Source organism: Mauremys reevesii, unplaced genomic scaffold (assembly GCF_016161935.1).
Source record: "Mauremys reevesii isolate NIE-2019 unplaced genomic scaffold, ASM1616193v1 Contig35, whole genome shotgun sequence".
NCBI classification, from domain to species: domain Eukaryota; kingdom Metazoa; phylum Chordata; order Testudines; family Geoemydidae; genus Mauremys; species Mauremys reevesii.
In genome coordinates, this window is record NW_024100846.1 from 113,228 (window position 1) to 171,267 (window position 58,040).

At 51.0% G+C, this 58,040-nt stretch overlaps 5 non-coding genes across 5 annotated transcripts; 2 read left to right on the forward strand and 3 right to left on the reverse strand.

Moving 5' to 3' along the window:
• Positions 1-457: 457 nt before the first annotated feature.
• On the reverse strand, positions 458-529 carry TRNAE-CUC. Its single transcript has one exon. It is a non-coding gene; the product is annotated as a tRNA-Glu (tRNA).
• A 32,093-nt stretch (positions 530-32,622) lies between these two features.
• Positions 32,623-32,695, reverse strand: TRNAK-CUU. The gene has a single exon. It is a non-coding gene; the product is annotated as a tRNA-Lys (tRNA).
• Positions 32,696-36,083: 3,388 nt separating this feature from the next.
• TRNAR-UCU lies at positions 36,084-36,156 on the forward strand. The gene has a single exon. It is a non-coding gene; the product is annotated as a tRNA-Arg (tRNA).
• A 6,249-nt stretch (positions 36,157-42,405) lies between these two features.
• Positions 42,406-42,622, forward strand: LOC120393860. The gene has a single exon (XR_005592147.1). It is a non-coding gene; the product is annotated as a small nucleolar RNA U3 (small nucleolar RNA).
• Positions 42,623-49,669: 7,047 nt separating this feature from the next.
• TRNAS-GCU lies at positions 49,670-49,751 on the reverse strand. Its single transcript has one exon. It is a non-coding gene; the product is annotated as a tRNA-Ser (tRNA).
• Positions 49,752-58,040: the final 8,289 nt, after the last annotated feature.

Here is a 58,040-nt window from a genome sequence, read left to right on the forward strand (position 1 = left end):
GAGATGCACTCAGCCCTCTCCCCTGCATTGGGTGGGGGTGCTGCCACCCCCTGCTGGAAGGTAATGGGAGGGGAGGGGCGCTGTGAGTCGCTCAACACCTGACCCTGGTGTCAGAAGCTCCAGGTGTTTCTAGGATCTGCTATTGCCACCTGCCTGTGAAGTCCAGCTTTCCCCAGCACATTCACTGCAGTGCAATTGGGTCACTGTTTCCATGGCTGAACAGCAAAGAATCACTCCCAGTTTCCCTTCTATCTGCAGCAGGATTAGCCTGTGTTGGTGGATCTAGTTGTAGATTGTTATTCATTCCCCACCTTGACAATTCACACAGTCCCTTTCCCATGCAGATTCCCAGCGCCTCAGTGATCCTGGTAGCAGGGGTTGGGTCCTGGAAAATAACATGGATTTGTTTACATTGCAAGTGAAGAATAATTGAAGTTTTTCTGGTTTAAAGTCACTTTTCCCTGACTGGGAATTGAACCCAGGCCTTGGTAGTGAGAGTGCCAAATCCTAACCACTAGACCACAAGGGAGATTTTCTTCTCACTTTTACTACACTTTCTTAGGCTACTTTCTAGCCACTTTCTGAAACTGTTCCACTGTCCACTCCCTGAGGGGCTAAGAGCAGAGAACCCCTGTGCTCAGGGTCACAACCTCAGCCCAACCCAAGTCACTGAAAGAAACTCAAATCATGCTTCCTCCAGCAGGATCACAGAGCCACACAAAAAAACCCCATGAGGAGCAATCCTCCTCTGCCTTCATTTACCCCATCGCAACCCTCTCAGCAGCCCGCTCTTGCGGGAAGGACACTGATTTGATAGGAGCTCTGGCATAGAGACCAAGGGAGGGGTGTTGCTCCCCCTGGGTGTGAGCTGATCACATTCTGACTCCGTGTAACGGCGCTCTGAGCTTTGCCATCTTGTGAGTTCTGAGTGCTGAGCCCCCCGGACCCTTCTGCTGGGAGCATGGTGATTGCACAACAGCTGCAAGCCCTTTTCCCGTCTCCTTGTCCTCCTCGGCTTCCCCAGACCTTCCCCACAAATGGTTCTATCAGGCGCTGGAGGGATCTAAGGACCTGCAGGTTTCTCGAACCCACCTCTTAAGGCAAACAGTGATTCCCTTCTCTGACACTCCTGGGCCTGGGCTTCTTTTGAGTTTTTCCCTAGGGGGCCTGACTCCCTGTGAAAATGTGAGTGTGGCATATGGGGAACTCAGACTCTCCCCCACTAGATGAGTCCAACAGCACCTCCCCTTGGTGGGAGATTCCTAAATTCCACCCTCCCACCCTGGTTACTCTGACCAGCTGATGGCGGCAGCATGCTAAATCAACCCCAGCTCTCTGGGCTAGAAAGCAGCATCTAACCAGCCTTGTGACAGCTCCGGTTTGCTCGCTGGAGACATAATGAACCAGGAAAGAAGGCAAATGTCAGACAGGGAACCTCAGCTCACAAATAAACACCCTCAGGCTCCTTCTACACTGCGACTGGGCAGTTGACTGACTTTAAATCTAGCTAGCTCAGTTGGTAGAGTGTGATGCTCTTAATCCCACCATCATCAATCCAAGCCCCATGGTGGGTGGTAGCAACAGCCCTTAGGTGTCACTCTTCTGCTAATAGTCACAGTCCAAAATGAAACAAAATCTCCATGCTCTTCGGCAGGTCATGTTTCCTCCTCTCTCTGAGCTTCAGTAAAACATGAAGAGAGACCAAACTGACATTTGCATCCTCTGTTAAGAGAGGATTTTCTCCTCTTCCATTCTACCCCAGGCAAGAAGAGGGGATAATAACTATTTAACAGATGATTGCAGAGAGAAAAGTTTGGTCTTTATAAATAGGACGATGATCAATTGGTCTCCATGTCCACTGACGGTAGGACAAGAAGTAATGGGCTTAATCTGCAGCCAGGGAGATTCACGTTAGATGTTGGGAACAGTTTTCTAACTCTGAGTGTAGTTAATCTCTGGAATAGGCTCCCAAGGGTGTCTGTAGAGTCTCTGTCCTCGGAGGTTTTTAAGTACAGGTTGAACAAACCTCTGTCAAGGATACTCTCCATATACTTGGTCCCACAGACAACCTGCTCTGGCTCTGGTTCCCTCCTGCTCCCTGCCTGGGCCGGCTGCTGTGGGCACTTGACCCCACATGGCCCTGACGCATCGTCTCTGCTAGGCCCTGCCTCAGCAGAGGGGGCTGGATTTCATGACCTCTCCAGGGCCCTTGCAGCCGTACAGCTCTGTAATTCGATGCCATCGCAATATAATATAAACAACAACAAAAGTGGAAACACCCCAATCTAACATCTAACAATTCAGTGTGAACTGACATTCCACAGCACAAAGTGACAACACGTAGGAGTGCAAAGCCCGACAGTTCAGCACCATGCAAATGAACTCCCCATGGGGCAAAATGACACACTGCAAAAGATCTCAGCTCAAACCAACGCAACACAAGGCGGTGCAAAAACCATACAACATGAAACAATGCGTCAGAGTGCAAAGTGACACTGTGCAAAACAGCTCAGAGCGGGACAATGACACAGCACAAACCCACACAACAGAATCATATAGAAAGGTAGGGAAGAGAGGGACCCCGAGAGTCAGGGCCAAGTCTCCCTAGGCCACCCTGACAGGTGTTTGAAGAACAGGGAAACAAAGGGCACCAGGAACGTATGTTTTTTGGATGAGCCAAGAAAAGGGAGCAGCATTGTCCCCCTCTGGTAGCCCTTGTTCAGTTCCAGGTCAGAAAGCAAAACTCTTCTGCAAGAATATCCAAAAAATATTGTGTTTCACTTTACTTCATAAGTACAGTTGTGTGGCTGTCAGAGTCTACCCTCACTTGAAACTGGGGGGTTTCAAGGTGAGGACCCGCATGTCTTCCCCCACCCCAAAATCTTAGGGTAGGTCTCCCTTTTGCTGCCACCACCTCGGTCAATTACATGGGCCGGGACACCCCTGTTTTCCCCCTGTCTCCCTCAGAAGACACTCCCTGGGGAACACAGATCAACTCACAGAGGAGGAACCTCCCCCCTCCCCTCTCTGCCCGGAGATAAGCTGTCTCACCACCGAGAGAGAATGTCTTAGCCCCTCCCCCTATATCCACAGTAGAAGGGATTTAATCAAATCTTTAGAGAAAGAATTTATTAAAAGAAAAACAAGAAAATACAGAATCTCTATGAGTCCAAGCTGGACACTCATAGGGTATAACCTTGCTAAGTTCTGGAGAGAATCCTCTCTCTTCTCAGTACAACCAGTACAGGCAGAATTAAGAATAATCAATAACAAACACACAGAATTGCAAACATAGGATTATTAGATAATGACACAAAGTATCTTTCTAATACTCACTATCTTGACTAGAAGAAATTAGTTCAGAAAGGTAGAAACTTGTAGACTTGATTAAAACATCTGGACTCTTGTAACTCCAAACGGCTAAAGACAATACACACACAAACAGAGGGAAAAAGTTCCCTCCTAGGAATTTCAAATTCTCTTCCCTGATTGGTCCTCAGGTCAGGTGCCCATCAGGTACTATGTTTTAACCCTTTACTAACTATTCATGACAGTGGCAATTAAATGATGACCCTAAAGTTTCATAAAAGTGTGGGAAATATGGACATATCTGAGAAAATGGCTTGGAATGAAGGAAGACAAAAAATTGATCGGTCGAGAGAACAGGCCCTGTTTCCCCCTGGTTTGGAGCTTCTCTCACAACTACTGGAATAGCAAAGCTAAGCAAATGGGGTTCTATTATTGCAAGGGAGATTGAAGTGAGGCCATTTTCTCCCGATAGAATTAAATGGTAATGTCAGGAGTGGGATGTGAAACCACATCTCTATGCAGAGACCAGAACACCCAAGGGATTGGGAAAAAAAGAGTCTTATAACTAGCACTTTAGACCAGTCCACCATCCTGATACTACAAAGAATGTGCCTTATCAACCCTAGTTTTCATTAATAGTTGATGAACTCTTTAGGGCGGTCGAGACGGCACATCTCTTTCAACTCCTAGAGACCTTCTACAGCACAGCTGATTTTTAGACACACTCACCCAGACCTAAAGTTACACGTTTCCTGGAGCTCCATGAGTTCTGTGGTGTTGGAATCTCCCTGCTCGCATTTTAAGTGAACAAAAGATGGGTGCTGGCATTCTGAGAAAGTAATGGTGAACCTCAAAATCCTGCCCTGTGGGCCAGACAGTTAAGCAACCAGCACCCACAACCTCTACCATGATAGCATCCTGTCTGGGAACAACTCACTTACCAACAGCTGGGGTGTGAAATCCTCATTTCTTTGTTGTTCTATCACTGTAGTCCCCACTTTCCTATTGCTTGTCTGTATAATCTCTGTCTGGTGCTGTGATTCTTTCTGTCTGTTGTATAATTAATTTGTTGAGTGTAAACCAATTAAGGTGGTAGGGTATAATTGGTTAGATAATCATTTTATAATATGTTAGGATTGGTAAGTTACATTTCAGTAAAATGATTGGTTAAGGCATAGCTAAGCAGAACTCCAGTTTTACTATATAGTCTGCAGTCAATCAGGAAGTAAGGGGGGGAATGGGGGTAGAGGAATTAGAATTATGTTTTGCTAAGGGGGGGAATAGGAACAGCGAAGGGGAACAGGGACACAGGCAAGGCTCTGTGGTGTCAGATCTTGGAAGGGGGACACTGAGGAAGGAAATTGGAATCATTGCTTGCTGGAAGTTTACCCCAATAAACACTGAATTGTTTGCACCTTTGAGCTTCGTGCATTGCTGCTCTCTGGTCACGCGAGAAGGACCAGGAAATGGGAGGGTGATGGGATAAACCCTCTAACAAGTACGTCTTTCAGGGTGTGAAAAACCCCAGAACCAGTATAATTAAGCTGACCTAAGCCATGGTTAGATAGTGCTAAATGAAAGGAAAGATTGTTCTGTGAATGTAGCTATTACAGGAATGGAAAACCCCTCCCCTCACTGTAGCAACTGTCTTCTCCACAGTGCTATAGCAGCATTTTAAGTGTAGACAGCCTCAGAGCAAAACCAGATTTGGCTCTGTGGATGCTCAGGCACTAAGACAACAGTAATTACAATATACTAATACATCTGTAGCTGGCAGGATTTGAACCTGTGTGGAGAGACCCCAGTCAATTTCTAGTCCATTGCATTAACCGGGGGTAGTTGATTATTTTATCAAGAGCCAAATTTCTTGGTCAATCTCTAGACACCAGAGAAAATAATAATAAGTATATAGAAAGATTTTGCAGTCACTATGGGCATAACCATGACGATTGTTCTGTGTTTCACTCTATATATTTGGCACCACTGCCTTTCCCTTTAGTCTTGTAGTTTACCAAGGGTAAAACTAAATATCTCTTCAGATACCAGGGAGTGTTTATGTTCATTCCTGCTAGCTACACAGGGCTTTGATGTATCTGCTTTCAGTCCTCCAGCTCTGCCGGGACAAGTAACATTTCAGGCTGTCACTGAACTGAAGAGGGGAGATCATTTTTGACAGGTTACGCCTCCTCTTAAAAGTGTTTGTCTGGCTGGCAGCCCTGGTTCCCAAGTCTCTCCTGAGGGAAGAAAGTTTCTGTGCAAAATAGTAAAAGTTTTAACAGAGAGGAGGGAAAGGCGAAGGCCACATGATGGGGCCAGTATGTACCACAACATGGTTCTTTTATGTGGGATGGCTCTGAACACTGACTGATCTCCACTCCCTTGTGATTGAAGAGATGTTTAGTTTTGCACTTGGGAACCTATAAGGCTGAAGCAATTTTATGGATGGTGACACTACGACTGAAGGGTTATTTAATGTTGTAAAAATTGTTAAAAACACTTAGCTTCAACTGGAACTGCCTGTTATTAAAGGCTGGTTTCCCCACGTCAGTTCCATAAGCTCTGCTAGAAACACCCTGGCTTCTCTCCTGCCTCGGTGGGAACTGGAGGGAATCGTCCCCTGCTGCCCTTGGCTCCAGGCTGGTTTTTCTGGGGAGGGGACATGGAATTGATTTGTTTGCTGTTGAGAAGGGAGCCAGGCCAGTTCTCAGGGAACGAGAACTCCCAGCATCTTCCCAGCCCAGCCCAGGCTGCTGCCCTGTCCCAGCCTCTGTTCCCCTGGGGGCCCTGCGTGTGTGACTCTAGAGCAGGCCGGGAGCAGCAGCTGAGGCAGAGGACAGCCTGGGCCGGGCAGATGCTAGGAGCAGAGCACCAGAGGCCTCTACTGGCTCCCTCCCCAGCAGCAAACAATCAGTCCCCACCCGCACCCCGGGACAGCAGCCTGGCGCCAAGGGCAGTGCCCAGTGGGGGTTTCTCTTTTTCCTCTTCCTGGGGTGAGCAGGGACCTGGGGGTGTTTCTAGCAGGGCAGTTGCAACTGAATTGGGGAACCAGCTTTTAATAACAGGCAGCTCAAGTTCAGACTAATTTTGTTACAATTTTCTTTATAATGGAAAATAATTCAAAAGTAAACGGGCAGGAATGATTGGAACTTTTTTCTCCCGGGCATAGAAAGAAACGGCTTTTTGGCTTTTCATGATACGGGAGTCAGGTTCGTTCACTGTCCAGAAGCAACGTGCTCAGAAGCCTATTGTGTTTCATTTCTTAGGTTCTGCTGCCATCGTGTGACCATTTGCTTCCCCTCCTTTCTGTCCAAAGCACAGAGCCCAGTTCCTCCAGGGAGAGAAGGACGTCTTTCTTCTTTCCTTCCTCAACAGCCTCCTTCCCTGGGGAGCCCTTTGTTGGGGTCCGGGTGGGGAACAGCCGTTTCTGAGGATTAATTTCACACCATATTTGGTGTTGATATATAGATTTTACAGCCAGATTAGATCATTAGATACCTCTGCTCTGACCTGATTCAGAACAGAATCCAGGGAATTTTATCCAGTGACTCCTACACCCAGCCCAAGATCTTCTGGCTGAACAAGGAGGGTTCATTCAGAAAGTCATCGTGTTTGGATGTAAAGGTGGGAAATGATGGGGAAATTGGCCCCTCTTTCAAGTTTAAATGTTGTAACTTCTACATCTAGACCGGGGTGGCCAACCTGAGCCTGAGAAGGAGCCAAAATTTCCCAATGTAACTACCAAACGTGCACCTCTGTATGCAACTGCTGAGTCAGTTGTGAACCTTCCCATCATTATCATTATCCCTTCGAAATGATGATGGTGATGGACACTTGGCTCGATATCCCAGTGTGCCCTGGACGTCTACAGGTTGCATTAGCCAATCCAACCATTTGGCACTTGCAGATGGGCACCTCTGTATTGTGCCTGAGTCTTGTACAGCTATGAGAGGCTGGTAGATGCTGATATTTTCCCCTCTTTTTAACCAGCACTAATACTAGGCCAGGCCAGGGCTGGGAAGAGAGAGAGAGCAGCAGGTTTCCCCAATTGTTTCCTGCTTGATTTTTCTTGACTAGCTTCACCTCTGCACCAACTTGCACTTTCCTATGTGAGCCTGACTAGCTCAGTTGGCAGAGCATCAGACTTTTAATCTGAGGGTCCAGGGTTCAAGTCCCTGGCCAGGTGATAAACTTCTCACTATGATTCTAAAAATCTGACTTTCTGGAGTCTTCTTTGGTGTTACTCTTTCTCTTCAGGATTTTGCCTTTCCTAAGAAGGGCCTTTGTGTGGGGGGGATTGAAGGAACAACTCCTTGACATCCCCTCTGTCCTTGCAGCCTGGAGGAATAAAGGCCTCTGGGCATAGAGCATGTTCCTCCCCTGCACACACACACACACAAACACACACACACAGAATATCCCTAAGGAATTAGAATCACCCTCTGCCTTCCCCTGTCCTGCTGGATCCCCAAATGAAGATGTTCTTCAGCCCAAACCCATGTCCCCTCTTTTCCCAGTGCCCCTCAGCCCCAACCCTCAGTCCCTCCTACGCTCACTGCTCCTCACTCCCAACCCGAGCCTGCTCCTCTTCACCCTTCTCCTCTGTCCCAACCCACAGCCCCCTCCTATTCCCAGTGCCCCTCAATCCCAACCCACAGCCCCCTCCTATTCCCAGTGCCCCTCAATCCCCACTCACAGCCCCCTCCTATTCCCAGTGCCCCTCAATCCCAACACACAGGCCCCCCCTCCTCATGCTGCTCCTCAATCCCAACCCACGGCTCCCTCCTTCCCTCCAGCAGCAGGTGCTTCAGACCCCCTCAGGAAGATTTTCTTGCAAGGTTTCATGTATGAGTCTGCATGTGGATTTCACAGTATGTTGGAAATAGGTTGGGTTGTTTGCCGAAATGATCACTGGTGGCTGGTGTTGGATTCCCAGTCTCCATGTTATAGGGGCAGGAGAAACAAAGGGTTGTTATCCTTGATGTGTGAATCAAGGACTCAACCCTGGGTGTAAACTAAATGAGCTGCCCACAGATTCTGGAAGCCACAATGAGCATGTGGTGCGAGTGCTCAGCCCTTTGCGTGTCCCAGAGGAGGGGTCACCTGCAAGGGGCTTGGACCACTGACCTATCAGCTCTTAACTCCCAAACTTTCAGTAACTCTATTATCAGTGCCTGTGAGTGTAATTTAAACCATAAGAAAAACCACACTGGGCTAGACCAAAGGTCCATCTAGCTCTGTATTTTATCTTCTGACAGTAGCTAATACCAGGTGCTCTAAAAGCATCTCAACAAGGCACCACTGGGAGTTGAACCCAGGATCTCCTGTTTACAAAACAGGTACTTTAACCAGCGTGCCTGCCTGTGATTAAGGTACAGTGTCTGCTCACACCTGACTCCCTGCATCCCCACCTGGGCCCCACAAAGCAGAGGAGCAGGTGAGGTTTTCCTTGCAAGCTCTGTGTGTGTGTGAATCTTTGGCCAGGTCTGCACTACAAAGTTATTTCAGCAGAATTATTTTGCTCAGGTGTGTGAAAAACACACAACGCTCCCTCTGTCAGCAGCTCGGGGCTGGTGCACACACTGCAATGCCACGTCTGGTGACAAAACTGCCCTGTTTTGGTGACAAAACAAAACCACTTCGATGAGAGGCCTAGAGCTTTGTGCAGCAAACTTAAAGTGACAGAGTGTCAGTGTAGACGCTGCTGCTCATTATATCACCATAACTGGCCTCCTCCAGTATCCCACAATGCCCTCTGTGAACTCGCTTGCCCTGCATTCCTGCTACAGAGCCATGGGGCCCTCCCCTTACGTAGCTCCAGGAAGTTCTGACAGCTGAGCCTGCTGCTCTGCTCTGGCAGCCAGGAGCAAATCACTGCCGTGGATGCTGCTCTCTCCCGCCCTGTGAACACAGAGCAGGGTGGCGGGAACTTCCTTACATGGGGGAGCACCGGCATCCGAACTGTGACACCCCCAGGACACCCCTTCCCTAGAGGAGGCTCTTATCCTCCAAACAGGGACGTCTGTTTTCCAGTAACATCACTAAAAGGGAAGGAGAAAACTCGAAAGAGATTCCTCCTGTCGCTCACGTGCCTGAACCCGAATACTCTCTCAGTCCTCAAAGAGAGACCTGGAGAAGGAGACTTGCTGAAGCAAAGCCACAGGGGTCTCTGAGGTTTCCCTGGCCCCTCGCCCCTGTCCTGCCTGGCTGATGTCAGCATCTCTCTGTGAGGTCACCACCTCCCCACCACCTTTGACCAATAGTCTGAGGTCCTGCAAAAGGCCTTTGTGATGTCACTGCCTGTCAGGGACTCACAGATCGTGCCCACTCTTGGCCCCGTGCGGTCCGTGGGGGGTGCCCCTTTCAGTGCGACAGCCCTTCCCGGGGGTCCACTCTCTCTCGGGGTCAGGCCCCTCCACCTCCTGGAGCCGCACCTCTCTGAGCCTTAGCACGTCTGTCTCTCGCTGTGGGCCCCTCAGGGAGTCCACGCGCTCTGGACCCCCTGGGCCTCCTCACCCGCAAAGGGGTTGCTGCCCCCTGTTCTCTAGACCGGAGTGACTCTCAGCCAGCATAAAACAGGAGGGTTTATTGAGAGTTGAACACAGCGCAAGAAACTCTCAGGGCCTCAGGCCTGGCCTCCCTCAGCCCAGCACATCCCAGTCCCCCTGCAGCCAGGTGGGCTCTGCCTGCTTCCCCTCGCCAGCCCAGAGCCCCCCTGCTCCCCAGCTGGGCCTCTGATATCCCCGGCCCCAAGCCCCACCTCTGTCCATTGTCTTTTCTCCAGGTAAACAGGGTTGCCTGGGCCTCCTCCTCTCCGTCCCCCTCTGGCTGGAACAGGTTGGTCACGGGGTCCTCTCCCCGCAGCCCATTGTCCTCTCACTGGCCAGAACTGGCTGTGACTCCTGAGCTGGGTCTCCGGGTCACCAGGTCACCAGTCGCTGGGGTCTCCATCCTCCAGGCCATCAGCCAGGGTCCCAAGTCCCTCTCCGGTCCTCTGTAACAACAAACTCCCTCTCCCCTCACCTTGTTAAACCAGTAACACCTGGGGACACTGAGTCCCGCTCCCTGTGCATGCAAACCACTGGAAAACACAGCAAACCCTAAGAAAATCCCCCACTTCATCACAGAGCCCAGCACCTCTCCTCCTCTGGGCACCTAGAGCAGAGGCGGCTGGTGCTGATGGCTCCAAGGGAAGGCTTAAAAGCAACAGAGCAACTGAGGTCAGGGCCAGAGGAGGGCAGGACCATGCCTATGTGTGGCCAGCAGACAGGCACAAAAACACTCAGCCAGGCTGCTCCCTGCCATGCCAAACACTCGCTGAAGGCCACCCGCAGACCAGCATGCAGGGCGGCTGCTGATGCTCTGTGGCCATTATCAAAGACGGTAGGAAAGCAGGGCCAGCCCCCCTGGTGGGGCCTCTTACCGTTCCCACTCTCCATGCTCACTTTGGCAGTGGGGCAGGAGATTTTACCCCAAGAGGCTTTTCCCCAGCTGGTGAGAAGCAGAGAAACACCCAGGCTCCGAAGACGCTATGTAGCAACCCCCGTCCAGCACAGGGACAGGCGCACACTTGGAAGAGGGAAACTGCTCCACACGCTAGCCTGGGCAGCCGCCCATTTTCTTTGGCAAGTCAGGAATGGCAAAGGCGAGACTGGAAGCACCTGGGGCTCATGCCCCAGCCTTTGTGACACCCAACCCCCAACTCCTTCCCGGGGCTCTAGCTGAAGCCAGAGCATTGGCCTGAGCGGCCAAGAAGAGGTTCCAGCCCTGAAGGGAGCAGGACGTTCAGCGCAAAAGTAAAACTGCACAAGCACAACCACGAAGGGACTTGAACCCTCAATCGCCTGATCCGAAGTCAGACGCCTTATCCATTAGGACACGTGGTCACACAGAAAAAGGCCTTCCAGGCACTTCTTTGGAAAAGGCCGACACTGACGCAGCCGACAAAGTGGGGATTCACCCACGAAAGCTCATGCTCCAGTACGTCTGTTAGTCTGAGAGGTGCCACACAACTCTTTGCTGCTTTTGCAGACACTGTGTTTCTCGGGTCAGCTACTGAGAGGGGCCGAGACTCTCTGGGCACAAGAAGTCGAGTTCCCAGTGAGACGTGAGACTTAATTCTCTGGAGCCAGGTGCAGGGTTTTGGCAGGGAGGCTCAGGCATGGGGGATTGGGGTGCAGCGGACGGACCGGCTGTCTAGGTGGGGAGATTTAGTCTCACTGAGGAGGAGGAGGGGGAATCCTGCTGACAGGCAGTGGCCAGGGCCGGTGCAACCACTAGGCAAACTAGTCGGCCACCCAGGGTGCCCAGTGGTTGGGGGCACCATAAAGCGCACTCAGGGGGGGGCGGGGGAATGGAGGTGAGCTGGGGCAGGGGCTGGGAGGTGCGGGGAGGGCTGCCCGCAGCAAGTAACGGGGTGGGGTGTGTGTGCAGGTGAACCGCTCCCTGTCCCAGCTCACCTCTGCTCCGTCTTCTCCCCGAGCGCGCCATCCCCCGCTCCAATTCTCCTCCCCTCCCAGGCTTGCTGCACTAAACAGCTGATTGGCACGGGGACGCGGGGCCGTGCTGCAGCCAGTGAGGGTCGGGCGGGGACCCGGGGACGGGGGGGGGCCGGGCAGGGCCGCGGGGGGGGGCGGGAATGCGGCCAGGGAGGGTCGGGCGGGGCGCCGGGGGGGCGGGTGGCTGGGCAGGGTCGCGGCCGGAACGCTGGGGAGACGCGGCCAGGGAGGCCGGTGAGGGTCGGGCGGGACCCGGGGCCGGGGGCGGGCAGGGTCGCGGCCGGGAACGCGGGGGACGCGGCTAGGGAGGGTCGGGCGGGGACCTGGGGACGGTAGGTGGGGGCACGGCAGGGCCGGGGTGCGGCCGGAGCTGGGTGGCCGGGGAGGGTTCGGGAGTTGGGGCGGGGCGGGGCCGGGTCGGGGCTGGGGCGGGGGGGACGGGCCGCGGCCAGGGACCGGCCGGGGCACACGCCCCCCTAGTTTCCTACCTTAGGGTCGTCTTCCTGGGCCGGGGAAGCCTGCCTGCTTCTCAGCCCTCCCAGGCTTCCCGCGCGAACAGCTGATTCGCGGGAAGCTGTGGGGGAGGAGAAGCAAGGAGGAGCTTCATGGCAGGAGGTGGAGGCAGAATTCGCAACGGTTCACGCGAACCGTTTGCTAAAAATGACGCCCGGACAGAGAACTTTAGCATCCGGTTCTCTGTCCGGCGTCTAATTTTAGCAAACGGTTCACGCGAACCGTTGTGAACCGTCTGCAGCTCACCCCTGTCCACTCCCCTGGCTCCCAGCCACACCGCCAGCTAGTGCTGTGGGGCGGTTCCCCCCTCCAAGTTTGGGAGCCAGGGGAGCGGAGCAGGCTGGTGCCCCAGGCCTCCATGGGGGGAAGCGGAAGGGGGCTGGTCCCAGGCCATCGTGAGACATGGGGGACTGGCTACTTCCTGCAGGAAGTGGAGTTACCCGGCCCCAGCCTGCTCTGCTCCCCTGGCTCCCAGGCTTGTGTTGGTGTTGGCTGGATTTGTGCAGGTGTTTGTGTACATTAGCAATTGTGTGTGTGTGGCTGGATTCATGCATGTGTTCGTGTATGTTTGCAATTGTGTGTGTGTGCATGCTCTGCTGCCCTCTGCCAGCGCAACAACCATTTCTCCATATGTCACAGCCCCCATACCGTCGACCCCGATGGTGATTTCCCCATCTTACAATGGCTGGCTGGCCTGACCTGTCTCCCCTCTGCAGAGTGTGGTGGGGCTGCAGCTCACTCCCTGTGGGGCAGGAGTGCCAAGGTGCAGGGCACTGGGCTTCAATGCACCTGGAGAGCAGCTCAGGTGAGGCTGGGCAGGGCCTGTGGTGTCTGTTCTGCGTTGCCTGGTGCGAGGCCATTGCACAATCCCCACCCACGCCGCACAGCGCACCCCGAGAGGGAGTGGGGGGCCAAGCAGATAATCCAGCAGGAGGGGATCATTCTCATTGGTAGCCCTCCAGTGGCAGTGAGTTCCACAGGCCTTGGCACATGCTGTGTGGGGCAGGAGGTCTTTGTATTTGGAGCAGTGGGAGTGAACTGTGTGCGGTTGTGTCTCTGAGCACGATTGTGAATGTTATGGTGTGTGTGTGTGATTGTGAGTGTGGCTGGGGGTGTGATTGTTTCTCTCTTTTTACGTCATACATCACTCACTTGAGCAAAACCCACCCCCCTTTGTTTAACAACTTAAAACTAGACACTTTTAATATACACACATGCCTAGACTTTATGTCTACAACTTTAGATTATTAATTATATCTTAACAACACCCAAAAGTTAGAAATACAGGGGAGTTTTTAAACAAACCTATAACTCAACCAAAAGTTAGAATCTGAACCGTGGGATGCTAGAGTTCCTTATCAGCTCTTCAAACACTGTCCTTAGCACAGCTAATGGTATGCCAGCCATGCAATCCCTGATTTATCTCAGGCTTGTCTCACGTTTTCCAGGGCTCTGTTAAACAATGCTGCTTTTCAATACTTTTCCACTCTGGGATTACCAAAAACCTTTGCTAGCCTGATTTCAGTCAGGTTAGCATAACTGTTTTGTCTGCTATATTTTCATTCAGGCCTAACACCAGCAACACACTGATACAGTGTCAAAGATGCACACACACACACACACACCGGGGCTCAGCCCCACCAGCAGGAGGCAGCAGGGACACACACGTCTCTCCTGGGCCAGCTTGGACAATTTCCCATCACGACCCGGCACAGCGCTGGTGCCCCCACACGGGGGTGGGCAGCGACCGGGGGGCGGGGGGACTCGGGGAAGGAGCAGGACTCATTCAGGGTGGGGGTGACGCTGTCCCTGCAGCGGGTGTTTAGAGCCGGGCTCCCCCGGGGCAGGGGCGGGGCCGGGGCAGCGGGAGTCGGGGGTGACACGCGGCCGGTGCCTGGGCCGGCGGACCCACCCGGACCCGCTCACACCCAGCCGGGGTTACAAGGCGCCGGGAACATCCGCAGGGCGGACACGTGGATCCAGCCCCGCACAGAGCCAGACCTGGCCCGCCCGCCGGGAGGCGTTCGACGGCGGGAACTTCGCCCCCTGCGCGCTCCCGCCCCGCTGCTTTGTGCCGGGGGAAGGCGGCGGCGAAGCACGTTCCTGCGCTGGGCAGCGTCACACCCTGCACCGGGGCGGGCGGGCGGGGCCGGGCTCCCTGGGGCGGGCGGGGATGATGAGTTGCGCTGGGGGGAGGTGTCAGGTTGACCCAGGGACCCGCCCTCACCTGGGCGGGAGAGGACGGAGGCGCCCCAGGGCAGGCTGGGAGTTGTAGTTCCTGGCTCGTCTCACAGCGGAAGTGATGGACGGTTGCTCAGACAACGCCCCCTCCCGGTGCACACTGGGAAGCGTAGTTCTCTCTCTCTCTCACACACGCGGTCTCTATTGGAGGCGGGGCCGTAACGCGCCACTTCGCCGCGCCCCTCCCTGATTGGCGGAGAGAGCGCTGGACAGAGACTCGGCGCGTGGGGGGAGGCCCCGGTTCCCGAGGTTGCGCTGCCCCCCACCCCGCGGCGCGCGCTGCGGCCGTTGGGATTCGAATCCCGTGTGGGATCCGGGCTGGGGGGGCGCAGGGCAGAGGCAGCGCGGAGTGAAAGGGCTTCACCCCCCCCAGCTGGGCCTGGGGGGCAGCGGGGGGGGGCTGAGCTGCCTGGGAGCAGCCCCACAAGCGGCAGCCTGGGGCCACGGGGCCCCTCAGCCCCCCCCCAACCTGCCCCCGCAGTGTCCCCCCCCCGCTGTGACCCTCCCGCCAGCCCCGCCCCGAGCGTCCCCTCCCCCACCCTCTCCGGTCTGCACGGCCTGTCCCTTCGCCCCCTCCTCCCCCTCCCGTCCTCAGCGCCCCGACCTCCTCCTCCCACCCCACCCCCGACCCCTTCCTCCTCCTCCTCCCGTCCTCAGCAACCCCCTCCCCCTCCCCAGCACTCCACCCTCCTTCTCCTCCCCATCCTCAGCACCCTGCCCCCGCCTCCCTGTCCTCAGCGCCCCACCCCTTTCTCCTCCCCATCCCCGTCCTCAGCACCTCCCCTCCCCAGCACCCCACCCTCCTCCCGCCCCACCCCCAACATCCTCCTCCCCTCCCCCAGCACCCCCCGCCCTCCTTCTCCTCCCCATCCCTGTCCTCAGCACCCTGCCCCCGCCTCCTCCCCTCAGCGCCCCGACCTCCCCCTCCCCCCCCACCGCTGATCTCCTGCTCCTCCCCCCATCCTCAGCACCCGGCCCCCCGTCCTCCTCCTCCCCGCCATCCCCATCCTCAGCACTCCTACCCTCCTCCCCCTCTGTAGGGCCCCTGACAGCCCCCGTGTCTCCCCTTCTGTTGTGACCCTCTCGCCAGCCCCACCCCATCTGTGGGGATCCCTCAGCCCCAGCGTCCCCTCCTCACCCTGTACACTCTGCCTGGCCTTTCCCTTCGCTGCCCTCCTCCTTCTCCTCCTCCCCATCCTCAGTGCCCCGACGCCGACCTCCTCCTCTCGCCCCACCCCGATGACCTTCTCCTCCTCCTCCTCCCCTGTCCTTAGCACCCCATCCCCCTTCCTCCTGCCCCTCCCCGTCCTCAGTGCCCTGCCCCTAATTGATTCCAACCCATTTCTCCATTGCTGGGCCCCACTTTCCCATCCCCACTGCCCCAGTCCATCCCAGGGTGTGAGTTTCCTCATCTCCAATCTCTGCTACCCCCCAACCTGCCGGGTTCCCCTTTTCAGCCACTGTGGGGCCCTCCAACCCGCCCCCACCCATCCACTCTGGGCTCTAAATCCCACATTCCCACAATGCACCTTGGTATCCCCACCCTCCTCTATCCCTAATCCCCCTAGTCCCTTCCCTGGGGTCCTCCTGGACACCCCAACCCACAGTCCGGCCCCCACATACATCCCAGTCACTCATTCACATGCTGAGCTAGTCCTTCAGGGGCCCCCACAGCCCCCCAAACTCCTCCATCCATGAGCCCCGTGGGCCTGTGGCCGGGAAGTGGGGGAAGCTCCCACTTTGGCTGGGCTGGGGGTGGGTGTTAATCATTTCCTGGCTTGTGTGTGCCGAGCTCACCAAGGCTTTGCTCCCTCGGGGTGGGGGGTGGTTTTTGGCCGAAGGTGACGTGGTTTGGTAGCCCGGTGGATGCCGCGGGGTGTCTGGAAAGGGGCGTGTGTTCCCATCATGCCCCTTCCCCTCTGCCTGCAGAGCTGAGGACAGACAGGTCTGAGGAGCAGAGCAGGAGCTCTGGGAAGGAGAAGAGCAATATGAAGATGGAGTCTAAGACGAGGCCAGGTGACTTCTGTGGAGGGAGACATGCTGGACAGCGCCAAGGATTAGGGAGACAACCAGGTGTGAGCCCAGGGCTCAGATTTCTAATTGTAGCTGTGATGGCAGAATGGGAGGAGGGCTGAAGCCGGAGCCCTGGGCTGTGGGAGTAGCGGGAAGAGGAGTCTCGCCACCATTGCTTTTTCTTTTCCTCTTGTGTTGTGTTTCATACCAAGAGAAAAGAAGTCGCGGGGACGGAGTCCAGCCCCGAGGTGAGATGGAAAGTGAGCGAGAGCAGTGACAGGGTGAATCCTGTTGATGCCAGGCAAGACCTGCCCAGCTGGGATGAGAGTAGCTGTCTCTGTCGGTGAAAGAAGTGTCTGGTTTGGGGAGGGCTCTGGTCACAGCCCCCCTGGCTCCAGGCAGGGATGTCCCGTTACCTGGGTGTGGGTTTGTGGACTAGCTGTGGCTTCAAGGGAGATGATGTTGCCATTTGTGGGGGCTGATCATCTCTCTGGCCAGGAGTGGTGTGTGCTCCCTAGCAGAAAGTTGGATCCATGAGGGTGACTCCCTGTTCTGAGTTTCTTTCTTTCTCTGAGGTTTCTCTCTCTGTGTTGGCCAACTTACACTCAAACTCTCTCTCTCTCCTTTCATGGACACCTCTCATGTTCAGTTGCCTTCATCCTCTTCCTCTGCTCCACCTCCCCCAGTCCCCTATGGGCTCAGCTGGGTCTATCTGCCCACGGGCAAGGTCTCTGCCTTACTGGGAAGGATGTGTCCTGCCTGCCAGGATAAGGGGGTTGCTCCTCCCACCCCCTATCTTCAGGGAGACCTCATTGCTGTAACTGGGTCACAGCGTGAGTGGCCAGTCATGTCTTTGGGGCTGTGGGGTCTGAGACTGAGAGGAGTGGGCTCACAGTCATGGCTTTGGGCACAGGATTAGAGATGCCCAGAACCCCCCTTATCACCCGCTAGCTCCATCACTGCATCACCCAAAAGCCTCGCTCAGGGTCCACTATGCCTCCTTGTGCTGGGCACTGCAGGGCCAATCAGAGGGACAGCAGGATGCATGAGGAAATAGATGAGTGTGTGAGGCAGATGGGTGAAGGGGTGTGTGTGGCATACTTTGAGGACGGATGGGGGAGCAGCGGCACAGGAGGCAGCAAACAGGGCTGCCAACAGGGGAGTTAGCGTGGGAGTTGCCATTGGAGGAGCAGGTGAGTGTCTTTGCGTCTGTTTGTGTAGTGTTTGTATCTCGCTGTAGAGGCCCAGAGGGGCAGGCTGCTGAAGGGGCAGCTGAGCCAGGATTGGCTGAGCCCTGAGTAGGGGGAGGAGCCAGGCCAGGAGGGGCCTATAAAAGCGGCCGCCCAGCCAGGCAGCGGCACAGGAGGCAGCAAACAGGGCTGCCAACAGGGGAGTTAGCGTGGGAGTTGGCAGGGGGAGGTGGAAGGGGAGGCCCCGCACCCCCCAGGGAAGAACACCAAGCGGAGCCAAGACAGCAGCAGCCAGCAGCCATGAGCCAAGCAGCAGAGGACACACCGAGGATGAGAGCATGCAGCAGCTGCGGTATGTACCTGGTCCTAGCAGGGGACCCTGACCAGTACTATATATGCATGAAGTGTCGCCTAATAGAGCTGCTGGAGGAAAAGATCCAGGGCCTAGAGCTGCAGGTGGAAACCCTGATAGAGAACAGAAGGGGGTTTGAGAGGCTGATGGAGCAATGGCAAGCAGTAACTGAGGGGGAACGCCCAGGGGCACAGGGGGGAGCAGGGGCTGAGGCCAAGGAAGGGGGACCACCAGAGGAGGAAGATGGGCGGTGGAAGCATGTGACCGTGAGAAGCAGGCCAAGGAAAAGGAGAGCCAGTGAGGGGAAAATTGAGCTAAGGAACAGGTTTGAAGGTTTGGAGAATGAGGAAGGGGTACAGCAAGTGGTAACTGACAGTGAGAGGCCAAAGAAAAAGAGGCGAGCGGCCAGTCCCATAGATAAAGGGGAGGAGTCGATGGAAGTAGCACCAAGTGTGGGCCCAGGGGAGATACAGGATGGCTTAAGGGGAACCACAAGGGATGATAGGAATGGAAGGAGCTTGCGACCAGGGGGAACGGGGGATAGGTTAGAGGACCGTGCTGTCCCCAGGCGGAGGCAGGTCTACGTGATTGGGGATTCCATACTGCGAAGGTTGGACAGGCCTGTGACCAGGGCCGATCCGGAGAACAGAAGGGTGTGCTGTCTACCGGGTGCTAAAATACGGGATGTGGACCTGAGGTTGAAAAGGATCCTAAGAGGAGCGGGTAAGAACCCTTTGATCATCCTTCATGTGGGAACAAATGACACGGCTAGATTCTCGCTAGAGAGGATCAAGGGAGACTATGCCAGGTTGGGTAAGACGCTCAAGGAAATTGAGGCTCAGGTGATCTTCAGTGGGATTCTACCTGTCCCTAGGGAAGGGCGCCAAAGGGGTGAGAGGATCGTGATGGTTAATAGTTGGCTGAGGGAGTGGTGTTACAAGGAGGGCTTTGGGATGTATGGGCACTGGGAGGCTTTTGGGGACAGACAACTGTTCTCAAGGGATGGGCTCCACCTAAGTAGGGAAGGAAGTAGACTTCTAGGAGGAGGCTGGCTCATCTGATTAAAAGAGCTTTAAACTAGACACTGGGGAGACGGTCGAGAGGTCCGGGTGCTCTCCACGCCACATCTTCACATTGGGAGTGAGGACAACAAGATAACAGATATCGCCAGAGGGGGGCAGTTAAGTGTAAGGAAGCGTGGGGGGACAGATTCTAGATCTACAAGTCATACTGGAAGTACTGTGTCCGAAGAGTGAGAGGAGCCCAACAGGAAAAATTAGGATGTTTGTTCACCAATGCGAGAAGCTTAGGTAACAAAATGGAGGAACTGGAGCTCCTGGTCCGGGAATTGAAACCGGATATCGTAGGAATAACAGAAACATGGTGGAACGGTAGCCATGACTGGAGTACAGGTATGGAAGGGTATGTGCTGTTTAGGAAAGACCGATGCAAAGGTAAAGGTGGGGGAGTAGCACTGTATATCAATAATGAGGTAAAATGTAATGAGATAACTAGCGCTGCAATGGACAATACAGAGTCTGTTTGGGCAACGGTCACATTGGGGAAGAAAACTACCAGAGCCTCATCCAGGATAGTGATTGGGGTGTGCTATAGACCGCCGGGATCTAGCTTAGAGATGGATAGGAGCTCTTTCATGTTTTTAAGGAGGTAAACACTAATAGGAACTGCTTGATCATGGGGGACTTTAACTTCCTGGATATAGATTGGGAAACAAATGCTAGTAATAATAATAGGGCTCAGCTTTTCCTAGACGTGATAGCTAATGAATTCCTTCATCAAGTGGTTGCTGAACCGACGAGGGGGGATGCCATTTTGGATTTGATTTTGGTGAGTAACGAGGACCTTGTTGAGGACATTGTTGTAGGGGACAACCTTGGCTCGAGTGACCATGAGCTAATTCGTTTCCAAATAAATGGGAGGATAATCAATAGTGCATCTGAGACTAGGGTGTATGATTTCAAAGGGCTAATTTTACTAAATTAAGGCGACTAGTTAGGAAGTGGACTGGGCTAACATATTTAGGATCTAAGGGCAGATGACGCCTGGGGTTACTTCAAGTTGAAGTTGCAGGAGTTGTCAGAGGCATGTATCCCGAGAAGGGGAAACGGCTCGTAGGTAGCAGTTTTAGACCGAGCTGGATGAGCAAGCGTCTTAGAGGGTCATTAAGAAAAAGCAGAAAGCGTGCGGGAGTGGAAAATGGGAGGGATCAGCAAGGAAACCTACCTTATTGAGGTCAGAGGGTGCAGGGAAGCTGTGAGAAAGGCAAAGCGACGAGTGGAGATGGATCTAGCGAAGGGGATTAAAACCAATAGCAAACGGTTTTTAGCCATATAAATAGGAAGAAAACCAAGAAAGAAGAAGTGGGACCGCTTAAAACTTTAAATGGAGTGGAGATTAGGGATAATCTTGGAATGGCACAATATCTGAACGAATACTTTGCCTCGGTCTTTAATGAGGCTAATGAAGGGCTAAGGAATAGTGATAGAGGGACCGATGGGAATGAAGATATGGGGGTAGACATTACGGTAGCTGAGGTAGAAGCCAAACTGGAACAGCTTAACGGAAGTAAATCGGGGGGCCCGGATAATCTTCATCCTAGAATATTAAGGGAATTGGCGAGGGATATTGCTAGCCCATTAGCGATAATCTTTAATAAATCCCTAAATTCGGGGATTGTACCGACTGACTGGAGATTAGCTAATGTAGTTCCTATATTCAAGAAGGGAAAAAAAGTGACCCGGGAATTATAGGCCTGTTAGTCTAACATCTGTAGTATGCAAAGTCATGGAAAAATCTTAAAAGAGAGAATGGTTCGGAGCATGAGGCCGATGGCAACTGGGATAGATTACAGCATGGATTTACGAAAGGTAGATCGTGCCAAACCAACTTGATCTCCTTCTTTGAGAGAGTAACAGATTTTTTAGACAAGGGAAATGCGGTGGATCTCATATATCTGGATTTCAGTAAGGCGTTTGATACGGTACCGCATGAAGAATTACTGGTTAAATTGGAAAAGATGGAGATCGAAGTGAAAATCCAGAGGTGGATAAGGAGCTGGTTAAAGGGGAGACTGCAGAGGGTAGTATTGAAGGGGGAACTGTCCGGTTGGAGGGGGGTTACCAGTGGAGTTCCTCAAGGCTCGGTTTTGGGTCCGATTTTATTCAATCTATTTATTGCTGACCTGGGAACCAAGAGTAGGAGTGGGCTGATAAAGTTTGCGGATGACACCAAGTTGGGGGGTATTGTCAATTCGGAAGAGGATCGGGATATTCTCCAGGGAGATTTGGATGACCTTGTAAACTGGAGTATTAGTAACAGGATGAAATTCAATAGTGAGAAGTGTAAGGTTATGCATTTAGGGATGTCTAACAAGAACTTTAGTTATAAGCTGGGGACGCACCAGTTGGAAGTAACGGAGGAGGAGAAGGACCTAGGAGTCCTGGTTGATCGCAAGATGACTATGAGTAGGCAATGTGATGTGGCCGTTAAAAATGCTAATGCGGTCTTGGGTTGCATTAGGCGAGGTATTTCTAGTAGGGATAAGGAGGTGCTAGTCCCCGTTATATAAGGCGCTGGTGAGACCTCATTTGGAGTATTGTGTGCAGTTTTGGTCTCCCATGTTTAAGAAGGATGAATTCAAACTAGAACAGGTACAAAGAAGGGCCACTAGAATGATCCGAGGAATGGAAGGCCTTTCGTATGAAAGGAGACTTGAGGAGCTCGGTTTGTTTTCCTTAACCAAAAGAAGGATGAGAGGAGATATGATTACACTCTTTAAATATATCAGAGGGATAAATACCAGGGAAGGAGAAGAATTATTTCAGCTCAGTGCTAATGTGGACACGAGGACGAACGGATATAAACTGTCAGTCAGGAAATTCAGGCTTGAAATTAGACGAAGGTTTCTAACCATCAGGGGAGTGCAATACTGGAACAGTCTACCGAGGGAAACAGTGGGGGCGAAGGACCTCCACGACTTTAAGATTAAGCTAGATAAGTTTATGGAGGGGATGGTATGATAGGATAACGGGCTTAGTCAATAGGTCAATTATGTGCCTGGTATGATGTAACCTTTTCCAGAGGGTTTGGCTGGAGAGTCTTGCCCGCATGCTCGGGGTTCAGCTGACCGCCATATTTGGGGTCGGGAAGGAATTTTCCTCCAGGGAAGATTGGCTATGGCCCTGGAGGTTTTTCGCCTTCCTCCGAAGCATGGGGCAGGGTTCACATGATAAGGAGTGGGTGGATCGGCTTATGTGGCCTGCATCTTGCAGGAGGTCAGACTAGATGATCATAATGGTCCCTTCTGATCTTGAATTCTATGATTCTATGATTCTATGATTCTATGATTGAGGGTTGGACGGAGAGCGGGACAGATGGAGAGCTGCAGGGACGGATGGTGACGTCACAGGCTGGACTTGTGATGGGTTCAGCTCATGGCCGCTGGCCCTGTCATCTCCTGCCCCCATCTGCCCGTCTGACTCTGCCCCTGTCTCTCACAGACAGCACTCAGCAGAGTCTGGCTCTGTCGTTACACTGGTGCCTACATCCAGTGCGCACCTGTGTGTTATGTGCTCCTGGAGAGCTCAGGCAGGGACAAGCGTGCGGCTCACGGCTGCTGAACCAGCTACTCCAAAGCCTGCCACAGATCTCCCCCTCCTTGGGCAGCAAGACCCTGGCCGGGGGGGTTCCCTGTCCCTGCTCGCTGCCCAAGCAGCCTGCTCAGCACAGAGACCGAGGTCACCTGCTTCCGCCCAGCCTCTAGCTGGAGCTGCTCCAGCCCCGAATTGCTGGTATCCAGCCTGGCCGGAGTTGGTGCAATGTCCTAGTGGAGTCCGTTCTTTCTCCCCGGTAGATGACGATTTTCCCCACTGCAGTTAGTTGCTCTTTCTCTGCTTCCCCATAGACCTTCCCCACTGATAGTGACCCCTGCTGGCCAGGCACGAGAGTGTCCTGTAGGGGGCCTCCTTGTAGGAGCAGTGACTCCTGGTGGCAAGGGGCAGCAATGCCTGGCTTGTATCCCCCCTAGCATTGCTGCAGCGACCCCTGGTGGCCACTGAGGGCAGTTGCCTATGTGACCCCACCACTGCCATTGTGCCTGTGAGCGCTGGTGGGTAGGTGAGGCAGGGCCCTGTATGTATATCAGCCATTGGGGCAGTGCCCTCTGCGTATCCCACTCTCATCTCGGTGACTCGTGTTGCCCAGGTGGGGCAGTCCCTTGTGTGTATTTACTCCCCCCAACCCCTGCTTTGGGCCAGTGACCACTGGTAGCCAGAGGAGTCAGTGCCTGAGGTGTGTTCTTCACCTCCCCCAAGGTGGCAGGGTGCCTGGGTGGCCGTGTCAGGCACTGCCCTGGGTATCTTCCAACCCCTTTGTGGCAGTGAGCCCTGGTCCTGGTGTGTGTCACTCCCCCACTAGGGATGTGCACTGGTGGCCAAGTATGGCAGTGCCCTGTGTGTAGCCGCCTCCCTCTCCCACCCAGCCCTGGGTGACCAGATAGAAAGTATGAAGAATCGGGATGGGGTGGAAGGTAATAGGCACCTACATAAGAAAAAACCCCGAATATTGGGCTGTCCCTATAAAATCGGGACATCTGGTCACCCTATCCCCTCTACCCCTGTGCCAGATATGGCAGGCACTGATCCCTGGCATCCCCGTGGGGCAATACCCTCTGTATATCCCCCTATTGGGGCAGTGACCCCTGCTGGTCAGGTGGGGCAGTGCCCTGTGTGTGTTTGTCTCCCCTATTTAGGTAGTGACCCCTGGTGGCTAAGTGAGGCAGTGGCCTTTGATTTCCTCTTCTCTCCCCAGCCCCCTCTCTCTCTGGGGTAGGGCCCCCAGTTGGGGCACTACCCGATGTGTATCTCTACTAATTGGAGCAGTGACCTCCCCGTGGTGCCCTGGTGGGGCAGTGCCCTATTGTTATCTCCCTCCCCCTCTCCCCACACCATTGTGGTAGTGGCCACTTCAGGCAGTGGCCTGTTTATCATCCCCCCACACCACCACCACCATTGCAGCAGTGCCCCCTGGTGGCCATGTGCAGCAGTGCCCTGCATGTATCCCCCCAACCATTGCTGCAGTGACCCCAGGTGCCCAGTTTGAGTAGTAGCCTGTGTGTACCTCACCTCTTGGGGCAGTAACGTGTGGGGCCACGTAGGGCAGTGGCCTGTATGTACCATCTCCTCTGGAGCAGTGACCATTGGTGTCTTGGTGCTAAGATGGAGCCACCTCTGGGTTACATGTTGGGGCTGTTTACAGGACAATGGGGACAGGCCCCCCCATTCCAGGAAGTAGGGGAATGTCTGGTGTTCGGAGCAGAGCGTTCCACCTTCTATTGAACTGTGATGTTTTGAGCACCTTTCCCCTGCATGAAGAAGACCCTGTGTGGCTCCAAAGCTGGTCCAGTAACAGCACCTCACCTGCCTTGTATCCCAGCAAGTGACACACACACAAAGGGACTCACACAATCCCAGGAACACTCACACACAATACACTCAGAGGGACATGCTAGCCCAACCCCCAAAGAAACAATCACCCCCCCCAGCCACAGTCACAATCACACCCCCACACACACCATAATATTCACAATCGTGCTCAGAGACACAACTGCACACAGTTCACTCCCACTACTCCAAATACAAAGACCTCCTGCCCCACACAGCATGTGCCAAGGCCTGTGGAACTCACTGCCACTGGACTGCTACCAATGAGAATGATCCCCTCGTGTTGGATCATCTGCTTGGCCCCCTGCCCCCTCTCGGGTTGCACTGTGCGGCGTGACTGGGGATTGTGCAATGGCCCAGCACCAGGCAACGCACAACGAACACCACATGCCCTGCCCTTCCTCACCTGAGCTGCTCTCCAGGTGCATTGGAGCCCAGCACCCCACATCTTGGCACTGGGGGTGAGCTGCAGCCCTCACCACACTCTGCAGCGGGGAGAAGGGTCGGGCCAGCCAGCCCTTGTAAGATGGGGAAATCACTATCAGGGTCGACGGTATGGGGGCTGTGACCTACAGAGAAACAGTTGTCGCGCTGGCAGAGGGCAGCAGAGCATGCACACACACACAATTGCAAACATATGCATGAATCCAGCCACACACACACACACACACACACACGTGTGCTAATATACACAAACACCCGCACAAATCCAGCCCACTCCAACACAAGCCTGGAAGCAAGGGTAGAAGAGCAGGCTGGGGCTGGGTCACTCCACTTCCTGCAGGAAGTAGCCAGCCCCCGTCCCCCATGGAGGCCTGGGACCAGCCCCCCTCTGCTTCCCCCCACGGAGACCTGGGGCCCCAGCCTGCTCTGCTCCCCTGGCTCCCAAACTTGGGGGGGGGGAACCGCCCCACAGCACTAGCTGGCAGTGTGGCTGGGAGCCAGGGGCGTGGACCAGGCTGGGGCTGGGTCACTCCACTTACCATGCAGTGAGTGCAGGGGTGGAGGGGGGCAGGGGCTGGGGCAGAGCAGGGGCGGGGGCCATGGGGAAGAGCCGGGCAGCCCCCCCCCGCAGCAGCTCCCCACCCCAGCTCACCTCCACTCTGCCTTCTCCCCTGAGCTCGCCGGCGCCGCTCCACTTCTCCCGCCTCCCAGGCTTGCGGTGCCAATCAGCTGTTTAGTGCGGCAAGCCTGGGAGGGGAGGAGAATTAGAGCGGGGGGCTGTGTGCTCAGGGGAGAAGACGGAGCAGAGGTGAGCTGGGACAGGGAGCGGTTCACCTGCACGCCCCCCCTTACCTGCTGTGGGCAGCCCTCCCCCCCGCACCTCCCAGCTCCCTGCCCCAGCTCACCTCCACTCCCCCGCCTCCTCTGAGTGTGCTTCTCGGCGCCCCCCAACCACTTGGCACTCTGACTCGGCAGCTGAGAGTCTGTGCAGACATCAGCCCCCCTGCCAGCCCCACAGGCAGCAGCAGTGCCAGCCCCCCAGCACCACAGGGGCATTCAATGCACTTCCTGTGGGGAAATGGCTCCTTGGCGTCCAGCTGCTAGAGTGAGAGCCAGGGGAGAGCAGTGTCTGGCTCACCGTGGGGGAGAGAAGAGACCTGGTGAGTGCAGATCTCCGTCAGCCTCCCCCGCAATGCTGGTCAGTTGTATTGTCACTGTGAGAGTTGGTGCTTCCCTGCAGGGCCGGCCCTAGAGGGGTGCAGGGCCCAGGACAAATCCCCCCCCCCCCTTTCTGTACCACCCACTCCACCCCTTCCCCCAAGCCGCCACTGCTGTCCCATCTCTTCCCGGCCTTCACCTTTGTTGTGTATTTGGTTGTCATGGTTTTTGGTTCCTATGGCAACTGAGCTAGATTATTAGGGGATAGCCCGGCTGGCGTCAGCCAGTTGGGTGAGCTCTGTATCTGTAAATAAAATGGTAGTTTGGTTAGCTGTCTGCTCTAAGGCCTCAAGTGATTTCTTCCTAAACCGACTGCCCCCAAGGATATAACAACCTTCCTGCCCCATTCCACTCCCTCCCCCACCTCATCCCGTCCCTGCTTGTCCCCCTCCCTGCCCAACGCCTCCTGCACCCCACTGAACAGCTGATCACTGGCAGGTGGGAGGTGCTGAAGGGGAAGAGGAGGAGCTTGTCGGCAAGGCTTGTAGTGGGACAGGGGGAGCTGGCTGCCAGTGGGCGCTGAGCACCTATTTTTTCTCTGTTGTTTCTGCAGCCCCGTAGCTCCCATGGAGTCGCTGACTTGGCTCCTTTCACACTCTAGAGAGAGGAGCTGAACCAGGGCTATGGCTGATCTATGGGGCACCAGGTGAGTGGCAGAGGCTTCAGGCGCTGAGAGTTTGCCTGACTCACCAGGGACACAGTGTGAGGTGGTGTCCCAGGGATCTCTATGAAAGGAGCAGAACAGGATTTACTTGGGGGTGGGGAGAGAATTGAGAGTGTCTCAAGGGGTTGTACAGAGGTTCCCCAGTGAGAGACTGGCTAAAACCCAGGCCTCACTGTGAGCAGGATTCGAACCTGCACAGAGGAACCCTATTGGGCTTCAACCCCAACCCCTTAACCACTCGGCCATCACAGCTGCGAGCACAAAATTGCCCCAATGCCAGAGAAACTGGTAAAGAATCCCAATGCCCAGGCATGAAATCATCTGAACTACAGAATTCCCACCACAAACCTGGCTCTCAAAGCACAGGGGGGATTTGGGGTTTGTTCTCTTTGCTTAGCCATGTGCAGTAGCTCATGTTCCAATATGTCTGTTAGTCTATAAGGTGCCACAGGACTCTTTGCTGCTTTTACAGATCCAGACTAACATGGCTACCCCTCTGATACTCCTAGTGACACTCTCCGATGGATCCCCATCCTCCACTCACCGTGAGGTAGGTAGGAGCGGATCATTATTATCCCTACTGGAAAGAGGGAGAAGCTAAGGCTGAGAAAGGGGAATTGACTTGTCTTAGGTCACACAGCCAGCCAGTGGCAGAGTTGGGAATAGGACCCAAGAGCCCTGATCTTGAAACTAACCATCAGATCTTGAATTTCACACATTGAATGACCTGAATAAAGTGCTCTCAGATGAGCTCCAGACTAACAACAGTTCACAGTAATTATTCAGCAAGTATTTGAGGAGAACTGCAATGTTAGAGAGAATCATGAACTGCTCAGAGACCATTAATGCAGAGAAGCAGCAAAAATTGTCAAACATATAACAGGTTATGACTTATTTCCTTGGTCTTAAAAAAGAACAACAAGGAGCTGAATCAGGGTAGAGACTGAGGACGGGAGGCTGAGGGTTCTCACCAGAGAGCCCAAAGGATGGCCCAGGTCACCGGTGGGGATCACTGCCCGAGCACTATTTCAGCCCCACATTTTTGGTGGACCTCCCACAGTGGGAGCTGCAGAGCACTCCCCTGCAAAACACACACACACACACACACACTCACACACTCACTCACTCACTCACTCTCCCTCCTGGTGTTGGGAGGGGAACAGGTGAAAAGACAAAAGAAGCAAGAGACAGAGAAAGGGGGAAGCAGTGGTGAGCTGGACCCGGTTCCCACAGGTTCTCAAGAACCGGTTACTAAAATTAGACCTCCGTGGAGAACCGGCTGTTAAAGGGCCAGGGGGTGGGCAAAGAACTCCAGTCCGCGGGCCGGACCATCCTGTTGCTACCAGGATTCCCAGCTTGGGAGGCTGAGGCTCCTCTGGCCCTTCCTCCGTTTCCCCCCAGCTGCAGCGTGGCCAGCTGCCGGCATCAGCTGGGCAGCTCAGCTGAGCTCCGGAGTTGTCCTGCTGCTTTGAGCTGCCGGCAAGGTAAGGGGGGAGGGGGCGGCAAGCTCTAGGGCTGCTGAGGGGGCAAGCTGCCCCTCCGCCACTACCTCCCTTAAATCAGAACTTTTAATAGGGAACTGGTTGTTAAGATTTTGGCAGCTCATCACTGGGGGGAAGGGATGGATGGAGGAAAAGGTGAAACCAAAAGGACAAACCCTAATGACCCCAGTGATTCTAAGGGACAAAATCCCAGGTGCGCAATAAAATTCTGCCTCCTTAAGCTCGTGTTTTCCATGCCTAGAATTCAATGGTCACCAGATGGATCAGACTGAACAGGTTTCAAACCTCGAGGAGGCTCTTACCTTCTAAACAGGGACTTCTGTTTACTAGTAAAATCACTAAAAGGGAAGGAGAAAACTCGAAAGAGGTTCCTCCTGGCGCTCACGTACCTGAACTCGAATACTCTCTCAGTCCTCAAAGAGAGACCTGGAGAAGGAGACTTGCTGAAGGAAAGCCACAGGGTCTCTGAGGTTTCCCTGGCCCCTCGCCCCTGTCCTGCCTGGCTGATGTCAGCATCTCTCTGTGAGGTCACCACCTCCCCACCACCTTTGACCAATAGTCTGAGGTCCTGCAAAAGGCCTTTGTGATGTCACTGCCACACCCCTCCCTTGCTGTGCTAATGTCCTGCCCCTGGCCAGGCACTTTGCAGGTTTGAGCTACTCCCTGTGGATCACCCCACTCAAGGAGCGTTCGTTCTAGGCAGCAAGCCGGCTAGACAGGAAAACATCAGACGCTGCTCCCAATGCTACACTCCGTTTTTCAGAAATTAGTTGACTTTATGGCCAGAAGAGACCATTAGAGCATCTAATCTGACCCCCTGCATATCACAGGCCTCCTGTATGACACAATAGCTACTTTTGGGGCAAACACATTCCAGAAAGGCGTCTAGTCTTCATTAAATGATATCAAGAGATGGAGAATCCACCACTTTCCCTAGAAGACATTTTTCTCCAGCCCTCAGAACATTTGGTGGCTCTTTGCTATTGAACGAGCTCAACCTGTTTAGCTTATCAAAAGAAGATTGAAAGGTGATTTCATTGAAGTGTTGAAGGGCCTTAATGGAGAGAAAATATTGGGTATGAAAGGGCTCTTTAATCGAGCAGAGAAAGGCATAACAAGACCCAATGGCTGGAAGGTGAATAGAGACAAATTCATATTACTACTAAGGCACAAATATTTAACTGCGAGGATGATTCACGACAGGAACAAGCTCCCAAGGAAAGTGGTGGATTCTAATTCTAATTCCTTATGAATATTCTGTGTGTTTGTGTCTGCAGGGGAGGAACATGCTCTATGGCCAGAGGACTCTATTCCTCCAGCCTGCAAGGACAGAGGGGATGTCAAGGAGTTGCTCCTTCAATCCCCCCCACAGAAAGGCCCTTCTTAGGAAAGGCAAAATCCTGGAGAGAAAGAGTAACACTGAACAAGACTCCAGAAAGACAGATTTTTATACTCACAGTAAGAAGTTTTTCATCTCACCAGGGACTTGAACCCTGGACCCTCAGATTAAAAGTCTGATGCTCTGCCAACTAAGCTAGCCAGGCTCACATAGGAAAAGTATAAGTTGGTGCAGAGGTAAAGCTAGTCAAGAAAAATCGAGACGGCCACAATAGGGGAAACCTGCTGCTCTCTCTCTCTTCCCAGCCCTGGCTTGGCTGGGTATTAGTGCTGGTTAAAAAGACGGGAAAATATCGGCATCTACCATCCTTTCATAGCTGTACAAGACTCAGGCACAATACAGAGGTGCTCATCTGCAAGTGCCGAATGGTTGGATTGGCTAATGCAGCCTGTAGACGTCCAGGGCACTCTGGGATATAGAGCCAAGTGTCCATCACCATCATTATTTCAAAGGGATAATGATAATGGTAGCAAGGTTCACAACTGACTCAGCAGTTGCATACAAAGGTGCACGTTTGGCAGTTACATTGGCTCAGGTTGGCCACCCCGGTCTAGATGTAGAAGTTACAACATTTAAACTGGAAAGAGGGGCCAATTTCCCCATCATTTCCCACCTTTACATCCAAACACGATGAAGGTAGCAGATAGAGCCAGAGCAGGTTGTCTATGGGATCAAGTATATGCAGAGTATCCTCGACAGAGGTTTGTTCAACCTGTTCTTAAAAACCTCTGAGGACAGAGACACCACAGACGCCTTTGGGAGCCTATTCCAGAGCTTAACTGCACTCAGAGTCTGACATTGGTGAAGTAGGAGGCTGAGAAAAACAACACTGGCTATCAGAAAAAAACAACCTTCCCTAGTGCTTTAAGCAGTAGGTTCTGTTGTTTTAACAGCCATGGCCTGGGTTCAATTCCCCCTAAAAACCGGAAGTTTTTCAATGAAAATCTCCATTCATTTTGCATTTGAAATGGAAAGGCAAAGAGGGCTTCTTGTCCTTATCAACAAGGCAAAGAATGGCTTTTTGCTCAGTAAATATTTTTAAAAGGCGCTGACTCGACCTGAAGATCTCATTTCATTTGTATTTACTATGGAATGATTCTCTCTAGGATAGACAGAAATTCTTCAGCTAGACTCGGATTCCCCGGGAATACGAGAAGCAATTGTGTCTAACACCTGCCTTTTTTGGACAACAGTGATGTCCAAGTTTTCCATGGACATTTCCTTTCAGCACCTCAGGCCCCATCCAACAATACAAGAACCTGAAATGCACAGAAAGTTTCTCACCATAGGATTCAGTGACCAGGCCGGGGGGGAAGTTTTGCCATTTGAAGATGTTTGAATTCCCTCCAACTTCTCTCATACAAATGCTGAATAGTTGGTGGTGTAATGTTACAGGAGAGGTTGAAATTAGGCTATTTTGTCAGACAGAAGACAGTGATTGTGTCAGGAGTGGGATGTGAATGTGCACGTACATGTGGAGCCTAGAGCAACAAATGACAGTGTTAGAGGGCTTATTCCTTCACCCTCTTACTTCCCTGGTCCTTCTCGCATGACCAGAGAGCAGCAATACCCAAAGTCCAAAGGCGCAAACAATTCGATGTTTATTGGGGGCGAACGTCCAGCAAGCATGATTCCAGTTTCCTTCCTTAGTGTCCCCCTTCCCAGCTCTGACACCACAGAGCCTTGTCTGTGTCCCTGTTTCTGTTCCCATCCCCTCTTCCCATTTCCCCCTGTAGCAAAACATGATCCCAATTCCCCATCCCCAGTCCCTGTTCCCATTTCCCCCCCCCCGCCTTCCTGACTGACTGCAGACTATATAGTAAAACCTGAGTTTTGCTTAGCTATTCCTTAGCCAATCATTTTACTGAAATGTAACTAACCAATCCTAATATACTGTAACGTGATTATCTAACCAATTATATTCCACCACCTTCATTGGTTTACACCCAACAAAATGAATTATACAGCAGACAGAAACAATCACAGAACCAGACAGAGACCATGCAAATAAACATACAAAACAATACAGAAGGGAGGATTCCACAACTACATCTATACAGACATAAGGGTTTTCCAGCTGCGTCTATTGATAAGTGAGTTCTTGCCAGACAGGATGCTACCAAACTAAGTTTCCCTTTCTCTGGAGGTGATGGAATATCAGGACAGGATTGTATTCCTCACAGCCCAATAGCACCTTATTTCAATGTGACTAGGTGGGAATGTGTGAATGTGACCATACACTTCCCACCTTATGGCTGCCTTTGCTGCTTAGCCGAAGAACCAGGCCTCAGACTGTCACAGTAAGAGAAGGCCATTACACAGACAGACAGTGATTTTTTATTCTCTCTTTTATATCTTTATAACTAGCTAAGTGATCAAAATACACCTAAATTCTTAAAGTACAGGCCTTTGCAGACTGGCCTGAATATCTGTATCCTAACAGTCCTCGAGGTCAGGCAGACTCTGGGTAAGGGGGTGGGGACTCAGATCCTTCCACAGGCCAATTCCACCAGGGTCATGTATAAACCAGGGAAGTTTGCCACAATAGCCAGACCAGATGCCCCCTGTACACTTGTGCTCTGTCCTCATTGCTTCTCTGTCTCTCTTCCCCTCATCTCTGCTGCTCCCCCTCTGGGCTTTCTCAGCACCTGGCCCCACAGCGCTTCCTGGCAGCAAGAGACTGCGCTATCTGCACCTGCAGCCTCTCTCCTGATTGCTAAGGAAAGGAACCTTTCCAGGAAATGGCCACAGCTTCTGGGAATCCCTGTGTGGCTGTGAACAGAGTTTGGCTCCTGGCACAAAAGGCAACTTAAAAGCTGAGCGCCCAGACAGGGGCTTGAAGCCTGGACCCTCAGATTAAGAGCCTGATGCTCTACCACCTGAGCTACCTGGGCTTGTTAGGAAAGCGCTTCACCATTCACCTCAACAGTGATTATCCCAGTGTGCAGGCAAGAGTGAGCAGGCAGGCAAAAGAGAGGCAAAAAAAGTCCCAGGAACCCCTCCTCTTTTTCTGCACAGCCACTGCCTGTCAGCAGGATTCCCCCTCCTCCTCCTCAGGGAGACTAAATCTCTGTGCCTAGACAGCCGGTCCATCCGCTGCACCTCAATCCCCCATGACCGAGCCTCCCTGCCAAAGCCCCGCACCTGGCCCCATACAGTTAAGTCTCACGTGTCGCTGGTGTTAGGCCTGAATAAAGATGTAGCACAAAAACCAGTTATGTCAATCTGACTGAAGTCAGCATGTTTCATAAAGCCCTGGGAAAAAGTGAGATACGAAAGGGAGGTGCATTCCTCAAGTTACCAGCTGCGTTAACTCCTGTCTTCCAGTGTCTGGTGCTTGGCAACTATGCTGATAAGAAAGTTGCTGGGGCATCACAACTTGCTTACATTATAAAGAAAGACAGATGTGCTTTGTTATTAGGGTTTGTTACTAACCAAAGGGGGGTGGGATATGGGTTGTGTGAAGTGAATAATTTATGACGTAATAAAACTGTCTATATAAGCTAATACTAAGCTGTAAAGGGGGGGCTGGTTCTTTTCGGATACGAGCTGTTCTTTACTGATACGTGCACTTATCAATAAAGAACTTTTGTTTTGGACCTTGCTGGTGTTGTCTGTAACTCTGCGGTCAGACAACGAACTTCGCTGTTGGGGTTCGAGTCCCCGACACTGGGAACTTAACTTCTTGTGCCCAGAGAGTCTCGGCCCCCTCAGCAGATGACCTGAGAAACACAGTGTCCGGCTTTTCCAAAGAAGTGTTTAGACCCCCTCATCATGTGGCCTAAAGGATAAGGCATCTCCCTGTGGATCGGATGATTCAGGATTTGAGTCCCCTCGTGGTTGTGCTCACTTTGTGCTGCAAGTCCTGCTGCCTTCAGGGCTGGAACCTCTTCTTGGCCGCTCAGGCCAATGCTCTGGCTTCAGCTAGAGCCCCGGGAAGGAGTTGGGGGTTGGGTGTCACAAAGGCTGGGGCATGAGCCCCATGTGCTTCCAGTCTCACCTTTGCCCTTCCTGACTTGCCAAAGAAAATGGGCGGCTCCACTTCCAAAGTCAGCACCATGAGTGGGAACGGTCAGAGGCCCCACCAGGGGGGCTGGCCCTGCTTTCCTACCCTCTTCTGATGTTGGCCACAGAGCATCAGCAGCCGCCCTGCATGCTGGTCTGTGGGTGGCCTTCAGTGGGGTTCAGCACAGCAGGGAGCAGGCTGGCCCTGTGGCTGTCTGCTGGCCACACATAGGCATGGTCCTCTCCTCCTCTTGCCCTGGCCTCTGTGGCTTTTAAGCCTTCCCTTGGAGCTGTCAGCACCAGCCGCCTCTGCTCTAGGTGCCAAGAGGAGGAGAGGTGCTGGGCTTCCGCCTGCCCAGCCCTGACTATGAAGCCTGGCCCTGGCCCTGCTTCTTTCAAGCACCAGGTGGGCAAGAGGGAAAGCACAGTGGCAAGTGCCAGACTTGTGGGCACCAGGTGAAGCCGTGAGAATCCCAACCCTCAGGTGTCAGTTCTAGAGCCCTGACCCATCCAGCAGGAGGGGAAAAAATGGCTCTTGCAGAGCTGGAGACAGGGAAGTGGAGCAGTGTGAGCTCCAGGGCTTTACCACAATGTCCCACTGAGATTTGAACTCACATTGCAGGATTCAGAGTCCTGACTGCTGCCTGTTACACCATGGGACCAGCTCATTCGGCTTTCTCTGGCCATCAGTGACCCTTATGGGGCCTGCTCAAGTAAGGGACTGTTGGCCCCTTATTAAAGCTTAGTGGGGATTTTGGTTGGCTAGTTCCCTGTCCCAGTAGAAGGGGGAAGGGCCAATGGGAAATCAGGACCCTGAGACTGACAGTCCCCAGGGGCAATGGGGAGAGGCCAAAGCTCCAAGTTAGCTGCACTGACAGGCCAGGCAGTGTAATGAGGGAGTCACCAGGCCAGGGGGTCCCATCCTCCCTGGGAGCTGGAACTGCCTGGGCCAGAGTGGGGCGGAGCTAAGGAGAGAGCAGGAGCCTGAGAAGAGCCAGGGAGCAGAGCTGGGCAGGTGTAGTGCCAGAAACTGCTCCCAGTAGGACTTTGCTACCTGTAGCAGTTACTGAGACCTGAGGTTGTTCTTATTTGCTGACTTGTCCTAATTGGCTAAAACTTGACAGTGGTGGGGGATGGAAGCATAAAGTCTTCGTCCTCCAAACGACCCTGCCTGGTGTCCATCTGTATCTATTACCTCTTAACACCGGATTGTAAAAAAATAGAGTGAGGTCATTTAAACATCATTTATTTTGCAGCTTCATTTACTATGCTAACAATGTAGCATCCTGACACTGATACTTTTGCCCATGTGCCCTGTGGGTTGGATTCATTTTAGTGGGATGTGGGACATGTGCAGGATAATTTAAACTCTTAATTTCCTTATGGTTTCCCTGCAATATACTTTTCTGCTGGTGCGATTTCTGACCATTGCACGTCTATTGTATTTATTACAATAGCACAAGTAAGTCACACAAGTGACATAGTCTAGGGGTTTGGCTACACTTGCAAGTTAGAGCCCATTAAAGCAGCCCCGGGTGTCCTAACTCCTGAGGTGTCCACACTGGCAAGGCACATGGAGCACCTGGGCTCTGCAGCTGGAGCGCTCTGGGTAATCCACCTCCATGAGAAGTATAAAGCTCGCTGAGCCCTGCTGAAACGCCCGGGCATCAGTGTGGACGACGTGTTGCATCACTGCACTATGTTTGGCATCAGGAAATGTCCCATAATCCCCTGAAGTCAAGTGCCCACTCTGGTCATTGTTTTGAAATCGGCTGCAGGCATGCGGATATCCCCTTTCAAAGCTCCGTTTCTGACAGCTGGCTGCTTATCTGCTCTGGGACAAAGCAAACATTAGTGTGGAATGCTTATTTCCTGGCTGAGGCGGCGGCCTGCCAGGGAGCTCCCCGGCACCTCTGGCTGCCTGGGCTGAAGGCAAGAGGCAGGCCTGGGGGTGGTGAGGGCCTCTTGTCCCGTAATGAGGCCGCAGTGCTTCCTGGTTCCCCTTTTCCCACCCACACCGGCAGGCGGCTGCTGCGGGAGAACACGAGGGAGGCTCTGGGGGCGCTAGGCAGCGCTGTGTGGCTGTCAGGGGAAAGACCCTTCTTCTCTAAAGATGGCTGGCAGAAAGGTGGTGCTCAGCTCTGTAAGCGACCTCCCCAGTAGCCTCGCTGCCAGGGGATGCAGACATTTCTGTAAGGTGCAGAAAGAGGTTATTTGGCTTCCAAGTTAATATGAGAAATATGCATTTAGGAGATTGAATTTCCATTTTTCCACAGCGCCCCAGTGGCCTAATGGACAAGGCAATGGCTTTCTAAGTCAGAGATTGTGGGTTCAAGTCCCATCTGGGGTGAAAAACTGCCTCTGTATTGCAAGGAAACCTTAGCCTTATTTTCACCAAGAAAGCTGGGAGATGTTTGAACACAAAATATTGGATCTTGGGGAAAATGCCCCAGAAATGGGCATCTTGACAAATGCTTTCTAAACCCCTCAGTAGCAAACAATTAATGCTAGTGTTTGTCTGAGACTAGAGGGAAGAGGAGTGTTTACTCCCACACCTCAGTGAGTGAAACAGACGGAAAGAGCAAGGCCGTCCTGAAAGAGAATGGATCTGTCTGGAGACAAAGCAGCCCCTGAGAATGAGCAACAGTGTGAAAAGAAGAGGTTGAAATGTGTGTTAGATGTTAGTTAGTGTTAGAGGGTTTATCCCTTCACCCTCCCATTAGCGGGTCCTTCTTGCGTACACACAGAGCAGCAATACGCAAAGTCCCAAGGTGCAAACAATTAGATGTTTATTGGGTTGAACTTCCAGCAAGCAACGATTCCAGTTTCCTTCCTCGGTGTCCCCAACCCAGCTCTGACGCCACAGAGCCTTGCCTGTGTCCCTGTTCCCATTCTCCCCCTTAGCAAGACATAGGACACGTGGTGACACATTTCCTGATAGGGCCAGGCATCAAGGTGGAAGGTGTTGATATTCCATTTGTCCCACTGCCCCGTGCGTAGTGCAGTGCCCTGCACCTTCTCTCGTAGGAGCCTGCCACACCTGTTCCAATTAGCGTTCCAGACTTCCCACTATAGTGGGCCTGGGAAGGTTGGGTCCAGGTTGTCTAGTACAGGGGGGAGGGGCTTACTCCATTACTTCTAGGTTATTTCCATAGGCAACGTCACACAAGTATACTTAGCAACAGGGGCGGCTCTACAAATTTGGCCGCCCCAAGCAGTCATGCGCGGGAGGCACCCCCGAGCCGCGGGAGCAGCGGACCTGCCGCGGGCATGACTGCGGAGGGTCCGCTGGTCGCGCGGCTCAGCTGGACCTCCCGCGGCTGCGGACGGTTCGCTGGTCCGGCGGCTCCGGTTGAGCTGCCGCAGTCATGCCTGCGGGAGGTCCAGCCGAGCGGCGGGACCAGCGAACCGTCCGCAGTCATGCCTGCGGCAGGTCCGGTCGTCCCGGGGCTCCGGTGGACCTCCCGCAGGCATGACTGCGGCAGGTCCACCGGCCCAGCCTGCCGCCCCCCTGGGAAAGGGCCGCCCCAAGCGGGTGCTTGCCCCGCTGGTCTCTAGAGCCGCCCCTGCTTAGCAATACACCAGCCGCTGTAACAATCCACAGCTACACCGAGAGACCTGAGCACTGCAGCATGGTCCAGCATCCCGGCCACCACTGAAACACCTCCTCTCCTCCTTTGACGGGGTCAAGCCCTTAACATGCCCAGTTGCAATAAGCTGCCGCTGCAGGTTTTCGTGCTTTTGTCCATATCATAAGTCCATTGAATGTCCACAGAGAAATGGGTTATTGTCCAAACCAACTTAACCTCATGGTGTGGAATCAGGCTGTATGCGCTGGTTCGATTATTCACAGCAGTAAGATTCACAGGTCTATCTGTGCGCCAAAGCCCAGAGATCAGTGTGTAGTGTGGAATTTGGTTAGGGGCTGGGGTAATTGTGCCCCCAGTAATATGTACATTTCCAGCAAAACACCTCATACACAGTACACCCAATTGTCCACCCCTTGAAATGGGCCATTGGGTGTGCTCCTCCACGGCCATCAGGGAGGGGCACATTCAAACATCTTCTCTGGATTTACACCATTTTACACACCCCTGCATTGATTCCCAGCGAGCAAATCCCCTTCTCATTATTCCCATAGGGCTTGTGGGGCCCACCTTAGCTGCCCATTCACTTCCAGATACCATGGTAGCTATTACACAGGTGCTGGCCTCCTAGTCGAGCATTTTGAATGTCCACACACATCTTCCCCCAGGTCAGCCTTTTGAAGCCATCCCCACTCATGTCATGAGGTTTTTCTGTTCATTGAAACACAACAATGCTAACAACAAGACAAACACCACAGACAAACAATACAAAACATAGATTCATGGTATTATGGTTTAGTCTTTTGCTGGCACCAGCTTGCTCGTAGAGTGTCTGAAAAACAAAAGAAACAATTTCCACACACACACCCCCCGCCGTGGGGACAGATTAGTGCTTAATAATAATAATACCACTTCCTTTTACAAATTTCCTTGCTAATTGCAGGAAAAACAGAAGAATTCCCTCCAGGCTGTCCTTATTTTGTTCTATAGTCAGATAGTGAATTACTCCCCTCACTGGTCATTTATGAAATTCATGAAGTGGTGTGCCTCAGTTTCCCCTCTTGTACAACAGACCCAGTTTGCAATAGTTTCTCTGCTGCACCAAGCTTTAAGTTTATCCTCAGGTAATAGCTGAGAGACAGCTTTAGATTTAGCTTTAGCACTGTACATACACACACACACTCCTTAGGGTTAACTGTCCCCCTTATTTTCAGACTTGACTTGTTCTTTCACCTCCCTTTCCTGGAGGGCCACAATCTGAGTCTTCCAGTAGCTTGTTTGCTGACCAGATGTATTTATTATTTGCAGCTCTTTTGTGCTGCCACTGATGGGCAGTTCTCTCCTTCCCCCATCAGCTAGGTCATTTGCATTCACACCGGCTTTCGGGCTTGGCTTTTGGATCCAAAGCCATCAGCAGCTCAGAGACTGTCTTAAAAGGGACACAATCAACTTCCACCCGAGTTCTGATTACTTTCCACTTTCATCTTCTGCTTCAAAACACACAGATCTGAAAAAGAAACCTCAACCTATTGTGGCTCCCTTTGGAGCCCTAATTGGGTTTGAGCTAAGTACCATGTTTTGTTTGCATTTCTTTTACCCTTTCTCCAATATACACTGCACACGTCCTGGGAAAAAGCACATTCCTTCCATAGTTTAACCTTCATGACATTATATTACAAACCATAAGTCTCAGTTTAGGTTTTTAAAACCTTACACAATTACACAAAACATTTTGTTTTGTCTAACATCCCTTGCACTGCAATAATTTTTTTTTACACAACTGTACCCCGATTACATGTCCATCTTGTACAACCAGAGCCAGCCAGGGGCAGGCAAGTTAAGTGCCAATAGAAACCCCGGACATTCCTTTAGTGATTTTGCTTACATTACCCAGGAGTCAAATCATTTTGATGAGATTATCTCTCCGCCTGCTGCCTGCAGCCATCCCCTATAGACCGTTTCTGTGGGCAAAGGGCCCATTTCCCCTCAGAATGGCTGTAAAGGCTTCTCGGGACAAAACATAGTGATGGTAGCAGCCACTTTACCTGACCCTCTTGTATAATTTAATTACTAAGCTTCCATCCAACGTGAGTGCACAGAGCTGCACATACAGTTACCTTTATATAACTGGGTTTTATTATTAAACCAAAAACTGCCCTTCTTGTAACACCACAACTGTTGCCTTTTCCTATTTCCACAACTCACAAATGTTTACTTTCCTCCAAACTCTGTATTATTAATTTCTGCAAAACCCTGGGCGGCTGCACTGCAGTGCTGGGGTGACTCTGCAGGGGGAGAAGCTGCTGTGGAGCAATGTAGAGCAGGTGCAGGAAGGAGCCGGGGTCACTGTTCACATTGTGAACTGCACAATTTTCCAAATTTGGGAATGTCCGAGAACAATTCTAAGGGGAAGGTGAACGCAGAGCAGTGACACTGGAGGTTGCGGTGTTATTTAGCGGAATCAGGACATATTTTTACTATGTTAATTAAACACATAATTTTATTTAACTGAGCCAAAAACTTAGTGTCACTTATTTTTTTCTCTGTCCTAACAAGAACTAAATGAATGTTGTGACTTTCTGGAAAGTGCAGCGAGATTAAATGTGGGGAATTCAGTCTCTGTGTTTGGAGCTGATGTTTTCCTCTCACAGGTCAGTGCCTGCATTGAAATACCAAGAGGGATCTAAGGGCTGGTGTACGCGGGGCACGGGGGTGTTTGCAGAAGGGGCGGGGCCTCAGGTGGAAGGGGCGGGGCAGGGCGTTAGTCTCCCCCAGCTGGCGGTTCACGCCCTGCCCATGGTGTTGCAATGACAGAGGCTGCCCAGGCTGCACTTGTAGCGAGGTTCCCCCACTACGTGGCCGCGCAGAGGTTGCAGGAGACGGGCAGGTGACAGCAGGGGAAGTGGTGACACAGGAGCTCTCAGCAGCAGGGTGAAGGACAATGCTGTGGAGCGGCAGCGACGCAGAGTGAACAGGGCAAACCGAGAGCCAGTTGAAGGAGTGGCAGCAGCAGAAGCTGAGAGTTTGCTTGATGCCTTCGCCCGCTGCTGTTTTCTGCTGGTCGCTGGGTGACAGTTCCTGCCTGTGGCAGCTGGGGGCTGCGGGGTCCCCTCGTTGCCTGTGGCGGCCAGGATCCGGGGGGGTCCCCTCGCTGCCCATGGCACCCAGGGTCCATGGGGTCCCCTCGCTGCCCATGGCGGCCGGGAGCTGGGGGGTCCCCTCGCTGCCCGTGGCACCCGTGGTCCATGGGGTCCCCTTGCTGCCCATGGCACCCGGGGTCCATGGGGTCCCCTCGCTGCCCGTGGCAGCCGGGAGCTGGGGGGGTCCCCTCGCTGCCCGTGGCGGCCAGGGGCCATGGGGTCCCCTCACTGCCCGTGGCAGCCAGGGTCCATGGGGTCCCCTCGCTGCCCGTGGCGGCCGGGGGCCATGGGGTCCCCTCGCCGCCCATGGCAGCTGGGAGCTGTGGGGTCCCCTCGCTGCCTGTGGCGCCCAGGGTCCATGGGGTCCCCTCGCTGCCTATGGCGGCCGGGGGCTGTGGGGTCCCCTCACTGCCTATGGCACCCGGGGTCCATGGGGTCCCCTCGCTTCCCGTGGTGGCTGGGGGCCATGGGGTCCCCTTGCTGCCCGTGGTGGCCATGGTCCGTGGGGTCCCGATGGCAGCTGGGGGCTCTGGCATCCACCTGCAGTGGCTGGGAGCTATGGGGCCATCTGCAATGGCATTTGGCTGAGGCTTCTCCTCACCCCCCATGGTGACTGCGCACTCCAGGCTCTGCCTGCGGTGTCTGAGAGCTGGGGGCTCCCTCGCTTGCCTGTGTCAGCTGGGAGCTCCAAGGAGCTGCAGAGTCTATTAGCAATGACGTGGGGCTGCAGGGTCCTCACGCCATCAATGCCTGCTGGGAAATCCTGGGTCCGCTCACAGCGGCTGGGAGCTCTGGGGTCTACTTGTAGGAGCTGGGAGCTGCAGGGTCCATATACAGTGGTGTGGGGCTGTGGGGGCTCCCCCGCCACCCATGGCTGCAGAGGTAGTATATATATTGTGTGAATGGTGCTCACATAACACAGAGAAAGTTGCCTATGCAGCTCACAATAGTAAATAGGGGCAGACCAGAAGAGATCTTCTTTCCAAGTGGGAATTGTGCAGGGAGGAACAACAGACCTAGTGCAGCTGTGTTGCCACTGTCTACTAGCACTGAAATGGTTCACAATGCCTTGGGTCAAGTGGCACCAGTTCTAAAAGTAAGGGTGATTTAGTGCTGTGGTTCTCAAACAGGGGTATCCAATGGTTTTCCAGTGGGTACATCAACTCATCTAGATATTTGCCTAGTTTTACAACAGACTACATAGAAAGCACTAGCAAATTTGTAACAAATTAAAATTCATACATTGATTTGTTTATACTGTTCTCTATACTATACACTGAAATGTAAGTACAATACTTATATTCAAGTGATTTATTTTATAAATATTGCATCTGATTATGTAAGCAAGTAGTTTTTAAGTGAGGTAAAACTTGGGGGAATGCAAGAGAAATCAGACTCCTGAAAGGGGTACAGGTGTCTCTAAAGGTTGAGAGCCACTGATTTAGTGCAGGTACCACCGGTAACATAGAACCCTGCAAAAACTTCTAGTGCAGATGAATTTGAGAGCAAGCCAGAGAGAAACAGCTGAGGAGCATGCTAGAAAGGGCTGACCTGTCCGCATTGTCTGTGCCTGACAGGCTGTCATGTGGTACGGAGGAGCCTGTGAGAGGTATCCCAAAGCAAGAGGGTTTGATTAGTTGCTAGGAGCTCCACATGCTAATCAGGAGGTGTGTGTCTGTAAATAGCAACATAAACATCTTCTAATGGACAGTGTTCTAAAGCTGTCTCAATTGTGCTTAATGAAATGGGGACCTGGTTTTAGATTTTTGTTCTCTAATTCGCTGGGGGTGAAACCCCTTGTATGAAAACATTCACCGTGGGAATAAAGCTTGCGCACATTAGCCTGGGTGTGTAGCCGAGCACAGCTTTGTTAAGACTGTACTTTCAGGGATCATTTCTATAGTTTGTAACTAGAGAAGTGTGGTTGAAAGTGTCTGACTTTGCTAACCACGATGAGAAGTTAAAGTGGTCGCTTCTGAGCATGAAGTGAGTGGACAGTGTTGCTTTAATGCATCTGCTATCTGCTATTGATGAGTGTTTTTGCTTTCCTTTTGGGAAGCTGAGAAGAAGAGAACACAAACTGAGTGGTTAGTTCTTATAAAACAAATTTAAAAATAAATGTTTTGTTTTTTTTTTCTGTTATCTGAACTTGTTTAAAGCTTTTCTTCAGTTCTCTTTAAAAAAAGTAAAGGTAGTGTGAAAATGGTGTTTTAGAAGTTTCTAGTTCAGTACTTACTGAAAGAGTTTAAAGATTTCTTTATGCTGCTCTCTCTTTTTTTTCTTGTAATCTATTTCAGTATTTAGGTAGGGTCCTGTGTCTGCACGTTCTTTTCCTTTTCCATTTGCCTCTCCACTTCTCTCTTCTTCCTGTCCCATTTTTTGGGAAGCCCCTATTTTTACTTCTCCTGCTCTGGCAGGGGGTACGCAGTTTGCTCTTGGCCCCAAGCCCATCAGACAATCCACACAGGATCTGAGAGTAGCTGTCTCTTGGCCGTATAGTGTGTAGAGGGTTCTAAAGCTGTCTCAGGGTATGTCTACACTATGGGATTATTCTGATTTTACAGAAACCGGTTTTTGGAAACATATTATATAAAGTCAAGTGCACGCGGCCACACTAAGCACATTAATTCGGCGGTGTGCATCCATGTACCGAGGTTAGCATCGATTTCTGGAGCATTGCACTGTGGGTAGCTATCCCACAGTTCCCACAGTCTCCCCCACCCATTGGAATTCTGGGTTGAGATACCAGTGCATGATGGGGCAAAAACAGCATCACGGGTGATTCTGAGTAAATGTCATCAGTCAATCCTCCCTCTGTGAAATCAACGGCAGACAATCATTTTGCGCCCTTTTCCCTGGATTGCCTGAGCAGACGCCATAGCACGGCAATCATGGAACCCGTTCAGCCTTTTGTCACCGTCACTTTATGTCTACTGGATGGTGCTGACAGACGCGGTACTGTAACACTACACAGCAGCATTCCCTTGCTTTTTGCAAGTTAACAAAGATGGTTACCAGCCATACTGTACCATCTGCTGCTTTGCAAGTTTACAATGATAGTTACCAGTTATACTGTACTGTCTGCTGCTGTCCTGGATGCTCCTGGCCGGCCTAGGTGAGGTTGGCCAGGGGTATATGGACAAAAATGGGAATGACTCCCCAGGTCATTCTCTTCTTTAAGTTTTGTCTGAAGGGAGAGTCAGTCCTGCCTAGACTATCAGGCAAGCCTCCTAAAGAACCAGAGAGACAAACGGTCGTTCCAGCTCAGAGCCCCAGACATCCTGCAGAAATGATGGGCTGCATGCCATTCTAGGGGGTGCCCCTGCAACAACCCCATCCATTGCTTCCTCCTCCCCCACCCCTCCTGGGCTACCGTGGCAGTTATCCCCCCATTTGTGTGATGAAGTAATAAAGAATGCAGGAATTTGAAACAACACTGACTTTATTGCCTCTGCAAGTAGAGTTCAAAGTGGGGAGGGGAGAGAAGCCTCCAGCTGCTATGATATTCCAGGCAGGACTGAATCTCCATTAGACAAAGCTTAAAGAAGAGAATTACCTGAGAATCATTCCCATTTTTGCCCAGGCACCCCCAACTGACCTCACCAAGACCTGCCAGGAGCACTCATGGGACAACGATGAGGGATATCAGTCCTACCATACCATCTAGAGAAGGGAAGGGGACACTGCTGTGTAGTGCTGCAGCACCACATCTGCCAGCACCATCCAGTAGACATACAGCGACATTGGAAAAAAAGGCAAGAAATGATTTTTTTCCCTTTGCTTTCATGGGGAGGGAGGGGGACAACATATACCCTGAACCACCTGCGACAATATTTTTGACCCTTTAGGCTTTGGGAACTCAGCCAATAATTCAAATTGTTTTCGGAGAGTGCAGGAACTGTGGGATAGCTACAGACGTCAGTTGCCCCTCCCTCCATGAGCGTCCATTTCATTCTTTGGCTTTCTGGTACACTTGTCTCAGCTCTCAGCTCTTAAGTTTCAGCACTCTGTTGAGTCCCTGTTGTGGCCTCTGTCTATCATGGCCTTGGAGATTTTTTCAAATGCTTTTGCATTTTGTCTTTTGGAACAGAGTTCTGATAGAACAGATTCATCTCCCCATACAGAGATCAGCTTCAGTATCTCCCGTACGGTCCATGCTGGAGCTCTTTTTGGATTCTGGGACTGCATGGTCACCTGTGCTGATCGGCACTCCATGCTGGGCAAACAGGAAATTAAATTCAAAAGTTCACGAGGCTTTTCCTGTCAACCTGGCCAGTGCATCCGAGTTCAGATTGCTGTCCAGAGTGGTCACAATGGTGCACTGTGGGATAGCCCCCAGAGGCCAATACCATTGAATTGCGGCCACACTAACCCTAATCCGAAATAGCAATACCGATTTCAGCGCTACTCCCCTCGTCGGGGAGGAGTACAGATACCGGTATTAAGAGCGCTTTAGATCGATCTAAAGGGCTTCATTGTGTGGACGGGTGCAGGGTTAATGCGATTTAACGCTGCTAAATTTGATATAAAATCGTAGTATTGACCGGGCCAGAGAGAGCAGCAGGTTTCCCCTATTGTTTCCCGCTCTTGTTTTCTTGATTAGTTTCTCCTCTACACCAACTTGTGTGGTTTCTTTCTCAGCCTGGCTAGATCAGTTGGCAAAGCATCAGACTTTTAATCTGAGGGTCCAGAGTTCAAGTCTCTGGTCAGGTGATAAACTACTCCCCAAGATCTTAAACTGTCTTTCTCATGTCCTCTTTGTTACTTTTTCTCTTCAGGATTTTCCCTTTCCTCAGAAGGGCCTTTTTGTGTGTGGGTTTGAAAGGGCAACTTCCTGACAGCCCCTCTGTCCTTGCACCCTGGAGGAATAAAGGTCTCTGGGCATAGAGCATGTTCCTCCCCTGCACGCGTGCGCGCACGCACACACACACACACACACACACACACCTGAAAATCCCTAAGGAATTAGAATCACCTGCTGCCTTCCCCTGTCCTGCTGGATCCCCAAATGAAGATGCTCTTCAGCCTAAACCCATGTCCCCTCTTTTCCCAGTGCCCCTCAATCCCAGCCCTCAGTCCCTCCTATGCTCACTGCTCCTCACTGCCAATCAGAGCCTGCTCCTCTTCACCCTTCTCCTCTGTCCCAACCCACAGCCCCCTCCTATTCCCAGTGCCCCTCAATCCCCATCCACAGCCCCTCCCATTCCCAGAGCCCCTCAATCCCAACCCATGGCTCCCTCCTTCCCTCCAGCAGCAGGTGCTTCAGACCCCCTCAGGAAGATTTTCTTGCAAGGTTTCGTGTAGGAGTCTGCATGTGGATTTTACAATATGTTGGAAATCTGTTGGGTTGCTTGCCGAAATGATCACTTGTGGCTGGTGTTGGATTCCCAGTCTCCATGTTACAGGGGCAGGAGAAATAAAGGGTTTTTATCCTTGTTGTGTGAATCAAGGGCAGCACAACTGTGCTTGGCAGACCCCGATTGAGGGACTCACCCTCAGTTCAATAGCACTTGCTAGGCAGGGGACAGGGGTTCCAAAGCCAAGTGGGCCAAGCTCTGGGTCTCAATACTAAAATTTAGGTGTCAGACCAACGTTAGGACAGGGTGGTTGTGAAGAGATGAGTGAGTCCCTAGACAACATAGTGAGTATGGAGCCTTCTTATTTCCCCCCTTTTCCACCCAGGATGGCAGGTGAACTCTACAGAGGCACCTCTGGGCTTGCTCTGACTAAGGACAACAGCTGTGAGTGGGGTGCAGAGAGGGGATGGCTCATGTTAAAGGACGTTTGGTTGCTGGACTTACGAACCGTAGGGAGAAGGACACTGTCCAGCTTATTGGGGGGTGGGTCTTTCCCTCGTGGTTTATGTTTATGTGTTGGGGCTGCTGACATGACTTCTGCTAACCCTGGGCTTACATTGCAGTGTAGACATACCCTGAGAGGGCATCTAGACTGTGATAAAATCCCACTGGCCCGGCTGGCCTGGATGAGCTGATTTGGGATCCTGGAGCTCATACTGGAGCCCAGGCTCAGAGACCCTCACCCCTCATGGGGTCTCGGAGGCTGGGCTCAAGCCCAAGTGTCTACACTGTAATTTTATAACCCTGCAGCACAAGCCCCACAAGCCTGAATCAACTGACCCAGGGCTTGAGAATAGTGACGTGGGTGTGTTAATGGCAGTGTAGACATAATGCTGGGCTATGTCCACACTGCAATGAAACACCCAGGGCTGCCCCGTGCCAGTGCAGGCTCCCAGGCTAGGGCCATGGGGTGGTAAATTTGCAGCGTAGACCTCTCGGCTCAGGGTCAATACCGGGCTCTGGGACCCCACGAGGTTGGGAGGGAGTTTAGCAAGCAAACAAGGTAAAATGGCAGTGGAGTATTACCCTGGACTCAATGGCATTTCTCCATTGGTCTGTCTGCTTTGGGGCAGGGACAATAACACGTCCTGCTGCATTCGTTATTTCAAAGGGCGGTTTAGGATTTTCTTTCTCACACACGGTGCACGAAGCAGGACTCAATCCTTGGTGTAAACTAAATGAGCCGCTCACAGATTCTGGCAGCCACAATGAGCATTTGCTGTGAGAGCCCAGACCTGCCCCTGTCCCAGAGGGAGGGGGGTCATCTGTGAGAAGCTGGACCACTGACCTATCAGCTCTTAACTCCCAAACTTTCAGTAATTCTGTTATCAGTGCTTGTGAGTATAATCTAAACAGCCATACTGGGCTGGACCAAAGGCCCATCTAGCTCTGTGTTTTGTCCTCTGACAGTAGCCAATACCAGGTGCCCCACGAGTTACACAACAAGTCACCACTAGGAGTTGAACCCAGGATTTCCTGTTTACAAGACAGGCACTTTAGGCAGCTAAGCCATGGTGCCTACCTATGGCTAAACTACCGTGTCTGCCCACACCGGACTCCCTGCCATCCCCACTGGGGCCTGACAAGCTTTGCTTGTGTTTGGATTCTGCAAAGCAGAGGAGCAGGTGAGGTTTTCCTTGCAAGCTGGCTCTGTGTGTGTGTGTGTGTGTGTGTGTGTGTGTGTGTGTGTGTGTGTCTTTGGCCAGGTCTGCACTACAAAGTTATTTCAGCATCATTATATTGCTCAGGTGTGTGAAAAACACACAACAGTCCCTCAGTCAGCAGCTTGTGGCTGGTGCACACACTGCAATGCCACGTCTGGGGACAAAACTTCCCTCTTTTGGTGACAAAATAAAACCACCTTGACAAGAGGTCTAGAGCTTTTTGCAGCAAACTCAAAGTGACAAATTATCAGTCTAAATGCTGCTGGTCATTATATCACCATAACTGGCCTCCACCAGTATCCCACCATGCCTGCCGTGAAATCACCTGCCCTGCATTCCTGTTACAGAGGTTGGGTCCCTCCCCTTTCATAGCTCCAGAAAGTTCTGACAGCTGAGCTGCTATTTACACTGGAATTAGGTTAATATAACTGCATTGTCAGCCTAAGTAATGTAATTACTCCAACCTAATTTTGTAGTGTAGACCTGTCCAAAGAATCACACACACACCTTGGGACCAAAACTTCACCTGCTCCTCTGCTTTACAGAATCCAAACATGAGCAAAGCTTGTCAGGGCCCAGTGGGGATTGGCAGAGATTCAGGTGTGGGCAGACACAATGGCTTAAATAACCACAGGTGTCATAGTTTAGCTGATTAAAGCACCTGTCCTGTAAACAAAAGATTCTGGGTTCAACTCCCAGTGGTACCTTGAGGAGTGGCTTTTGGGGCACCTGGTATTGGCTACTGTCAGAAGACAAGATTCAGAGCTAGATGGACCTATGGCTTAAATTACACTCACAGGCACTGATAATAGAGTTACTGAAAGTTTGGGTGTTAAGAGCTCATAGGTCAGTGGTCCAGTTCCCTCAATGTGGTTTTACCATTTCCACTTGCTAAACTCCCTCCCAACCTCTATAAAATTACAGTGCAGACATATGGGCTTGAGCCCAATCTCTGAGGCTCCATGAGGGTTTCTGAACCCAGGCTTCAGTGTGAACACAAATATCTGCACCACAGTTTTTAGCCCCTCAGCTTTAGCTCCAGGAGCCCAAGTCAGATGACCCAGGCCAGCCCTGCTGCCATCTTTATCCCAGGAGAGATGGACTCTAAGGGTACGTCTCCACTGCAATGGAAGCCCAGGTGTGGCACGCTGTGCTCAAAGCAGCACCCTGCAAGCCCCATATTCACCACTCTGATATAATGATGAGATGGTTTGTACAAAGTCTGCCTGGTGAGGTGTCATTTCAAAAGTCTTGATCTGTTGAACATTAATATCGTGTTGGATTGTGTGTGCTCGCATTGGTTGGGAAGTTATGAAGTTTTGCTCTGTGTGTGTTACTGAGATATGTTATGAGTTTGGGAAATGCCCCCCACCAGCCTTTCAGGTGTGACAAGGGAGGAGCCAGACTCGCTGCTGGCCCATTGACGGGATCCACACTCCCAAGGACTAGCCCAGGAACCGTGTACAATGCAGACTTCTCCGAGATAGCACAGCGACAATGGACACTGCTTGAGTCACATGGTAACAAAGGAGCTTCCTAGCAAGTTGGAAGAAACTATGAAAGAGGGGAAGAGACATCATGACTTGGCCTCTCTCCCCCACAACTCAGCAGCTGGAAACACACCTGGAGGACAAAGACTGAACTGACTCAGAAATCAGAAGAGAATAATAACAATAATACTTGCAAACCAAAGTCCCCAAACAGACTAGTATTAGTTTTTCAGCAGAAAATTTTCAGTTTGGGGAATTTTGTTTTCTCAGTCAGACCTTGCCAAGGGAAGCAGGGAGAAAATGTTTGAGTTGCCTCCTTCAGAACAGCTTGGTCTAGACACTAGCTCTGGTTCACTGCTCTGGCCTTGCTCAGGTTGAGGGTATTTTAATAATTTGGGCAGGTCCCAGAGTGTTTGGGGGAGATGATGAGGATGTTCCCTTTTGAGATAAAAACTAAGAAATACAGCACTAGAGAATTTTTTTTAAGAAATCTGGGATTTAGACATTTTATTTAAAGCAAGGGAGTTCTGAGTTTCTGTTTGCAAGAAGTACCATTGTTTGATCGGTCATTGTACCAAAGGGGGAGATGGTTGTCTATAAAGGATGGGTGAAGACTAAATGCATCTGATGAAGATGGGATTCGAACCCACGCATGCAGAGCACAATGGATTAGCAGTCCATCACCTTAACCACTCGGCCACCTCATCAGAACTGTAAAGAAAAGGACAGGAGGAGAAATCTAAGGCCGGCAGAGACAGGGGCAATAAGGCATTTTTAAATACTAAGCGGAAGCAGGGGCTGAATGAGCTCCCTCCTCACATCTAGTGAGGAGCTGGGGGAAAGACTTCAGGAACAGACGATGTTTGCATAGACAAACCTACTCTGCCTAGATATGCAGCATGATGGGGCCACTTTCCCAAAAATGACCAGTTTTGGCTGGTGGCAGGTTACAACTCACTTTAGGATTGAGTGGAATGAAATGTTATTATCCTTCCTGCATGAGTGAAGGGCAGCAGAACATACCTAGTCGGTCCTGATGGAGGGGTGGGTGGGTGAGGAATAGCTTTTATTGGACTTCATAGAAGTGATTGAGAACATCACCCTAAACCAGTGGTCCCCAAACATTTCACACTGTGCCCTCTTATCCAGTTGGGGGAGGGCAAAACCAGAGCTTGAGGGATTCAGCCCTGGGTGGTGGGGTTAGACTTTTGGCTTCAGCCCCAGGCCCTAAGAAGTCTAATGCCAGCCCTGGTGACCCCATTAAAACAGGGTTATGACCCACTTTGGGGTCCTGACTCACAGTTTGAGAACCACTGCTCTATGCTGATGGGAGAGAGTTTTCCTCTGGGTGTAGTTAATCCACTTCCCAAGAGATGGCAGCTATGTCAGTGGGAGAAGCTATATCGGTGGGTGTGCAAGCTGTGGTGTTTGCCACATTTAACAAGTTTAATCAAACCCCATTTTTAAAACCATCTGTAGCCTGGGAATGGCAAAGGACCTCGATGAAGGAGGGTCTGTCCTTTAAAGTCCTGGAGATCATGAGTCCATACTTTTGCCATCATGGGAGTATAGCTCAGTGGTAAAGTGCTTGATTGCAGATCAAGTGGTCCTTGATTCAAACCCCAGTGTTTTCTTATAACCTTCTTTCTTTTTTTTTAAAAAAGGAAAACATTTTCATTTTCATTCTCCATTCTGTTCAGGAGCTCCACTGTACAGGGTTGCTTGATATGGATGTAAACACTCAACATTTCACTGTCCAAATGCATAAATACCTAGCAAAGCTGTCTATCAGCTGAAATCAGTTTCAGTCCTCAAAGTGTCAATTTATGTTTTCATCAATTAAACAAAGGTATCATATGAATGTACATTTGCAGATCCCTCTTCTCCAGGAGCTGTGCTGTGCAGAAGAACAAGAGTCACATCCAGCTGCAGTTCAGGAGTCTGATAACCAAAGAGCTGTTGCCAGCTCAAAGAGCCTGAGGCGGAGCAACAGCAGGGTTCATTGCCCAGTGTGCGTAGCACTAATTGACACACCAGGGTGGAGAAGCAAAACCAGGTTTATTTGAGCCCAAATAAGGTGCCAGGGAGAAAAAGCATTCTCAAATCCTGCACACCCGTGCGCAGGCAGGGTCCCAGCATTTATACCCCACTTGTTTGTGGAAGCCTTTTGTTTGGTTTTCCCCCTCACCCCTCCCTTCCCAACAGCAGTTACTTTAAACATTACATTTCAGCGTGTTAGAAAAGTTCTCATTCGCATGCTTATCTATGGCCTTCACAGCACAAACGCATACAGATTTTCCTCCCCCCTCTCCCCCTCCTCCCCGCCGCTTCTGCTGTTTTAAACTCCTGCATTTGCAAGCTGAGACAGCTGACAGTTACACATTTTGCTTGCTGTCTGTTAGCATCTTAGGCTGGTTAAAGTTCACAGTGTTGCCGGCCCAAAAAGGCCTGAGGCAGCAAACAGTGGTTCGTTGCCCGGTGTGCGTCGCACTAATTATCACACCAGGGTGGAGAATGCAGAAAAAGTTTATTTGAGCTCAAGTAAGGTGCCAGGGAGGTATTTACAACCTCAAATCCTGCACACACAGATACAAGCTGTGTGTCCCTTCTTATACATGATTTCAACAAGGCATTCTCATTACCCCCCATTGCCCCCTCACCCCCCTTCTAGTCCCCTCCCATATAATAGGCACTTTGTATAGTTAACAATTACATCAAACAGATTAAATCATCCTTGACAGCAAACAATTCATCTTGTAACTTTTCAAGGCTGTTACCTTGGTTTACTTCTGAATTTATTACCTTGTCTCCCCTTTTCCTAAACTAAACACAAGTAGGGCCCCTATTTACTATCTTCTGCTGTCCGTGTTCCACTGATAAGGAGCAGTTACACATTCCATTCTAAATGCTGACTTAGGAATTCAACTAGAGTTTAACATAAAGGGACTCTTAGACCAGCATAAAATAACTTTGGTCCATTTCAGGCCTGGTACAGAAAAGCTTCATTAACACTGTGTTTTTCTACCCTCCTGAGTTATCTAGGAATATGCCTAATGGCACCAACAATCCCCCCCTTTGAGAATACTCAACAAACATTTGGCTGAGTTTTCTCATACTTTGAAGACAAAAAACAATTAAACTCTAGGGAGCTGGGGTATTCAGTTCCACATTCATCCTCCCTATGGACCCGGTAGGATTCGGTATGTGGAAGCCCACACCCACCCTAACCGGTCCACATGCCCGGAAGGAGCATTGTGAATGTCCATACTTCCATCCAGAAAGTGTCCAAGTATGTCATCCCCCTGACTACAGATCAGATGGTTCCTGATAGTCTGTAAGGGCAGTGGGCCAAGTCTGGTGCTCAAGATCCATCTAAATATACCAGATCCCACTGCAATACCTTCCCAGTCTCAGTGATTCTCAATACCATCTCCTTCAGCAACTTCTGGGTCATAGAACTGAGGGTGGAAATGACACGTAACCCACCAACTCCAGCTTGTATTTGGGATAGCTGAGCTTTAAAAATAAGGCTAGTGGCCTTTTTCTAGGTGGCCCAATTTCGTATCATGTTCCCAGCTTTTAAGAATATTTCAAATGGTTGCTATATTATTGGCCTGAGTCCACAGAGATCTGGTCAATTCCCTCTTCTTGCAGAGGAAACAACCTAGGCTCTCTGTTGTACTAATCTAATGGCAGCCCCTTGTGAGCAATACATGCTGGAGGATTTATCCAAAACACAGGGTGCAGCCTGTAGAATAAACCCCAAAATCTAATCAATACCACAGTCTCAAACAGGGGTCCCACAGATTTCTTCCTGCCAGTGTATAATTCTTGGTTTCTACACCAGGGTCAGTCCTTAATGTCCTTTTTGGTCAGGAAATCCTGGATTCTGACACTGCACAACGCTGTTGGTGGTCACCAGGACTTAATAAGGGTCTTTCTAGCATAGAGCCAAAGCAGTCTTTCGCTGGTGGAGCTTTACATCAATCCAGTTTCCTGGTTCCAAGAAGTGGCAGGCCTCCTAGGGTCTTTATGTATCATAGAATCATAGAATCATAGAATTCAAGATCAGAAGGGACCATTATGATCATCTAGTCTGACCTCCTGCAAGATGCAGGCCACATAAGCCGATCCACCCACTCCTTAGCAAGTGAACCCTGCCCCATGCTTCGGAGGAAGGCGAAAAACCTCCAGGGCCATAGCCAATCTTCCCTGGAGGAAAATTCCTTCCCGACCCCAAATATGGCGGTCAGCTGAACCCCGAGCATGCGGGCAAGACTCTACAGCCAAACCCTCTGGAAAAGGTTACATCATACCAGGCACATAATTGACCTATTGACTAAGCCCGTTATCCTATCATACCATCCCCTCCATAAACTTATCTAGCTTAATCTTAAAGTCGTGGAGGTCCTTCGCCCCCACTGTTTCCCTCGGTAGACTGTTCCAGTATTGCACTCCCCTGATGGTTAGAAACCTTCGTCTAATTTCAAGCCTGAATTTCCTGACTGACAGTTTATATCCGTTCGTCCTCGTGTCCACATTAGCACTGAGCTGAAATAATTCTTCTCCTTCCCTGGTATTTATCCATCTGATATATTTAAAGAGTGTAATCATATCTCCTCTCATCCTTCTTTTGGTTAAGGAAAACAAACCGAGCTCCTCAAGTCTCCTTTCATACGAAAGGCCTTCCATTCCTCGGATCATTCTAGTGGCCCTTCTTTGTACCTGTTCTAGTTTGAATTCATCCTTCTTAAACATGGGAGACCAAAACTGCACACAATACTCCAAATGAGGTCTCACCAGCGCCTTATATAACGGGACTAGCACCTCCTTATCCCTACTAGAAATACCTCGCCTAATGCAACCCAAGACCGCATTAGCTTTTTTAACGGCCACATCACATTGCCTACTCATAGTCATCTTGCGATCAACCAGGACTCCTAGGTCCTTCTCCTCCTCCGTTACTTCCAACTGGTGCCCCAGCTTATAACTAAAGTTCTTGTTAGACATCCCTAAATGCATAACCTTACACTTCTCACTATTGAATTTCATCCTGTTACTAATACTCCAGTTTACAAGGTCATCTAAATCTCCCTGGAGAATATCCCGATCCTCTTCCGAATTGACAATACCCCAACTTGGTGTCATCCGCAAACTTTATCAGCCCACTCCTGCTCTTGGTTCCCAGGTCAGCAATAAATAGATTGAATAAAATCGACCCAAAACCGAGCCTTGAGGAACTCCACTGGTAACCCCCCTCCAACCGGACAGTTCCCCCTTCAATACTACCCTCTGCAGTCTCCCCTTTAACCAGCTCCTTATCCACCTCTGGATTTTCACTCCGATCCCCATCTTTTCCAATTTAACCAGTAATTCTTCATGCGGTACCGTATCAAACGCCTTACTGAAATCCAGATATATGAGATCCACCGCATTTCCCTTGTCTAAAAAATCTGTTACTCTCTCAAAGAAGGAGATCAAGTTGGTTTGGCACGATCTACCTTTCGTAAATCCATGCTGTAATCTATCCCAGTTGCCATCGGCCTCATGCTCCGGAACCACTCTCTCTTTTAAGATTTTTTCCATGACTTTGCATACTACAGATGTTAGACTAACAGGCCTATAATTCCCCGGGTCACTTTTTTTCCCCTTCTTGAATATAGGAACTACATTAGCTAATCTCCAGTCAGTCGGTACAATTCCCGAATTTAGGGATGTAGTTTGTCTTTACCTGTGAAAAAAAGAAACCTAACACATTTCATGAGTGCCTGTCAATGATTTGCAGACTCTACAGCTGTGTGGGAACATTTAATTAAGCCCCCCTTGTCTTGGTTGTTAGCTAAGTCTTAGCTGAGAGCAGTGTCCTGAAATGGGGCTAATGCCCTATCTTTAAACTCAGCATGTTAGCTATTTTTCCTCAGTTAACTCGTTCTTCTTCCTTTGTCCTGTCTGGCTTCTTTTAACCTACAAAGGAAACTTAGCCTTCACTTATACATCTTTTTCTAACAATGAACACATATACATTGCCTTTATACAGTACATTAGTCTTATTATTTAAAGTTTGTCACATCTATCCTTTTACTAAAATAACTTTTTCCAGAGCTTTGGGACAACAAGTTAGGACAAGCACACCCACTTTGACGAGTTTATTTCATAGAGCCTCTAGTCCAATAGTTTCCCACCATCCCCAGCCCTCTGGCTAGAAATCTGAGATAGCCAGAAGGATCCAAATACAATATGGGGAGTGGGTTAACTTTCCATATCCTTGCTTCCAAAAACTATTAGTATGCAAGTTTTACTAACAATTTTCAATTAAAAGATTTGGCCAATAAAGTTTCTCTTTCTCTTACTTAAGGAGATGTATTAGACTTTAGTATATCACATGTTTCCCAAGTTATCCAAGCACTTTGTATTCCAAGTTGAACAAAACAAGTATCTGTATTCCAATCCAGACCATCCCATAAACAAAATAATTTTGGCCACAAGACAGAACATAAAACACAAAACATAATTTTTACTGTGCCTTCAAAGGCATGGTATGTTGAACGCTGTTCAGCTAGCATCAGTTTTCTCTGATTATCTGAAAGACAAAAACAGAAGTCTACCCTTTCTGGGCAATCAATCATCACTGAAAATATACAAGTACCTTAGTTGATTTCAGGCAAAACAGGGGAATTACCCCATATTTTCATATATATATTTCATAGGCAGCTTAGGTCTCAGTGACTTCTACTTTATCAGTTAGATAACTTGCATCAATACAGATGCTTCCTGACTTGCTCTTTACTTTTAACTCCTGCTTTTAAACACTGAAAGAAAACATCACCACTTATAGTGCCTTTAGAACCTAATAAGATTTCAATTACATAGCACTATATACATTTTTTAGATAATTCAACTAAATGGGTCATAACCAAATGATTGCAATCTAATAATTTCTTTGCCTGAATTTATTTACAAACATTTCAAAGACACCAAGAATTTTTCTCTTTAGCATTTTTACAAAGTTCAACTGCTGTTCCCTCCAGCAACTATGGAGTTAACTTTTCACACTGCCTTAAAATCACTCACTTGTTTTCTCCAACAACCACTTTTCTCAACTTAAATCACTATTACAAGTATCCTCCTGGGTATTTGAAATCCCCATGTTTATACCTATGTACTCCTTTCTTCCACTAGACCCTCAAAAGTTTCCAACCCGTTTTCCAATCTCTCCATCTGTTGTCTGCCTGCCTGGGCCCGATCCTTCTTTTCTAGCTGAACCATTCTTTCCCTAGACACCAATTTGCTCCACTGCCAGTTTTAACTAAGGGGGGGTTGGCTTCTCAACTAGCCCCCACCCTTCTGGTCTTTTTCCATAAAACATTTGAACTCACAAGACTACCCGAGTCCTCCCTTGTGAGGCTTGCCACCTGGGCAAAACACATGGCCCACTGGTGTTTAATTATTTAATTTCCCTTTGTAGCAAACACACTGCTATTACGGTGTATGCTGAGCACAAATAGTTAAATTTTGGCAAGTCCCTGAAGGACTGGTACTTGCTTAACCAGGGCTTCCTTTTCTAACTGGAAATCCTGTCTCAAAGCCTGCAACTTGCCCTGGGTGCAGGTTTGAGTTGCTGTCTGGGTCATGATCTATGCTCTTAATTGCTCAATTCTAGTTATCAAGTACATATTTGTTCTTTTTCTCCAACTACTCTATTGCCCAGTCCTGCTGCAACTGGGGGTAGAACCCCTTTCCAGTTCTCAGACTTACTGCAGCTGAGAGTAGGCTCACCTTTAATCATGCAATCCTCAACATATAACACCAACAGTTCCAAACAAAAGAAACACAACACAACAAAGGTAAAACAAATAGATGGTGTAAATTCTATAGGGCTCCCCCATTCTCAATTACTCACCAAACTGTAACAAATCTGTTACCAATTTATCTATTGCAGGACGTCGGGGGAGGACAAAACACACCATATAACCAAACCCCAAAGCTTCCCCAAGCCTTAAGCCACTTTAATACTTACACATATCCAGACTGACCACGTCTGTATATAACATTCAGAGAAGGGGAATAGGTGGACAGGAGATTATTCTGTATACAGCTTATCCAGTATTTCCAACATGCTTCCACTCTTGGGAGAGCTGTTCTTTTACACCCTGGAATCTCCTGCAGTGTCTCTTTCAGAGATTCAGGTCACCAAGCCATACCAGCTCTGGGATTGCAAAGACTGTTAAATCTCACTGAACAGTTAAGCTTTGCAAATGCAATCTCAGTTCTGTAACTTATATTACCTTTAATTTACCTCTGTCTATATTTTCCCACAGCCAGCTGGGGATAAAAGCAGTTTTTCTTTGTACTTAACATAGTCTGACCTAATACACAGAGCAGCTCTCCTTATCTCTGGGCTTAGCTGAGTTTCAAATTAACCCATTCCTAGACGAATTGCTCACACTGTGTCAGAGGCTTTTCCTTTGGTAATTAAAAGCTCCTCTAAGATATATGATCTTATCTAGATTGAAGATACCTTCTAATGGACATTGTTTAGAAAATACAGATGTACGTTAACCAGACCTAAAGTTCTTTTTAAAAGATGAGCCTGAACTAGAACTGAGCTCCGTTTCATGTGTGTGGATCCCGCCACTCCCTGAAAAAGCTAGTGTCCAGATGTCCAGATTTTATAGGGACAGTCCTGATTTGGGGTTCTTTTCTTATATAGGCTCCTGTTACCCCACCCCTGTTCCAATTTTTCACATTTGCTCTCTGGACACCTAGGGTGTGCCCATGTGTGGGTCCCAGCTGCCCCTGCCCCTCATTGAAGCAGGGTTACTGCCCGGGGAACTGCAGGGCAGCAGTGGACATGGGGCTGGCTGGAGGCAGGGCAGGGGCTGACTGGAGGTAGGGTCTGGCTGCAAGCAGGGCAAGGGGTGTGGGGCTGGCTGGAGGCAGGGGTGTGTGGGGTGGGCTGACTGGCTTCAGGTAGGGCTGCAGGGGGGTGTGGCAAG